General features: G+C 41.8%; 1 long non-coding RNA gene across 2 annotated transcripts; it reads left to right on the top strand.

Moving 5' to 3' along the window:
- The first annotated feature begins 30,829 nt into the window (after positions 1-30,829).
- On the top strand, positions 30,830-45,493 carry LOC126067719 (uncharacterized). 2 transcript variants are annotated; one of them, XR_007515456.1, is made up of 4 exons: positions 30,830-31,472; positions 31,561-31,659; positions 32,272-32,340; positions 43,683-45,493. It is a non-coding gene; the product is annotated as an uncharacterized LOC126067719 (long non-coding RNA). The 2 variants fall into 2 exon arrangements; XR_007515455.1 differs by lacking the exon at positions 43,683-45,493 and adding an exon at positions 42,938-43,658.
- The last annotated feature ends 26,596 nt before the right edge of the window (positions 45,494-72,089 follow it).

Below are 72,089 nucleotides of genomic sequence, written 5' to 3'. Positions count from 1 at the left end.
TTTCATTTTTTTACAGGTGGATATCCAGTTATGCCAGCACTGTTTGTTAAAAAGACTGTCTTTTCCCCATTTAACTGCTTTGGGGGCCTTTGTCAAATATCAACTGCTCATATGTGGATGGATTTATGTCTGGATTCTCAGTTCTGTTCCATTGGTCTATTTATCCGTTGTTGTACCAGTACCAGTCTGTTTTGATTACTGTGGCGGTATAATATGTTCTAAAATCAGGTAGAGTGAAGCCTACCACTTTCTTCTTTTTCAGTAATGCTTTACTTTCTAGGGCCTCTTGCCCTTCCATATGAAGTTGGTGATTTGTTTTTCCATCTCGTTAAAAAATATCGTTGGAATTTGTATTGGAATTGCATTAAATGTATAGATGGCTTTTGGTAGAATAGACATTTTTATAATGTTAAGTCTTCCTATCTATGAGCAAGGTATGTTTTTCCACCTATGTAGGTCTCTTTTGGTTTCTTGCAGAAGTGTTTTGTAGTTTTCTTTGTATAAGTCTTTTACAACTCTGGTAAGAATTATTCCTAAGTATTTTATCTTCTCGGGGCCTACTGTAAATGGTATTGATTTGGTGATTTCCTCTTCAATGTTCTTTTTGTTGGTGTAGAGGAATCCAGCTGATTTTTGTATGTTTTTCTTGTATCCTGATACTCTGCTAAACTCTTCTATTAGTTTCAGTAGTTTTCTTGAGGATTCCTTAGGGTTTTCTGTGTATATGATCATGTCATCTACAAATAGGGATACTTTTACTTCTTCCTGGCCAATCTGGATGTGCTTTATTTCTTTATCTTGCCTAATCGCTGTGGCTAGGACCTACAGCACAATGTTGAATAAGAGTGATGATAAAGGGCATCCTTGTGTGGTTCCTGACCTCAAGGGGAATGCTTTCGGGCTCTCTCCATTTAAGATGATGTTTGCTGTTGGCTTTGTATAAATGTCCTTTATTATGTTGAGGAATTTTTCTTCTATTCTTATTTTGAGGAGAGTTTATATCAAGAATGGGTGTTGAACTTTGTCAAATGCCTTTTCTGCATCAATTGATAAAATCGTGTGTTTCTTGTCTTTTGTTTTATTTATATGATGGATTACATTAATTGTTTTTCTAATATTGAACCATCCCTGCATACCTGGTATGAATCCCACTTGGTCATGATGAATTATTTTTTTGATATGTTGTTGAATTCTATTGGCTAGAATTTAGCTGAGGATTTTTGCATCTAAGTTCATGAGGGATACAGGTCTGTAATTTTCTTTTTTTGTGGTGCCTTTATCTGGTTTTGGTATCAGGGGTATGCTGGCTTCGTAGAATGAGTTTGGGACTATTCTGTCCTCTTCTATGCTCTGAAATACCTTTAGTAGTAGTGGTGTTAACTCTTCTCTGAAAGTTTGGTGGAACTCTGCAGTGAAGTCGTCCAGGCCAGGGCTTTTTTTTGTTGGGATTTTTTTGATTACCTTTTCAATCTCTTTTTTTGTTATGGGTCTATTTAGTTGTTCTACCTCTGTTTATGCTAGTTTAGGCAGGTAGTGTGTTTCTAGGAATTCATCCATTACTTCTAGGTTTTCAAACTTGTTAGAGTACAATTTTTTGTAGTAATCTGATATGATTCTTTTAATTTCAGTTGGATCTTTTGTAATATCGCCCATCTCATTTCTTCTTTGGGTTATTTGCTTCCTCTCCTGTTTTTCTTTTTTTTCACTTTGGCCAATGGTTTATCAATTTTGTTGATTTTTCTCGAAGAACCAGTTTTTGGTCTTGTTAATTCTTTTATTTGCTTTTCTGTTTTCTATTTCATTTAGTTCTGCTCTAATTTTTATTATTTGTTTCCTTCTGGTGCCTGAGGTTTTCTTTTGTTGTTCTCTTTCTATTTGTTTAAGTTGTAGGGATAATTCTTTGATTTTGGCCCTTTCTTCTTTTTGTATGTGTGCATTTATTGATATTAATTGACCTCTGAGCATTGCTTTCGCTGTGTCTCAAAGGTTCTGATAGGAAGTGTTTTCATTCTCATTGGATTCTCTAAATTTTTTATTCCATTCTTAACATTTTCTATAATCCAGTCATTTTTGAACAGGGTATTGTTCAGTTTCCAAGTGTTTGATTTCTTTTCCCTGCTTTCTCTGTTATTGATTTCTACTTTTATGGCCTTATGGTCAAAGAAGATGCTTTGTAATGTTTTGGATTCTGCTAAGGCTTGCATTACGACCTAATATGTGGTCTATTCTAGAGAATGTTCCATGTGCACTAGAAAAGAAAGTACAGTTGGTTGCTGATGGGTGGAGTGTTCTGTATATGTCTATGAGGTCAAGTTGGTTGATTGTGGCTTTTAGATCTTCCGTGTCTTTATTGAGCTTCTTTCTGGATGTCCTGTCCTTCACCAAAAGTGGTATGTTGAAGTCTCCTACTGTTATTGTGGAGCTGTCTATCACTTTTCAACGCTGATAGAGTTTGTTTTCTGTATTTTGCAGCCCTGTCATTGGGTGCATAAATATTTAATATGGTTATATATTCTTGGTATATTATCCCTTTAATCATTATGTAGCGTCCTTCCCTATCCTTTATGATGGATTTAACTTCAAAATTTGTTTTGTCAGAAATTAATATTGCCACTCCTGCTCTGTTTTAATTGTTGTTTGCTTGATACATTTTTTCCCATTAGTTTGTTTGTGTCTCTAAGTCTAAGGTGTGTTTCTTGTAGGCAGCATATAGATGGATCATGTTTTTTAGTACATTCTACCACTCTGTGTCTCTTTATTGGTGCATTTAGTCAATTTACATTCAGCATAATTCTGGTTAGGTATGAATTTAGTGCTATCATTTTGATGTTTTTTTTTTGTGTGTTGTTGGCAGTTGCTTTTTCCCACTTAATTTTATGTGCTAAGTAGATTATATATTGCCCTTTCCTCATGTTCATCATTGTTGATTTTGTTTCTGCTGAGCCTCTATTTTTTTCTTGTATTTTATTTTGATGTGTATGATAGTTTGTCCCCTTTGTTGTTACCTTATTATCTACCCTTGTATTTCTAAATTTTAACCTAACTTTTATTTCTTTGTATGATCTACGACTACATTTATTAATCCCTCTTTATTGTTTTAATGTTGTTTTCCTTTACATAATAACATCGCTGTTACCCTGTTTTGAGTGTTTTTTTTTTTTTTTAATTTTGATTTATTTTTTTGATCTCCCTGTCTGGGTTGCTCTGCCCAGTGTTGTAGTCTTGGGTCGATACCTGATATTATTGATTTTCTAGCCAAAGAACTCTCTTTAGTATTTCTTGTAGTTTTGGTTTGGTTTTTACAAATTCCCTAAACTTCTTTTTATCTGGAAACGTGCTAATTTCACCTTCATATTTGAGAGACAGCTTAGCTGGATATATGATTCTTGGTTGGCAATCTTTTTCCTACAATTTTTTATGTATGTCATCCCATTGCCTTCTTGCCTGCATGGTTTCTGCCGAGTAGTCCGAGCTTATTCTTATTGACTCTCCTTTGTAGGTGACTTTTCATTTTTCCCTAGCTGCTCTTAAAATTCTCTATCTTTGGTTTTTGCAAGTTTGATTATAATATGTTTTGGTGACTTTCTTTTAACATCTACCTTATGAGGAGTTCCATGAGCATCTTGGATAGATATCTTCTCATTTTTCACCATATCAGGGAAGTTTTCTGCCAACAAATCTTCAACAATTCTCTCTGTATTTTCTGTTATACCTCCCTGTTCTGGTACTCCAATCACTCATAGGTTATTTCTCTTGATAGAGTTCCACATGATTCTTAAGGTTTCTTCATTTTTAAAAAATTCTTTTATCTGATTTTTCTTCAAATATATTCGTGCTAAGTGTCTTATCTTCAAGTTCATAAATTCTGCCTTCTACTTGCTGAAATCTGCTTCTCTGACTTTCTATTGAGTTTTCTACTTCTGTAGTTTTATTGTTAATCTTCTGAATTTCTGATTGCTGTCTATGGATTTTTCCAGTTTATTAAATTTTTCATTATGTTCCTGAATAATCTTCTTAATTTCTTCAATTGCTTTATCTGTGTGTTCCTTGGCTTGTTCTGCGTATTGCCTCATTTCCTTCCTGATATCTTGAAGGGTTCTGTATATTAATCTTTTGTATTCTGCCTGTGGTAGTTCCAGGAATGCGGTTTCATCTTGAAGGTCTGTTGATTCTTTGTTTTGAGAGCTTGTTGAGGAGATCATAGTCTGTTTCTTTATGTGACTTGATATTGACTGTTGTCTCTGAGCCATCTATAAGTCAGTGTATTAGTTCATTTTATGTTTGCTCACTGTGTCATAGCTTCTTTGTTTTGTTTTGATATGCCCAAATGAGTTGCTTGAGTGAGCAAGCTGGATTATTTTCACCTTTGGAGCTCTGACGTCCTGTCCCCAGATGGCTAGTGCTCTTATCAGGTATAGCAGTCTAGGAGTCGGTTCACTTTCCTTGTATGAATTCAGCTCAGGTGTCCAGGTAGCTGATCATCAAGTGTGTGGTACAGGCTCTGTCCTACAGCCTTAGAGGTGCAGGGGTGATTAGTGTAGGTACCAGTATCTGGTTGCAGCAGGGGATCACACTCTGAACAAGGCAGAGAGCTGAGAATTGTCCCCCACGGGTCTCTGAGGAAAGCATGTTCCTGTTCCCTAGAGCGTACAGGTGTGTGGGTTCTGCAGATGGACCATGGACACCCAATGTTTTTGGTCATATGGGCTGGGAGGTACCAGTTATCCTTGGACCCCTGTCGCTGGTGGGTGGGTGACCTGAGTGGAGCCACCAGTCCTTAGGCCCCTGATGTGGGTAGGTGAGGACTCTGTTTAATAGGCAAAACAATGTGAAACATCAAACACCCACCTCTCCCACTGTACAGCTGAAATGGTTGGAGTCTGCCAACAAGGACCTATTCTCCTGAAATAGGCCTGCACAGGTCCATGCCCAGGGGAAAGGTACTGAAAATCCATAGACTGTTTATGCCTGGACAGGAGCTGCTTCTGTCCTGAGCTCCCCCGGTTAGTGGAGGCGGCAAATTATCTTTTCCCCCTGATGTGAATTTATTCCTTCTCTAAGGCTGGGAGCATGACTCAGGTGCTCAAATGGGCCTATCTCAGGCCCAGGGAAGTTCATAGCCACTGAAGCCAGCTTGGGGACATGGGGCGCCGTAAAATATACGCAAATACTTAGCTTTTGTCGAGAGTGCCATTCTTCTCTGGTTCCAGAGGTGTGAGTAGGCTGTGTGGCTGGCTGCTTCTCCCTGAAGAAACTGTGGCCAAAAGCTAGTACCATCCCGCTGCCACTGCTCCTAGGAATGGTACCTGAGGGTTCCCCGCATGAATCAGTCTCTTTTGAGATACAAAGAAGATTAAACGATCAAGCAGAGGCAAGACGGGGCAAAATAGATGCCAAGACACATGGAGATCTGTAAGGAACCAGGAAGCAGAAGCTGAAGAGACAAATACCTTCCTTCAGAGCTGATAGAGAGAGAAAGTCTTCCCCTCTAGCCAGTGCTCTGAATTCGGGCTTTTAGCCTCCTAAACCATGAGAAAACAAATTTCTGTTTGTTAAACCCATCCATTTTGGTATTTCTGTTATAGCAACACTAGATAATTAAGACACATACCAAAGATCATGAAGATGGCATAGGACTGGGTACTGTTTTGTTCTGTTATACATAAGGTCTCCACGATTTGGAGCTGACTTGACGACTACTAACAACAATACTACACACACACACACACCCCTGCACACCACAAAGCCAGATATAATGTGATACAAATAAACTCATCTTTTCTTTCTAAATGCTAAAAAGTGGACCAAAATCAATGTAGCATAAAATATTCATAATGTTTCCTGTCTGGACTTCCAAGGCTTAAATGTCTTTGACCAAAGTGTCTCATTGCTTTTGCTCTGACTTTTAAATCCATATTCTCTTAGGAAGAAGGGACATGAACATTTAACAATCTCCCTGCCTGCTTTGAATATGTTCCCTAATTTGTTTTACCCTCAATCCCTTTGTTCAGCCCCTCAGAAGGTAAGAACCCCTAATGAGAGAAGAAAGTGGAAGTTGACATCTTGAGAATTCTCTGGAATGGACTTTGGCTCTTTGGTACCAAATAATTCTTATGCAGAGAGAGGCCTAATCCCGTCCTATCTCACTGTTGAAAACCTGGAAGGGCCTAGAAAACAAAGAATATTCTGACTTCAGAGGGTGTGGTCATAACTCCAAGACCCTGGCCAGACGATTTTCTTAGAATGGTGGCTGTGTGAGGCAAGCGATTTACTCTTCAAAACTGAATCCAAGATACCCTTGTAGAGGCACATACAGTGCCCACCCATGTCCTCTTGCCCTCCCTATTTTTGTGCATATCAGTTCCTGTGACTCTCAGCCTGAAGGCAGAGAAGGAGAGTGCCCAGCCCAAGCAAGAACAGGCCAAAAATGCCCAGAAATTAATGCTGTGGGAGGCATTCTCAACCATGGACAGGTAGGGGTTGGTGGATAAATAGCCCAGCTTCCTCACCTCTCAGGTGGGACAACCCTCGGGTATGTTCAGCATAGTCACCCAGATGTCCCCAGTGAGACTGAGCTCCAGTTGCCCACAGTGGCAACATGCTTGTTAATGCAGCTCGAATTGGCTTCCTTCCGTTCCTTGTGTCCCTTCGCCTTTTCCCTACTATCCTTCTTGGAATCACCTTCCAAATAATCTACTTATATCCAAATTCTCGTCTGCTTTTCTGGTAACCATTTGTGAGGACAGTAAAGTCTAGTATTAAGTGCCTTCACCTAATAAAGATGGGACCAACCCACATGGAACAGACTAGGGCTGACTGTGAAATTCCTGGTCTGTCATTCCTTATCATGCAACTGGTACTATGTAGCTCTTCTGTGCACTAAGAGCTCAGGGTTTGAAGTTAGACATCATGTGCTGTTTTCAGTTCAGCCACCTAGAGCTGAGTAACCCTGGGCAAGTTACATCTCTACTCCCAGTTTCCTCATCTGGCAATTAAGATTAAAAAAAAAAAAGTTTCTACATCATGGGATTGTTGTAAGGAATAAACGAGGTAATGTTTGTAAAGGGCTTAGTACAGTGCCCAGCATACAGTAAGTCTTAATACCCTGCGTGATGCAAATGGTTTACACTCAACTATTAACCTAAACTTGGAGATATTTTTGTGTGTGTCTTTTTTTCATTATAATTATTTTTTATTGTGCTTTAGGTGAAAGTTTACAGAGCAAATCAATTTCTCATTGAACAATGAATACACGTATTCTTTTGTGACATTTGTAGCCAACCCTGCAATGTGTCAGCCCTCCCCCCTTCCCAACCTCCGGTTCCCCATTTCCATTCATCCAGCTTTCCTGTCCCTTCCTGCCTTCTTGTCTTTGCTTTTGGGTTGGTGTGCCCACTCAGTCTCACATACATGGTTGAACTATGTGTATTATTGTTTGTTTTATAGGTCTATCTAATCTTTGGCTGAAGAGTGAACTTCAGGAGTGACTTCAGTACTGAGTTAAAAGGGTACCCTGGGGCCATACTCTCAGGGTTTCCTCAGTCTCTGTCAGACCAGCAACTCTGGTCATTTTTTGTGAGTTTGAACTTTGTTCTACATTTTTCTCTGTCCAGGACCCTCTGTTGTGATCCCTGCTGTCAGAGCAGTTGGTGGTGGTAGCCAGACACCATCTAGTTGTGCTGGACTCAGTCTGCTGGACGCTGTGGTAGATGTGGTCCATTATTCCTTTGGATTAATCTTTCACCTGTTTCTTTGGTTTTCTTGATTCTCCCTTGCTCCGGGGTGAGACCAGTGGATGTATCTTAGATGGCTGCTCACAGCTTTTAAGACCACAGATGTTACTCACCAAAGTAGGATGTGGAACATTTTCTTTATAAACGGTGTTATGCCAATTGAGCTAGATGTCTCCTGAGACCGTGGACCACAGCCCTCAGCCCAGTAGCTCGGTCCCTCGGGGAGCTTGAATGTGTCTATGAAGCTTTCATGACCTTGCCTTGGACAAGTTGTGCTGGCTTCCCCAGTATAGTGTACTGTTTTACCCTTCACCAATGTTACCACTTCCCTGTTGTCTACTTAGTGTTTTCCCTTTCCCATCTCTGCCCTTCCTCATAACCATCAAAAAATTTTTTTTTCTGTGTGTAAACCTTTTCATGAGTTTTTATAATAGTGTTCTCATACAGTATTTTTATCCTTTTGAGATTGACTTATTTCACTCAGCATAATGCCCTCCAGATTCATCCATCTTGTGAGATGCTTTACAGATACATCATTGTTCTTTATCATTGCGTAATATTCCATTGTGTTCATGTACCATAGTTTGTTTATCCATTCATCTGTTGATGGTCACTTAGTTGTTTCCATCTTTTTGTTATTGTGAACAATGCTGCAATGAACATGGGTATGCATATGTCTATTTGTGTGATGGCTGATATTTCTCTAGTATATATTCCTAGGAGTGGGATTGCTGAATCGTATGGTATTTCTATTTCTAGCTTTCTAAGGAAACATCATATTGTGTTCCAGAATGGTTGTACCATTTTGCATTCCCACCAGCAGTGCGTAAGAGTTCCAATCTCCCTGAAGCCTCTCCAACATTTGTTATTTTGTTTTTTTGATTCGTACCAGTAATACTGGGATGAGATGATATCTCATTGTAATTTTCATTTGCATTTCTCTAAGGCCTGGTGACTGCAAGCATTTCCTCATGTGTCTGTTAGCAGTCTGAAGATCTTCTCTGGTGAAGTGCCTATTTATATACTTTGCCCATTTCTTAATTGGATTAGTTGTCTTTTTGTTGTAGAGGTGTTAGTTTTTTATATAGGTTTTAGAGATTAGACCTTTGTTGGATATGTCATAGTCAAATTTTTTTTCCCCCAGTTTGTAGGTTTTCTTTTTACTTTTTTGGTGAAGTCTTTTGATGAGCTAAGTGTTCAATTTTTAGAAGTTTCTAGGATTCTGGCTTATCTTCTTATGTTTGTGTATTGTTAGTTATTGTTTGCATGCTATTTATGTCATCTATTTTTTTTTTTTTATTAGGGCCCCTAGCATTGATCCTATTTTTCCTTCTATGATCTTTATAGTTTTTGGTTTTATATTTAGGCCTTCTATCCATTTTGCATTGGCTTTTGTATATGGTGTGAGGCAAAGGTCCTGTGTCATTTTTTTACAGATGGACATCCAGTTTTGCCAGCACCTTTTACTAAAAAGACAGCCTTTTCCCCATTTAATGGATTTTGGGCCTTTCTCAAAGATCAGGTGGCTGTAGGTGGATGGATTTACATCTGGGTTCTTGATTCTGTTCCATTGATCAGTGTGTCTGTCATTGTACTCGTACCGGGCTGTTTCAACTACGGTAGCTGTATAGTAGGTTCTGTGATCAGGTAGTACGAATCCTCCTGCTTTTTTCTTCTTCTTCAATAGTGCTTTGCTTACCCGGGGCCTCTTTCCTTTCCATATAAAGTTAATTAATGTTTCCATCTCGTTAAAGAATGCTGTTGGTATTTGAATGGGGTTTGTGTTGTATTTGTAGATTGCTTTGGGTAAAATTGACATTTTCACAATGTTGAGTCTACCTATCCATGAGCATGGTATAAGGTTGGTGATTTTGAACCCACCCAGAGGTGCCGCAAAAGAAAGTCCTGGAGATCTGCTTCTGTAAAGATTATAGCTAAGAAAACCTTATGGAGCAGTTATACTCTCTAACACATGGGTTTGCCGTGACTTGGAATTGATTTGATGGAATCAGGCTTGACTATTACTGTTATTAATATACTACTGTTATGTTACTATTGTTATTATGTCTGATTTATTTCCTAGACAGCATTTCTACGTATAATTTAGAAGTTTTCTGTCTATTTCTTTGACTTATTCTTAAGATTGATATGCCACCAGGAATATCAACTGGCAATGAAATTTTGGTTCAAAATATTTCTGTGGCATAAAATGTCAAAACTCTGGCCCTTAGCATTTACCAATCCTAATTATACAGTGGCAAACTTATTGTTCACTGCTGTCGAGTTGGCTCAGACTCATGACTACCCCATACACGACGGAATGAGACAATGCCTGGCTCTGCAGTAGACAATGTTCCATTGTGACCTGGAGGGTTTTCTTTGGTTGAGTTTCAGAAGTAGGTCCCCAGGACTTTCTTCCTAGTCTGACTTAATCTGGAAGCGCCACTGAAACCTATTCAGCACCATAGCCACAGACAAGCCTGACAGACAAGTGTGGCTGCACATAAAGTGCATCATAGTTCCCCTTAAAAGGAGGACACTTCATCTGACAATCTCTCTAGATTTCCTGTCTATATTTGCAACTTCATCTTCTGAAATATTTCTAATAGTCACCATAATTTGTAGGGAACATTTGAAGATTCTACAGCAGTATTTAACAAATAAAGGTAACTGTTGTGTTTTTGTGTGTGTGTGTGTGTTTGTAAAATTATTCATTTAAATTAAAAAAAAAATCTAAAACTACATGTTTTCTCTCTTCTATCTCCAAATTATGATCTCACCCAAGGCACTTGTTCCCAAGGGCAGGTCTGTGCCAGAAAGTGGCAAGGTGCTGCTGCCTTGGGTGGAGAATTCATTACATTGATTTTACTGGGATCCAGCTAAGCAACCAAAGGAAAAAAAAAAAAAAAAAAAAAAACCAGTGCCATCAAGTTGATTCCGACTCATAGCGACCCTATAGGACAGCGTAGAACTGCCCCATAGAGTTTCCAAGGAGCGCCTGGCGGATTTGAACTGCCGACCCTTTGGTTAGCAGCTGTAGCACTTAACCAAAGAAAAGCAGAACGACTTTGGGACCCCATGTACAGCCTTCCTTAACTTAAATTCCTAACCTCCTCTGCCTCCCTCAGAAACTTCTTTCTCAACCACTTCCTCTTTTTCTGCCTCACCAGAAATTTGTCCATTTCCTTTAGGTTTTCAAATTTGTCTAAGTACAGTTTTTCATAGTATTCTGTTATGAATCTTTGAATTTCAGTTGGGTCTGTTGTAATAGTGCCCATCTCATTTCTTATTTGGGTTATTTGCTTCCTCTCCTGCTTTTTCTTTTGTCAGTTTGGCTGGTGGTTTATCAATTTTACTCATCTTTTCAAAGAACCAGCTTTTGGTCTTATTAACTCTTTCAATTATTTTTCTATTCTCTGTTTCATTTATTTCTGCTCTAATTTTTATTATTTGCTTTTTTTCTGGTGCCCAAGTCTTCTTTTGCTGCCCTCTTTCTATTTGTTCAAGTGGTAGGGTTAATGTTTTGATTTTGGCCCTTTCTTCTTTTTCAGTGTGTGCATTTATTGCTATAAATTGATCTCTGAGCACTGCTTTTGCTGTGTCCCAAAGGTTCTGGTAGGGTGTTTTCATTCTCATTTAATTCTGTGAATTTCTTTTTTCTGTCCTTGATTTCTTCTATAGCCCAGTAATTTTTGAGCAAGGTGTTGTCCAATTACCCTGTATTTGATTTTTTTCCTTGCTTTTTCTGTTATTGATTTCTACTTTTATGGCTTTATGGTCAGAAAAAATGCTTTGTAGTATTTTGATATTTTGGATTCTGTTAAGGGTTGCTTGGTGGCCTAATATGTGGTCTCTTCTGGAGAAAGTTCCACGTGTGTTGGAAAAGAAAGTATACTTGGCTGCCGTTGGGTGGAGTGTTCAATATATGTCTATGAGATCAAGTTGGTTGACTGCGGCATTTAGATCTTCCGTGTCTTTATTGAGCTTCTTTCTGGATGTCCTGTCCTTCACCAAAAGTGATGTGTTGAAGTCTCCTATATTATTGTGGAGCTGTCTATTTCTCTTTTCAACGCTGTTAGAGTTTATTTTATGTATTCTGGAGCCCTGTCATCAGGTGTGTAAACATTATGGTTATGTCCTCCTGGTATATTGACACTTTAATCATTATAGTGTCCTTCCTTATCCTTTTTGGTGGATTTTACTTTAAAGCCTGTTTTGTCAGAGATTACTATTGCCATGCCTGCTCTTTTTTGATTGTTGTTTGCTTAAAGTATTTTTTTCCCCAAATTTTGTGTTTTAGTTTGTGTTTTTGAGTCTAAGGTGTGTATCTTGTAAGCAGCATATAGACAGATCTTTTTTTTTTTTTTTTTTAAATCCATTCTGCCTCTCTCTTCTCTTTTTAGTCCATTTACATTCGGTGTAATTATTGATAGATATGAGGTTAGTGCTGTCATTTTGATGTCTTTTTTGTTGTTGTTGACAGTTTCTTTGTTCCACTTAATTTTCTGTGCTGAGTCATTTATGTATTTTCATTTTTATTGATTTTGTTTTTGCTGAGTCTTTATGTTTTTCTTGTTTTTTATTTTGATGTGTAGGATTGTTAGTTTCTTTTGTAGTTACCTTAATATTTACCTCTATTTTTCTAAGTTTAAACCAATCTTTTATTTCTTGATATCACCTTCACTGCCTGTCCATATGAAAGACCTATAACATTTTTTAGCCTCTCTTTTTTTGTTTTAATGTTGTCATGTTTTACATATTGACATCGCTGTTTCCCTATTTTCAGTGTTTTAACTTTGATTTATTTTTGTGCCTTCCCTACCTGGGTTGATATCTGGTTGTTCTGTCCTGTGTTGCAGTCTTGGGTTGTTATCTGATGTTATTGATTTTCTAACTGAAGGATTCCCTTTAGCATTTCTTGTAATTTTGGTTTGGTTTTTACAAATTCCTTAAACTTTTGTTTATCTGGAAAGGCCCTAATTTTGCCATCATATTTGAGAGAACAGCTTTGCTGGATATATAATTCTTGGCTGTCAATTTTTTTCCTTCAAGGCTTTATATATGTCACCATTGCCTTCTTGCCTGAATGGTTTCTGGTGAGTAGTCAGAGCTCGATCTTTTTGACTCTCTTTTGTAGAGGACCTTTCGTTTATCCCTACCCACTCTTAAAATTCTCTCTTTATCTTTGGTTTGGCAAGTTTGACTGTAATATGTCTTGGTGACTTTCTTTTGGGATCTACCCTGTGTGGGGTTCAATGAGCTTATTCGATAGATATCTTCTCATCCTTCAGGATATCAGGGAAGTTTTCTGCCAACAAATCTTCAACAATTCTTTCTGTATTTTCTGTTATCCCCCCCCCACCCCTTCTCATATGCCAATCACTCATAGGTTATTCCTCTTGATAGAGTCCCACATAATTCTTAGGGTTTCTTCATTTTTAAAAGTTCTTTTATCTGACTTTTCCTCAAATAAATTGGCATCAAGTGCTTTATCTTCAGTATCACTGATTCTGACTTTCATTGCCTCAATTCTGTTCTTGTGACTTTCTATTCAGTTGTCTAATTCTGAAATTTTATTGTTAATCTTTTGGATTTCTATATGCTGTCTCTCTATGGATTCTTGCAGCCTGTTAAATTTATCATTGTGCTCTTGTATAACCTTCTTAATTTCCCCTGTGGCTTTGTCTGTGTGTCCCTTGGCTTGTTCTGCATTTTGCCTGATCACCTTCCTGATTTCTTGAGGAGATCTGTATGTTAATCTTCTAAATTCTACCTCTGGTAAAAATTAACTTCCTCTGGGAGGTTTCTTTCTTCCTTGTTTTGGGAACTTGCTGAAGCCATCGTGGTTTGCCTCTTTATGTGATTTGATACTGGCTGTTGTCTCCAAGCCATCAATAAGTTATTATATATATATATTTTTGTATTTGCTTACTGCGTCCTAGCTTCTTGTTTTGTTTTGATATGCCCACATAGATTGGTTGTGTGAGTTACTTTGATTATTGGCATCCTTGAAGCTCTCACATCCTGTCATTGGGTGGTTAGAGCTGTTAGTAGGTATGTGAGCCCAGGAATCTGTTTACTTTTCTTGTGTGGATTCAGCTCAGTTGTCCACATTGTTGATCACTGAGTGTGTGGTATAGCTCTCTCTTACAGTCCTAGATGCACAGGGGAGATTGGAGTAGGCACAGGTATCTGGCTACAGTAGGGGTCGTGTGTTGAGCAAGGCAGATGGCTGACGATTGCCCCTGAGTATGTGGGTAGAATGTGTGTGCCTGTTCCCTAGTGCATGTAGATGGGTGGGCTTTGCAGTCAGACTTTGGGCACCCAATACTGCTGGCTATAAGGACTGGGAGGCATCACTTATTCTTGGACTCCTGTCATGGGTGGCTAGGTGGTGTGAATGGAGCCACCAGCCCTCAGGTCCCTGATGTGGTTAGGTGAGGACCCTGCTTAATGGGCAGTGTCAAACATCATGAACCTGCCACTCCCCTTTATAGCTGTTGCAGTTGAAAACAGGTTTCAGGTATATATTCTGTAGTACTGTGCTGACAAGGGTCTGTGTTGTTGAAATGAGCTCACACAGGTCTATGCAGGGATGAAAGGCATTCAAAGTCTGTGGACCCCTTATGCCTGTGCCTAGGCAAAGAGGCTGTGCCTGCCCTGAGTTCCCAGCTTAGGCAGATTATCTTTTCCTGTTTTTTAATTTGTTCCCTCTCCAAAGCCAGGATAATGGTTTGGGGTGTGTGACAGGTCCTACTTCCAGCCCAGGGGGTGCAGCAATCACTAAAGCCAGACCGGGACCCAGAACAGAGTGGGGAGGGGAGAGGTAAATGGTATAGAGGTATTTCCCAAAGGGCGGAAGGGTTTTTTTTGATCTGCATGGTAGGTTAGACGCTTGTACTTATCTTTCACCAATTGAGCTCCGCTCATCCCTGGTTCCGGAGGTTTGAGCAGACTCTTTACTTCTCAGTTTCTCCCGATGTGGAAAATGTGTCCTGAGCACTACTGCTTTCTTCAGCCTGCACACTAGCTGGTCCAGCTTTGCCTTTGATGTTCAGGGCTCCTAGATTGCCATATATAACCAATTCACTTGTTTCGTTGGGTCTTTGTTGTAAGAGGGGCCACAGGAAATATCTGACTACTCTGCCATCTCTGCCCCACCCCCTCTGCCTCACCAAATGACATAACTCCTTAACATTGGTTTTAATATGGAAGCTTCCACTAATGAGAATTCTTTAACAAGTGATGTTTAGCCTTGCACAGAAATGGAACTCTCTGGTTTGCACACATTGCATGACAGAGTGGCCAGGACTGGATGGAGTGTTCGTTCTTCCTATGGGCTCATGGGAGGTGGATGGTCAAATTGTGTAGTGGGGAGTTTTCACTATCTGTCTGTACTTTGGTGTGTCCTTTACTGACACCTCAGCCTTTCAGGAGCATAATCTCTTCCTTACATTTGTTCCATTTTGACACCCTCCCTCTCTGCCACCAAACCATGGGAAGAATCTGTTGTAAGTCATTTACACCTTGCTGTTGTTAAACATAATTTTGGGATGTGAATGCTATTGGGGCCAGGAGAGCAGGCATTGCTGAATTCTACCCTGGACCCCAGCCGAGGGGATCTCAAGGATGCTATTAGGAATATAGATGGGGACAGTGGCCAAGGAAAGTGAGTCCATGAATCCCTCATTGCTGTTAGTCATGGTTGGGCCCCTAACATGCAGGACACAGAGTTCTGGTATGCTGGGCTGGAGAATATAGCCCAGCTCAGCACTGATCCATCCCCCACAAGACCTTGCTCTACTTCACACTCTGGTCAGCCACGCAGAGGCCAGCGAGCCCAAGGAAAGAGAGGACCAATGTGCATTAGAGAGAATAGAAAGCATGTAGACAGACCTCCTTCCAAGTATGGAAATGTCTTGACCTTCTTTATTGTGTTAGCCGTGTGGAAGGAGGGAGTGGAAGATGGGATGTGGGCACAGACAAGATGAAGCTAAAGGGCCAGGCTTCCTTCACTGTGGGCAAGTCCTCAAACATCTTCTGCCCTTCTCTTCTGGTGGAAGAGGACAAGAGGCCCACACAGTCATGTGTGTGATTGACAATGGGCAGGATCCTGTTCACAAATAATCATACCCCAATCAGTGTTCTAAAAATGGACCAATCCTAGTATGGTTCTTCATTTGCAGGGAGTGTGGAGTCAGGAGGTAGTGGGGTGAAAAATCCCCATTTATAAAAGTCTAAATTGTGAATTGAAACTCTTTATTTCTTCTCCCATCATTATTTCATTTTTAAATCTCAACCAAAGGGAATTTCAGGCAACCTTGAGGAGATAGGGAGGAATTGGGCTTATAGTGTTTAAGAGCTCCAGCTGCTAACCAAAAGATTGGCAGTTCAAAATCCACCAGCTGTTCCTTGGAAACCCCATAGGACAGTTCTGCTCTGTCTGATGGGGTCATTATGTGTCACAATTGACTCAATGGCAATGGGATTTTTTTTTCAGTTTTGGTTAAAGCCTTTTGTTCTGTCCTGGGATGTAACCCATGCTTGAGTCACTGAAGGGCCAACAGGGTGTGATTCCTATTTGATGACTTACAAAGCTGTAGCTGGAATTTCACAGAGTCAACACGACAGTGTCTTGTAGGGTAGACAGATTAGCTGCCCTTATCTCAGCATCAGTTCACATGGGAGCTGAATGGAAGGTCAATACCTTGGATTCTCCGGCAGTAAGCAGGTGTCTAGAGAGCATAGATTTTCTGCTATGTAAGCTCCACTCTCCCTCATTGTTGGCTTCCATCAGGCCAATTTCAAACCCATCAAAACATATAATGGAGAGCCAGCCTTTAACAAAACACACAGCTTCCCCAGAATTTAGGGCTGATATTGCTCAACAGTTGCCCTCCCCCTTTCCGCCTTCAGATTCCGATGACAACAGACTCTGGCTGGTAGAAGCACAGCAAAGATGCTGCAGTCGAACAATTCACACTTGCAGTTCTGGAAGCTGTTCCGGAAAATGAGCCACCTCTACCTTTGGACTCACCACTTAAAACATGTTGACACGTATAAAATCAGCAACTCAAAATAGGGATTGCATTCTACTCTTTCAGTGTGTTCCTCTGGTTGTCATGTATTCGTTCATTTACCTATTCACTCAACAATTATTTATTGCACATTATTGTTTGACAGACACTATGCTAGGTCCTGGATGTATAACAGTTAACAAGACAGAGTGTCTTTCTTCACAGAATTTAGAGATTTTCTGTATCAGTTAGCAATTGCTAAAATAAGCTGCATAGCACACAACCACAAAATTTCAGTGATGTACAACAATAAGCATTCGTTAACTCATCTGTTTGTGCGTTGGCTAGGGGCCAGCTGGCCTTGGCTGGTCTTGGCCAGGCTGAATCACACATCTGAGGGTGGCTGAGTAGGACTGTCTTGGCTTTGTACTGTCCAGTGAGACATGTATCTGGTTCAGCTTGGCTCTTCCCTGAGGGTTGGGCTCAGGTCTGCTCTACAAGTGTCCACTCTGGAGCTGAGACTGAGAGGGAAGTAGCTACCCTGGGGAGCTCTTCTCATGATGACAGAGGTGCATGCCCACCTGTGCAGCACTTTTCAAGCCTTCAATCAGGTCCCATCCTTTAACATTAGCCAAAGGCAGTTACATCGTCACACCTAACATGATGAGGTTAGGGCATATACTCTGCCTCTCTAGTGGGAAGAAGTGCAATGTCACCGGGAAAAGGGAGGGTGAGGAATCAGGGACATTAATGCACTGCCACATGAGTGCTACTTGTTTTATCTCTCGGAAGGCCAGCAAGATCCAGGCAAAACAACCAGAAGAGGCTGAGCACTGGTGATGCCTAGCTTTGAGGGGAGGAGTATGCAGGTAACGGGGTGGTGTTAGAGCCATGGGCCTGGCTCTAGTGGAATCAGGAGGGAGACTTGCTGGACTAAGGTGGGGTGGATAGAAGAATGGGTGAGTCTCAAGATGGGGGAAAGGCTGAACTCGCTGAATGCATGGGAAATTTGGAATTTCATTGTGTACATATGTGTACAAACACTCCTGCTTGGGGTGTGTGCCTGACTGGGGGTGGGGGGGGCAGATTGAGAGGGACATTCCATAATACCTATTTTAGAAAATAATTTGTGAAGAAGAAAAATGGTAAAAGTAAGTCAGCTTCTTTCCATCCTGGCTGTTTATCAGAATGTTTTACAAAACGTACCTGGCTGTGTCCCATGTATGGGGTCTCTCCTTCAGCAGTGTAAGGAGAGTCTGAGTTTTATAATAGTCAGGTTAAACATATTGATATTTTGTTCCAAACCATTTTTTTCCATCCATGTAAGGTTAAAAGTTGAAAACCAATAATCAATTGCCTTAGTTTGCTAGTACTGCCGTAACAAAATACCACAAGTGAGTGGCTTTAATGAACAGAAAATTATTTTCTCAGTCTGGAGGCTGAAAGTCCAAATCAGGGTCTTGACATGCTGATTTTTTTTTCTGTGGGCCTCTCAGGTGACCACTAGCAATCCTCGGTGTTCCTTTGCTATTCGTAGATGCTTGTCTCCTTTTTCACATGGTGCCTCCTCCTGTGTTTCTCTGTGTCTCTACTCCCCTTTATAAGACACCACTCAGAGGGAGATTAGGTTTAGGGCCCACCCTATGCCAGTATGACTTCGTTAACATAACAAAAGAAAACCCTGTGTCCAAATAGGATCACATTCGCAGGTACAGGGCTTAGGTCATCAACATATATTTTGGGCGAACACAATTCAACCAATAAAACAAATATTTATATCATTGTGTTTATATGATTATTTGGTGTCTACCGAAATGTTAAATAGAGGGATACTATATTTCTTTTCCACCGCCTATCTATCAGTTTGTCATACTATGGTGGCTTTCATGTTGTTATGATACTGGAAGCTATGCTACTGGTATTTCAAGTGCCAACAGGATCACCGGTGGTAGACAGATTTCAGCAGAGCTTCCAGACTAAGAGAGACTAGGAAGAAAGACCTGGTGGCCTGCTTCTGAAAATTAGCCAATGAAAACCCTACATATCACAGATTATTGTCCAAGACTTTGACTCACTTTTTTTCTTGGCTTTAAAGAACAGAAATTTATTCATTCAGCTCTGGAGGCTAAAAGTCCAAATTACGGTCTCTTCTGTGTCAATTCCTTCTGAGGGTCTCTCTCCTAGTTTCTGATGTCTGCTGGCCATCCTTGGCATTCCCTTCCTTATAGATGGGTCCTCACCTGGTATCTGTCTTCCCCCATGGATGTGTCTCTGTGTCTGTTATGCTATTTTTATAAGACACCATTCAGAAGGGATTGGGTTTAGGACCCACCCTACCCTGGTATAACCTCATTAACATAACAAAAGAACATCTCTCTTCCCAAACAGGGTCACATTCACAGATGTGGCAATTAAGACTTAAACATAACTTTTGTGTGTGTGCTTTAGGTGAAAGTTTACAGCTCAAGTTAATTTTTCATACGAAACTTTATACAGATGTTGTTATTTGACATTAGTTGTAATCCCTGCAATGTGACAGTACACTCTCCCTTTCCATTCCGGGTTTGTTGTGTTCATTCAACCAGCTCCTGTCCCTTCCTGCCTTTTCATCCTGCCTCTGGGCAGGAGCCACCCGTTTGGCCTCATGTATCTGATTGAACTAAGAAGCATACTCCACACAAATATTATTTTTTGTCACATAGTCCAGTCTAATCTTTGAAGAGTGGGCGTCAGGAATAGTTTCAGTTCAGAGTTTACAGAGCTTCCAGAAGCCATAGTTTCAGGGGTCCCTCCAGTCTCTGTCAGACCATTAAGTCTTTTTTCATGAATTTGAGCTCTGCTCCACATTTTTCTCCCGCTCCATGCAGTACTCTGTGCTGTGTTCCCTGTCAGGGAGGTCATTGGTGGTAGCCGGGTACCATCTAGTTCTGGTGTCAGGCTGATGGAGTCTCTGGTTAATATGAACCTTTTGTCTCTTGGGCTAATGTTTTCCTTGTGCCTTTGACGTTCATTTTCCTTTGCTCTCAGTGGGTTGGGACCGATTGATGCATCTTAGATGGCTGTTCATAAGCTTGTAAGACCCTAGACACCACTCACCAAAGTGAGATGCTGGACATTTTCTTAATAAACTTTGTTATGCCGGTTGACCTGGATGTCCCTGGAAACTATGGTCCTCAGGCCCCAGCCCCAGCTACTCTGTCCCTGAAAGTGTTTGGATGTGTTCAGGAAAACTTCTTAGCTTTTGCTTTGTGCTGACCTCCTCTGTATTGTGTGCTGTCCTTCCCTTCACCAAAGACGATCCTTGTCTACTGTCTAGTTAGTGAGTTTCTCCCACCTCCCTCCCCACCCTTGTAACCATCAAAGAATGCTTTCTTCTGTGTTTAAACTTTTTCTTGAGTTCTTATAATAGTGGTCTCATACAATACTTGTCCTTTTGTGATTGACTAATTTCACTCAGCGTAATTCCTTTCAGATTCATCCATGTTATGAGATTTTCTGCGGATTCATTGTTGTTCTTTATTGTTGCGTAGTATTCCATTGTGTGAATCTACCATAATTTATTTATTCATTTGTCTGTTGATGGGCGTCTAGGTAGTTTCTATTTTTTGTTGTTGTGAGCAGTGCTGCAATGAACAGGGGTGTACATATATTTAATGGTGTCATAGCCCTTATTTCTCTAGGACATATTCCTAGGAGTGGGATTGCTGAATCCTATGGGTAGAATTGACATTTTCACAATGTTGACCCTTCTTATCCACGAGCATGGTGTTTTTCCACTTCTGTAGGTCTTTTTCAGTTTCTTGCAGTAGTGTCTTGTAGTTTGCTTTGTGTAGATCTTTAACATCTCTGGTTAGGTTCATTCCTAAGTATCTTCTTGGGGACTGTTGTAAATGGTATCGATTTGGTGGTTTTCTTTTAGAAGTTCTCATTTTTGTTGTAGAGGAATTCAACTGATTTTTGTATGTTTATCTTGTGTGGTGATGCTTTGTTGAATCTTCTATTAGTTCCAGTAGTTTCTTGTGGATTCTTTGGGGATTTCTGTGTATAAGATAGTATCATCTGCGAATGGGGATACTTTTACTTCTTCCTTACCAATTTGGATGACCTTTATTTCTTTTTCTAGCCTAATTTCTCTGGCTAGGACCTCCAGCACAATGTTGAATAAGAGTGGCAATAAAGGGCATCCTCGTCTGGTTCCTATTCTCAAAAGGAATGCTTTCAGACTCTCTCCATTTAGGGTGATGTTGGCTGTTGGCTTTGTAAAATGCCCTTTATTATGTTGAGGAATTTCCATTCTATTCCTATTTTGTCAAGAGTTTTTATCATGAATGGGTGTTGGACTTTGTCAAATGCCTTTTCTGAGTCAATCGACAAGATCGTGTGGTTCTTTTGTTTTATTCATGTGATGGATTACGTTGACAGTTTTTCTAATGTTGAACCATCCCTGCATATCTGGTATGAATCCCACTTGGTCATGGTGAATTATTTTTTTGATACATTGTTGTATTCTATTGGCTAGAATTTTGTTGAGGATTTTTTGCATCTATGTTCATGAGGGGTATTGGTCTATAATTTGCTTTTTTTTGTGATGTCTTTGCCTGGCTTTGATATCAAAGTTATGCTGGCTTCATAGAAAGAGTTCAGGAGTATTCCTTCCTTTTCTATGCTCTGAAATACCTGTAGTAGTAGTGGTGTTAATTCTTCTCTGAAACTTTGGTAGAATTCTCCAGTGAAGCTGTCAGGGCCAGGGCCTTTATTTGTTGGGAATTTTTTGTTGTTGTTACCTCTTCAATCTCTTCTTTTGTTATGGGTTTATTTAGTTTTTCTACCTCAGTTTGTGTTAGTTTAGGAAGGTGGCGTGTTTCTAGAAATTTGTCCATTTCCTCTAGGTTTTCAAATATGTTGGAATACAATTTTTCATAGCATTCTGTTACGATTCTTTTAATTTCAGTAGGGTCTGTTGTGATATTGCCCATCTCATTGCTTATTTGGGTTATCTGCTTCCTCTCTTATTTTTCTTTTGTCAGTTTGGCCAATGGTTTATCGAATTTGTTGATATTTTCAAAGAACCACCTCTTTGTCTTGTTGGCTCTTTCAGTTGTTTTTCTATTCTCTATTTCATTTACTTCTGCACTAATCTTTATTATTTCTTTTCTTCCGGTGCCTAAGGCCTCATTTTGCTGCTCTCTTTCTATTTGTTTGAGTTTTAGGGCTAATGTTTTGATTTTGGCCCTTTCTTCTCTTTGAATGTGTGCATTTATTGCTATAAATTGACCTCTGAGCACTTCTTTTGCTGTGTCCCAAAGATTGTAGTAAGATGTGTTTTCATCTCATTTGATTCTATAAATTTCTTTGTTCTGTCCTTGATTTCTTCTATAACCCAGCAGTTTTTGAAAGGTGTTGTTCAGTGTCCATGTATTTGATTTTTTTTCCTTGTTGTTTCTATTATTGATTTCTGCTTTTATGGCTTTATGGTCAGAAAAGATGCTGTGTAGTATTTCAAAGTTTTGTATTCTGTTAAGGCTTGCTTTGTGGCCTAATATGTAGTCTATTCTGGAGAATGTTCAGCGTATATTTGAAAAGAAATTATACTTGGCTGTTGTTAGGTCGAGTGTTCTGTATATGTCTATGAGGTCAAGTTGATTTTGACTGTGGCATTTAGATCTTCCCTGTCTTTATTGAGTTCCTTTCTAGATGTTCTGTCCTTCACTGAAAGCAGTGTGTTGAAGTCTCCTACTATTATTGTGGAGCTGTCTATTTGTCTTTTCAATGTTGTTAGAGTTTGTTTTATGTATTTGGAGCCCTGTCATTGGGTGTGTATATATTTATTATGCTTATGTCCTTCTAGTGTATTGAGCCTTTAATCGTTATATAGTGTCCTTCCTCACCCTTGTGGTAGCTTTTGCTTTAAAGTCTGTTTCATCAGAGATTAATATTGCCACTCCTGCTGTTTTTTGGTTGTTGTTTGCTTGATATATTTTTTTCCATCCTTTGAGTTTTGGTTTGTTAGTGTCCTTGAGTCGTCTAATGTGTGTCCCTTATAGGCAGCATATGGAAGGATCACGTTTTTTTAATCCATTCTGCGACTTTCTGTCTCTTTATCAGTGCATTTAGTCCATTTACATTCAGTGTAATTATCAATGGGTATGAACTTACTGCTGTCGTTTCGATGTATCTTTTTGTGGTGTTGACAGTTTCTTGTTCCATTTAATTTTCTGTGCTGAGCCATTTTTCTTTATGCATTTTCATTATTGTTGTTTTTGTGTTTTCTGAGTCTTAATGTTTTTCTTCTTTTTTTACTTTGATGGGTAGATTTGTTAGTTTCCTTTGAGGTTACCTTAAAATTTACCTCTATATTTCTAAGTGTAAATTAGTCTTTTATTTCCTGATATCATCTTAACTTCCTCTCCATATGGGTGTTCTATGACTATACTCTTTAGACTTTGACTTTGAATGCGTCATCAGAAGGAATCAATTGCTGGAGAAGGATATCATGTTTCGTGAAGTGGAGGGCCAGCGAAGACAAGGGGAACTCACGATGGCTACAATAATGGACTGAAACTTACGAATGATCACAAAGATGGAAAGGACCAGGGAAAGCTTTGTTCTGTTATACACGAGGTCACAGGAGTCAAAGACAACTCAATGGCAACTAACAACAACAACATACTTCTTTTTCTACATTTCCAATACCACTCAAGGTAGATTCTTCCTTGATTAAAGGTGTAGAAGCAGGCTGAAGGGAATAGGGGAACCACTAGTCTCTATACAGACCTGACACCAGTGCTTTCAACCCTGGCTGCACAGTAGAATCACCTGGGGAGCTTTTTAAAACTTTCATCGCACAGGCTGCTCCTGACATCAATTAAATCAGAATTTTTCAGAGTGACATCCAGGCACTGGTGTTGTTGCTTCTCTCTCTCTCTCTTTTTTTGCTGTGGTGAAAACAGACATACCAAAACATCTGCCAACACAACAACTACCACATTTTACAACTCAATGATATTGATTATGCTTTTCATGTTGGGCACTGTTGTTTTTAAAACTCTTTGGACATTCTAACATGCAGCCCAGACTGGGTGCCACCACTTTACTCCCCGGTGCTGAGCCCACTTCTTTTCTCTGTCCCCCAGGCCTGGCCACCTCCAGCCTCAGCCTTTGCAGGGTTCTGCCAGCATGTGGGTGCCCTCTCCTGCCTTGGCCCTCCTGCAGTGTTTTCACTTGTAGTTCTTTTTATTTCTCTCATTAACCGCTTTCCACCTTTTTCTGTCTCCCAGAAATGTGTCAAAATCTCACTAGCTGCAAATTCTTTGCTGTTACTAGGTTTTTAAGTTCATTATTACAATTTTAATAGGGTCTCTGAAGGGAGTAGAGACAAAATTGTGTGCTCAATTCACCATTTTGAGCTGCAAAAGCCCAGGATTTTAAACAATATTTTTAGTAGTGTTTAAAAAGTTATCTGAGTGGCAGTGACCCACAGCCATGGGCACACTTGTATGTGTTATAGAACGACACATTCTCTAATGTGGACTTCTTGAGTGAATTTGCTAATGACACCTGATTACTCTCGTGGTTTAATCACAAGGTGCTGTAGTAGGAAGAATATGGCCTTGGAATCACGTAGATGTGTGTTCCAATTCCAGTTCTGGGTAAATTACTTAACTCCTCCAAGGCTCAGTTTTATTACCTATAAAATGGAGACAATTAGGAATATACATATAAGGGAATATTATGCAGCTATAAAGAGAAATGAAGTTGTGATGCATGTCACAACATAGATGAACCTAGAAAACATCATGGTAAGTGAAATAAGTCATCACACACACACAAAAAAAAATCCTGTATGATTTCACTAACATGAAATAAGCAAATATATAGAAACCAAAGCTTATTAATGGTTACCAGAGGTGGGAGGGAGGGGAAGAGGGGGAGTTTTTGTTTGGGGGGCATTGACTTTATGTTATGGTGGTGGAATATTTTGGAAAAGGGTAGTGAGAATGGTTACATAACATGAAGTATGTAATGAAAGCTATTGAATTGTAAATGTAGAAGTTGTATTGGCGAATGTTTTCACGTGTATATTTTCATCATAATAGAAAAAAATGGGGACAATTACTCTTGCCTTGCAGCTTGTTGTGATAATTAAATTATACGACCCATATGAAAGCTCCCAGCACAGTGCCCAGCACAGGTTATTTTCCTTCCTACTGCAAGTGGGACTGTGAATCTGGGCTTCTTGCCCAAATGAAGTGTTTTTCTGTTTTATTCTATGACAATGCCAGGTATACCAATGCAGGAAACTGTCTGCATCTTCTGAAGGAATTTAACGGGCAAATGCGAATGTAGGAAGAACTTGTTATTTCTTCATGGGCAGGGCCCAAACGTCACTCCCTTTTTTTAATGTATGCTTGGCTATCTGCTAACTTTGTTAGTAATGCAACTTCTTTGCTTTGTAGGCAAACCCGAGTGGATGTATTTACCTTCTTGGTCATCTCTGGCGTATGTTGCTCCTCCTATTATTTGTTTTTCAGCTCTTCCTAAAACATTCCTTCCCCATTTGCTATCATTCTAAAGCAAACTCAAGGGTATTTCTAACTGACATCCACAATTTCATAAGTGCCCATCTATTGTTCCTTAATGATAAGTTGACCAGAGTAGTTAAAGTTTAACAGGAGAAATAATGCTGAGAGGTTCAGCCTTAGGAAGTTCGTGTGCTGGATATTCTTTTAGCCAGGGTCATCTAGGTAGGGACGGTGGGGTAGGGTTGTACCTAAAACCCCCAAACAAACCTGTTGCCATGGAGTTGATTCCAACTCTTAGCAACTCTATAGAACAGACTAGAACCACCCATAGGGTTTCCAAGGAGCTGCTGGTTAGTAACATTAATGCTTAATCACTGTGCTTCCAGGCCTTCATGGGGTATACCCCACCCACCAACCCAGTGCCATCAAGTCGATTCCGACTCATATACCAGAGAGTCCAAACTCTACTTTTCCTGACTCAGACATGACCCTTCCTCTTTTTGCTACTTGATAGCATGGTGTATTGTTGTAGCACAAAGCATTTGGAGAAACAGGTGTGGGCTTGGATCCTGCTGGGCCCCTTATGGGCTGTGTGTATCTGAGCCTAGACATGGGGATTCTTACCTCCCAAGGCCAATGAAGGTTACAGTTTAGGGCTTGGCACATAGTCCTTGATGGTAGCCAGCATCATTGTATTACTGAGCGTGGTCAGAGAAGGAAAGAAGAAGGAAAGGCTAATCAGACAACTTCCCTGTTAGCATTGCTGGAGAAACGGGTTAAAGGAGAAGTTGGATTTAACAGCCTGGGATTATCTGGTGAATTTGGCAACTGTGTAAACTCTCTGTTTAATGAGATAGGAGCACAAAGTTATATTTTTGACTAACAACACTGTAGATTTCCTTATATACAGTTTCATTGGAGCCAGGATGGCAGGTATTATCTTCATTGGCCCCAGATTTTAGCAGCATTGATGGCAGTGGTGGAGAGCTGACCAGGGTCTTTGAAAAACGTGGAGAAGCAAAAAGGAAAGGAATAATGGTATTGTAGTCAAATAAAGCCTACATCAGAGTTAATATGGCACATTTAATGAAATGCACCATCCTCTCTGGGCTGAGTGTGAATTAGGTAGTCAGATGAATGGCTTTCTGTTGTCTTTCTGTGAGACTTTAGAGGTGGAGGTGTGGGAAAGGAGAAAGGAGCAGAGAGGTGCTCTGTGCATCATTCAACCTTTGTGTCTCTAAGTGCCCTGGGTAATAACATGAGGGGGCCTAGCTTTCTTCTGTTTCTTCCAGGAGCACCTATGACCAGATGATGCTGGAGCTTGGACTCAAAAGTCCACCTACGTACAGGTATGGAGAACGGGGACAGGGCATATATTGAGTTTTAGATTATATAATTGATGGCAACCATTTGGAGCCATGGTAGTACAGTGGTTAAGAGCTATGGCTGCTAACCAAAAGGTTGGCAGTTCAAATCCCCAGTTGCTCCTTGGAAACCCCATGGGGCAGTTCTACTTTGTCCTCTAGGGTCGCTATGAGTCAGAATTGTCTCAACAGCCAAGGGTTTTTTTTGGTTTTGACAGCTGTTTGTTCTGGAAGATGCCCACACTCATTGAAGAATGAGGATCAGACAGGGCAGTTGGGACTAAAAGGTAATGAATGCCCAACTCATTTATTTTGTTGGGGAAGGAGTCTGTTAGGGAGATAAAAGGTGGTACATGTGGTGAACCCTTCCTACCGAGGGCCAATTTTAAACAGCAAAGAAAGCTGAGTATTGTGGATTTAGTAGACACTTCACCAGTATACCTAGATCCCTTCCTTATGGTGCTTGAAATACTACTAATTAAAAATTCATTTTATCGAACAAATAATTATCTACCCATGAAAGATAAGGGTTGCAGCAAATCACTCGCTACCTTGTATGAATTAGTCAGCTTGTTTTCCCAGAACCTCACAGAAACACAGTAAGGGAATAAAGGTTTTGTTAGGGCCAGCAGTGGAAGCAGGATCAGGAGTGAAGGTGTGTGTTAGGTGAGAATCCTCGGTCCATAAAATAAACAAGAGATGCCTGCAGATAAATAGCCTGCAGATACTGTGAGGAGACTTCCCTCGGCCTGGCTGGCTGGTCTCTGTACAACTGGGCTGCTGATTACCGAGAGCCAAAGTGGGTTGGCTGGGGATGTAAGACAATGGCAAGTCCTTCTCCCTGTGTGGGTTTTGACCTCTTCCCCATCATGCCTCACAGGCTGCAGGAAGGTCAGATACACAATTGTCTAAGAGTCAGAGTTTGATAATCTCCCTGGGCCCTGAGGCCGAACAATGAAGACCACCAGGGAGAGGTTCCAGTTCAGCCTCCAGGCTGACCCCCAAGGCTTTACAAGCGGGATCAGGCCATATGTCCTCGTTAATCCAACATCTGGGTCACAGGGTGGGGGAGAGCACAGAGTCTGGCTAATGCCGCGGTTTAACTCCCCTCCCCTGAGTGTAACTCTGAGACCCAATGGCAGGAGAAATTTAGCTGTTGAGAGATGGCAGCAGGAAAGGAAAAAGCAAAGTGGAGTCTGTAAAACAAACATGTAATTTGTGCATAGAGTTCTTGGAACACATGGGTTAGTTTAACATCACTCCCATTTCTCCTCCCCCACCCTGCAAAGATTAGAAAGAGTGTGGGTGGGATGAGAGAGGAGCAGAGCACTTTATAAACTTCTGCCTGTGGTGTGGCGATTCTGCAGCTTTCTCATTAATCTTTCTTGAACCCAAGTTACATCCATACTTAACTCCAAGTTGCATTTATTGTTTCAAAAGCGAAATTTAAACCCAACTTAACGTAATTAAACACCCTTCCCAATGTTCACAACCTAGCCTTGGGCAGCTGGCACTTTCAGCGGGCTCTAAAAAAAGTCTGTCTTCTCAAGTTAAAAAGATAATCAGGACTTGAAAAGGACAAACTAATTGAGTGAGGGTTTTCATACCTAGTCGTGTTAATTATGTAATCACTATCCCAATGCCCACCAATGGATTCTCAATTTCCTTCTCCACCGGGCAGAAGTTCTGCATTCCAATAAAAACGCTTTCTTATCTGCTTCATTTGACAGCTATAGGTGAACTGGCCAAAACACAGCTGATGCCTTTTTCTAACACTGGCTTTGTGAACATGTTCTGAATCATTCCTGCACAAGCAAATAAGGGGCATGTGGGAGGTGTGGGGTGGCCTGGCCCCTACCCTACCAGAGGGATGTGAATTTATATACGTATTGCTTGCTGTGCTTTCCCTGAAAATACAAGGAAACAAGTTTGTGCAACTTGTTTGGGGTATACCTCCATTTATAACCCAGGATTTCTACATAAACACCCTTCCATCATGAGAAAGATTCATTTTCACCACACAGGAGACTTGCTTTACAGAACAGTCCGGCTATTCATGAAGGCTGATCACTCCACCACGCCAGACCCCTGCCCCCATCAACAAAAGATGAACCTGGAGTGGCTCGATTTTAACCACCTTTGAAGAGGCAGCTTGTTTTAGACTGGGTTCTCTAGAGAGGCAAATCCAGCGAAGCGTCTTTCCCCAAGGAAATTCCCTTTCAACTGATTGGCTACTCACAACAGATCCCATCATGGAGGTGATCACATTACATCAGATTTCAACATGGAGGTGATTACATCATAATAGGACTGCCAAACTACATCCTAACTGCCAAACCACTGAGAACGTGGCCCACCCAAGTTGACACACGGCCTTAACAATCACACAGTTCCATGTTCTGGTTTGGTGAGTAATAGTTGTCCACCCATGTACATTAGAATAAATCACACTGTAGGTACTACGTATGTTGTCGTGAAGTTCTCAAGTATTACAGAATAGTTTTCAACTGAGCACTTTTCCCGGGAGAGCCATGTGGAATGATGCCTGAAGGCAATATACTGTGGCAGAAGCGAGAGCAGCATTCTTGTGCTAGTTCCCAACCCTGGCACAAGTTTGTGCAGATAATTTTGGGGGCTTTGTCTGCAAATGACAATGGGGGAAAAGTATTCAAAGGCTGAAAGAGACACCATCCCACCGAATCTCAGATAATCAGATGAACAGCAAATAAAGACATCTTTGCTCAAGCCCAAATTTGACCAATTAAAGAGGGAAAAATAATAATGGTGTCACTTGACAAACAACATCTCTGAGTATACGTTGAATGTCGGTTCTTATGTGTCAGAAATTCAGACTTATAGCTTGGGGTCTTTATTACAAAACTCTGAGACACAGAAAGGCTCATATGCTGGAGTGAAAGCATTGGCTAAGAGTCATTAATGGAGGATTCTCGGAGTGAAGCAAATGTGCCAAACATTCCATGAAATAGAAGAAGATGACTTGGGACAAAGATTTAATTGGGTGGGAAACTCGACTGCCCACCAGACTAGGTTGGGTATGGGTGGGGACTGCTTCTGTGTAAGGAAGAGCACCCCCAGGCATATTACCATTATTGGAAAGGCCACAACAATAAATTCTAGTCACATTTAATTAATTATTGATTTGTTTGTTTTTCTGAGGGCTTACTTCATGCATAACGTACCATGAGATACCAAGATAAAAAAGTAACCCTTAATTGTTAGGGTTCATAGGTAAGGGCAGGAAAATTAATAATAACGTAATTATAATAATACCTAAAGATTATTAGAATAGAATGCTCTGAGTCAGAAGTGACTCGATGGCACCTAACAACAACAAAGATTATTGAACATTAATGTGCAAAGTCAATTTGGTTCCTGTGTATTAACATGTTAGCATGCTTGAGGAAGGATGTTGGGCCCAACTGGGTTAACAGAAACTGTTCAGTGGCATCACATGCTCAGGGTCGGTGCAATACCCTAGATATGCCACTGCCAGTGATTGCATGTTTGATCAATTTCAGACTGCAGAAGTTGGTAAAAACTTCCATTTTTTCATCTTTGGCATTAGTGGTTGCTGTGTAAATTTGAATAATCGTTGTATTACCTGGTCTTCCTCAAGCATGGTAATGTGTTAATACATAGGAACCAAATTGACTTTGCACATTAATGTTCAATAATCTTTGTTGTTGTTAGGTGCCATCGAGTCACTTCTGACTCAGATCAATTCTATTATAATAATCTTTAGGTATTATTATAATTATGTAGGTATTATCCTATCACTAAGAGCGATGTACTTCAGGATAGATCTTGAAATGTTCTTTTTGAGGATGAATGCACTGCCATTTCTCTTCACTCTGTCATTCCTGGCATAGTAGATCATATGACCGTTCAATTCAAAACGGCCAACACCAGTCCGTTTCAGCTCACTAATGCCTGGGATATTAATCTTCACGCATTCCATTTCGTTTTTGTCGACTTTCAATTTTCCTTGCTTCATGCTCTGTATATTCCACCTTCTGATTACTAGTGGATGTTTGCAGCTGTTTCTTCTCGTTTTGCGTCATGCTATATTGGCAAATGAAGGTCTCGAAAGCTTTACTCCACCCATGTCATCAAGGTTGCATCAACTTTGAGGAGACAGCTCTTCTCAGTTACATTTTGAGTGCCTTCCAACCTGAGGAGTTCATCTTTTGGCACTGTATCAGGCAGTGTTCACTGCTATCCATAAGGATTTCGCTGGCTAATTTTCTCAGTGGTAGATCTCCAGATCCTTCTTCATCATTGCGTTGGGCAAATCAGCTGCAAAAGACCTCTTTAAAGGGCTGAAAAGCAAAGATGTTACCTTGAGGACTAAAGTGCGCCTGATCCAAGAGATGGTATTTTCAATCCCCTCATATGCTTGTGAAAGCTGGACAACGAATAAGGAAGACCAGAGAATTGATGCCTTTGAATTATGGTGTTGGCAAAGAAAGTTGCGTATACCACAGACTGCCAGGAGAATGAACAAGCCTGTCTTGGAAGAAGTACAGCCAGAATGCTCCTTAGAAGTGAGGATAGTGAGACTTTGTCTGGCTTACTTTGGACATGTTATCAAGAGGGACTAGTCCTTGGAGAAGGACATTATGCTTGGTAAAGTACAAGGTCAGTGTAAAAGAGGAAGACCCTGCACAAGATGGACTGACCCAGAGGCTGCAACAATAGGCTCAAATGTAGCAATGATTGTGAAGATGGCACAATACTGGGCAGTGTGCTCTTCTGTTGTGCACGGGGTTGCTGTGAGTTGGAACCAACTTGACAACACCTAACAACAACGACAATGTGAGTACTATTTGAATCACTTTATATATTTTAATTCAATTGATTCTCACAGCAAGCCTTCGAGGCACTATTACTATTCCCTTTTCAGAGATGGAAAAACTGAGGCTGAGAGAGGAACTGTAACTTTCCTACAGAATCAGCAAGCAGCAGAGCTTGTATATGTAGCTGTATTCCCAGAAAGCACTAGGTAAGATGGGGCAGGGGCTGGCAGAGAAGTATATATAGAAAGCAATGGCAGTTGAAGAAGGGGAGATCACATCTGGCTAAGCACAAGGGCAGGTTTCAAATAGGAGGGGGCATTTCAATGGGGTTTGAAGGTTAAGAGGGATTTAATCAGAAGTAGACTGAGGCAGTGCTTATGAAGAACACTTACGCTGGACAGTTTCCTAGGTGGGTGCCCTGGCTGGGCATTGTCCTTCCCAACCCCCATTACTCAGGACCCTGTCTCAACTCTCAGGAGCGGGGCTAGGTAGGCTTGTTTGTGCTGTATGCTCTCACATTACCAAACCAGGGATCATCTGATCCAAAAAAGGGAGTTTCTGTTACTAGAAAACCAACCAACCAAACAAACAAACCAAATTAATGAAGACAATATCTACATGGAAAGAAAGGAAAGCAGAAAGTTTCAGAGATGTTCACATTGAGGGTATGCTTGAGGAAAAGGGAACATAAAGTTCCCCATGGGAGAATGGTGGGCTATCAAGATGAAAGGGAAGAGAGAACAACTGATGATGGGGGCCTGTGGGCCAGACCTACTGTGTATTCAGCATTTTCATTAACTTCTCATTTTTATCCTCAGAACAACCCTACAAGGAAGATACTATCATCACCATTTTCCTGATGAGCAAATTATGTACAGAAAGTTGAGGTAACTTACCCAAGACAACATGGCTTGCTTGGGGCAGGTCCTCAAGCATTTAAATCCTTGTCTCTGATTTTGAAACTTGAACTCTTCCCACCACACAAGGGAAAGCTAAAGCCAAGTATTTTGAGTAACAGGCAACTGAGCATTTTTAGGGAGAGCAGTGGTGTGCTTAGAACAGGTAGCCTGGCATGGATGGCAGAATGGGCTGGGGGTAGGGAACAGTCAGGTGGAAGTGGGAGTCTGAACTATAGAAAGTAGAGGCCTAATTCTAGAAATAGTTTAGAGTTAGAAACAGTGGATCAGTGGTTCTCAGAATGTGGTGCCCGAACTGGTAACATCAGCATCCTCTGGGAACTTTCTAGAAATACAAATCCACCTACCGAGTCAGAAACTCTGGTGCAGGGGCCCAGAAGTCTGAGTTTTAACAAGCACCCTAGGGGACTCTAATGTATACTCATGTTTGGAAGGGTCCAGTAGACCACAACAGAAGGATTTGAGAGGTAGGGAGATGAGAAGTGGATGTACTTAGGGGTTGAAATCATATTATCTGTCTTAGTCACCTAATCAGCTGCCATAACAAAAAATACCACAAATGGGTGGCTTTAAAGAACAGAAATTTATTTTCTCACAGTTCTGGAGGCTGCAAGTTCAAATCAGGGTCTTGCCATGTCAATTTCTTCTGGGGGTTCTCTCCTAGTTTCTGGTATCTGCCAGTAATCCTTGGGGTCCTTTGGTTGTAGATGGGTCCTCATATGGTATCTGTTTTCCCCCTGTACGTGTACCCATCTCTATTCTGCTCTTTTTATAAGACACCTCTCAGAAGGGATTAGGTTTAGTACCCATCCTATTCTGGCATGCCGTCATTAACATAACAAAATAAAACCCCTATTCCCAAACAGGGTGACATTCACAGGTACAGGGATTAGCACTTTCACATAGCTTTTGAGGGAACATAATTCATTCCATAACATAATCTAAACCTATTGCTTTCCCATGGCATTCTCCTATTGTGGTGGCTCACTTCTGTCCATTAGTGAAGGAGTCTGCTCTGTGCACTGCGTTTCTGTTTCTGTGTGTCCACGCTGTCTGATTCTCCAGTGTGGAGCCATGCTCCAAGTCGTAATCTTGCCTCCTTCACATGGTTGTTGTGAAGATTACACGAGAAAGGAAACATATTGGCAGAGGCCGTGTTCTCCACCTGCCTTTTTCCTCCAGGAGAGGAACTCACAGAGCAGCTGGAACCTGCCCCTTTGCAACTCACAAACGTGAAGTGTTCGGAGACCTGAGGTCAGGCCAAGAAATACCCCAAGGGAATCCCAGGTCAGGAGAAACCTGGAAACCAGCTGCAAGGCTGAGGGCTTATCCAGGGCTCCTGTGGACCCATTCTTTGGGAGAACGCTGGCTCCTACTCTAGATACCACAGCTGACCTAAGAGCTGCTAACTGCAGGACCTCACAACTATGGACATGTGAGGTAGTTTCTCTGGGTGGTGCAGAGTCAGGGTTTGCCAATGTTGTTTCCTGTTCATTAAACATCTCCCTTTAGTTTTAGGTAATAATTTTCCAGCATGCAAGGGCACTTTTGTCCCAGGGGTGGTTTCTCCAGAGTCTGGCTAAGGCATAAGTGAAGAGATGTGGAAAACACTGCTAGAATAACCTGCATCTTCTCCGTCAAAGGATTTTTTAACCCTAAGTGCACAATAGGTATTGAGTTAAAAAATTTTGGCATATTTCCTTTTGTGTACCTAAGAGCTAGAATCATTTTAAGCATTTAATAGATAATTTTTTAAATCAATGAGCCAATACTTACAGAAAGCTCTAGAGTTTACACTTTAATGTTAATTTATATGGACTCCAATGCTGTATTCTCAAAGTCTGGTCCTCCTCCTCATATCATAGTCTAATTCTGGAGGACTGGGAGACTAGAACAAACAGAAAACACTTTCTCCTTTATCTGATATGGTCAACGAAGAAGACATTTTCATTGTTGGAAGGTCCCGGTTACCTGAGAGTTCTCATTTTTAACCCAGTCTTAAAGATTGTAATCCAAGAGTTCTGGAGAGAAACCCAGGCATCTGTAGATGTTTCTTAAGCAAGTCAAGTTTGAGAACTCCTTTGTTACATGGCAAAAGCTTTGCCCCTGTCATCTTGATTAAACATGTACATAGTCATATGAATGATCCCGAGGAAAAGTTTAGAACTTCCCAAAGTTGTCCAATTTTTCTCTACATCAGAGTCACTATGGTTTTTATTTTGATTCATGGATTATCTAGTTCTCCCCTTCATCTTTAGACAACTTCAAGGAGGTTAACGCTGGTCACCACGGCTGAGGAGAGTAAGGAAAGCAGAAGGAACTAAAGTCTAACAGAGTAACAGTTTTGGCTAGGGAGGAGCCAGAAGCTACTGTTCACAGGAAATGAAGATAGTGTGCACATTCTTCTCAGGGTCATTCTCTATGAGCTGTCAAAGAACAGACTTTAAGAACTCCAGAGAGAAAATTCTATCCCCAAGACCTGACCAAGAAGGATGGAGGGGTGTCAGTCGGAGTACAGCTCTGGCAGAAGGATTCAGCAACTGGATTTAACACAGGACCATGGATGATGAGAAAACCAGCAGCAGTCCAGAGGCATCAGCCAGTCAGAAATCTTTTGGTTGCAAGTGACAGAAACACATTTTAAACTCACTTGGGGTAAAAAGACACGTTGGTGGTGCAGTGATTAAGTGCTCAGCTGCTAACTGAAAGGTTGGTGATTCGAACTCATCCAGTGCGTCTGCAGGAGAAAGACGTGGTAGTCTGCTTCTGCGAAGATTGTTGGTAGGTGCCATCGAGCAGTTCTGACTCATAGCCGCTCTATGTACAACAGAATGAAACACCGCCTGGTTTTGCGCCATCCTTGCAATCATTGCTATACTTGAGCCCGTTGTTGCAGGCACTGTGTCAACCCATCTCATTGAGGGTCTTCCTCTCTTTTGGTGACGCTCTACTTTGCTAAATATGATGTCTTTCTCTAGGAACTGATTCCTCCTGATAACATGTCCAATGTGTGTGAGATGAAGTCTAACCATCTTTGCTTCTAAGGAATGTTCTGGATTTACTTCTTCCAAGACAGATTTGCTCATTCTTCTGGCAGTCCATGGTATATTCAACTTTCTTCTCCCACACCATAATTCAAAGGTATCAGCTCTTATTTGGTCTTCCTTATTCATTGTCCAGCTTTCAAATGCATATGAAGTGATTGAAAATACCATGGCTTGGGTTAGACACACCTTAGTCCTCAAGGTGACATCTTTGCTTTTGAACACTTCAAAGAGGTTTTTTGAAGCAGATTTTCCCAATGTCCTTTGATTTCTTTACAGCTGCTTCCATGGGTGTTGACTGTGGATCCAAGTAAAATGATATCCTTGACAACTTGGATCTTTTCTCTGTTATCATAATGTTGCTTATTGGTCCAGTTGTGAGGATTTTTGTTTTCTTTATGTTGTGGTGTAATCCATACTGAAGGCTGTATTCTTTGACCTTCATCAATAGGTGCTTCAAGGCCTCTTCACTTTCAGCAAGCAAGGTTATGTCATCTGCATATCTTAGGTTGTTAATGCTCCTCCAGTCCTGATGCCGTGTTCTTCATACAGCTTCTCGGATTAATTGCTCAGCATACTGACTGAATAAGTATGGTGAAAGGATATAACCCTGATGCACATCTTTTCTGATTTTAAACCACACAGTATCCCCTTGTTCTTTTCAAATGACTGTCTCTTTGTCTATGTACACATTCCTCGTGAACACAATTAAGTGTTCTGTAAAGATTAACAGCCTTGAAAATCCCATGGGGCAGCTCTACTCTGTTTTACACTGTCTCTATGAGTCAGGATCAACTCGACAGCAATGGGTTTCTTGTTTTTGTTTTGGTGATAGGAAAAGGCCTCAGAGATAGCAGTGATACATTCTCTATTGGTCTTTCTTCTCTTTTCTCTGAATGTCAGACTGGCAGGAAACATGGCCTCTGAGAGGTGCCTGGTCTAACCACCTTTGTTTCCTCAGCTCCAGTTTGCAAACTTCCAGGGAAGGGTTCCATTTGGCTTGATTTGGGTCACTTGCCCATTGATGGACCAATCAACTGTGACAGGGGTGGGTCTGGCGTAGGATTGGCAGGACCCATTAGAACCTGATGATTGGGCTGGGTGAGGAACAGAGAAAGAATCTGCTTGGAGAAAGAGGGATGGATGCAAGGAAAAAAGAAAAGAGTTGTCAATACTTTCATATCAGTCATGGGTTAAGGAGTCCTTAGCGTTGTCTAGTAATGAACTGGAATTGGCCATGTGCAAGCAGCATAGCCACGAATGTTAGAACATCTTGTCCAAGCAAACAGAACTCATAGAGTGTCCTTAACTCTGATGAAGTTTCTGGACTAGCCAGAAGCTTCTCCCAGGGGCAGGAGGGAATTTTGTTCTGGAGGAGAAATCAGGTAAGTTCAATTGGTTTTTCTCAGACCCTGAATTATTAAGAAATGATTCCAGGAAAATTCAATAGGGGAGTGGGGAAGTGGGACCAGCAATGGAAGAATACTGACAAGGATGTGGTATCCCTCAAAGAACTGTGGCTCAGTCCTTCAGGGAGCTCTGACATCAGGGTCACATCCCAGAGTTGTCCTGGTCGGGGGAGGGAGCTGGAATATTAAAACAGCCTGTGCCCATCAGTCATTAATTAAAAGATGTAATCTCTAGGCACTTTCATTCTCCATGCTCTCCAGCAAAGTGGACTCCAGCAGCTCAAGTGCTGTCCTCCCACACAGAGAGGCAGGTGCTGGCTGTTGGAAAAGAACATGCACGGTGCTGGTTTTCATCAAAATGACAAAAGGAATTCTAGGGGACACAGCAGAGCACTGATAGTATCTGTCACACACATGCTCTTATTCAGTTTTCAAAATACTGAAAACTGTCATTTTTCATACACTTGTCTATATGGTTAAGCGACAGCTTTGTCAGCTGGTCTGATGTAATTGGTAGACAATTAGGAATGAGAGAGTCATAAAAATGCTACCAAGACTCAGTGGCACTTATAACAGCATACTTATTACAACTTTGATGATTTAAGAATATAAAACTTATTTAATAATTATATATAAAAAGAGAGTCCACGAAAATGGGCCTAGGTCTCATACTCTGCATATAGCACCCTGAATATTATACTTAGCTAATGATTCTGTGAGTTGACTGGGTGGTTTTTTCTGGTCTGGTTGGCTTGGCTGACCCCTTTTGGACTCTCGCACATCTGTTGGCTTTCTGGTGACTGGATAATACAAGATGGCCTCACTTGCAAGTCTGATGTTTGGCAGGTTGTTGATTCTCCTCTATATTCCAGCAGGCTAGCTCAGGGTTGTTCACGTGGTGCTCTCCAAGTGCAGAGGAAGGTGAGGGCAAATGCTTTTGGAGTCTCTGCTTGTGTCATGCTTGCTGAAGTCCATTGGCCAAAGCAAGTCACAAGCCCAAGCTCAGAGCTAGAGCTGGAGGGCATTGCCAAAGGGTGTGAGTATAGGCAGGGGAGGATTTTGTGACCATTTGCAACCTACTTTTTTTTTTAGTCATTGTGGAGATGTGGTAGTGTATTGGTTAAGCGTTTGGCAGTTAACCAAAAGGTTGGCAGCTCGAATCCACTAGCTGCTCCTTGGAAATCCTTTGGGGCAGTTTTGCTCTGTCCTATGGAGTTGCTATGAGTTAGAATTGAATGGATGGCAAAGAGTTTTTTTTCGTCATACTTGGTGGGTGCTTTACATTATATATAGTTTCTCAGAAAACTTACCCGAACAAAACAGGGTTATGCCTCATCCTGGAAACCCTGGTGGCATAGTGGTTAAGTGCTACAGCTGTTAACCAAGAGGTTGGCAGTTCGAATCTGCCATGCGCTCCTTGGAAACTGTATGGGGCAGTTCTACTCTGTCCTACAGGGTCCCTATGAGTCGGAATCGACTTGACAGCAGTGGGTTTGTTTTTTTTTTTGTTTAAGCCTCATCCCTTTGTATAAGAATTATTTATTTGAAGTCTCGACATATATATGGTATTTATGAATTGTAAATCCATAAATAGGATGTCAGGATTTTGAGGCCTAAATGCAGGTGAATATATATGTTAAAAAGCAGATTTAAAAAAAATGGTTTTGGGTGTTCCAGCGTCTCTAGATACACGAGTGTCTATACATTTCTAAAAAGGAATAATAACTAGCTAAGAGACTAGTACACCTTCTTTAGTCCCCCTCCTTTTGTGTGTGCATTGCATCTTGTCAGAGCAAATCTACAACTTCATTCAAGTTTTATAATCTTCCTTAATATGTGGTTACAGAACACATTCGATAGCTTCTTTAATGTTCAACTTTCCCCACATTTTTGCTTGACTTTTAAATCAGTTATAAGATTATCTTGTTACCGGAATAAGGTTCTTGCCTCTCACTGGTCAAGAATGAGCAGGTAAGGCTAGCAAGCAGCCATCTAAGATGCATCAATTGGTCTCAACCCACCGGGAGCAAAGGAGAATGAAGAATACCAAGGACGTGGGGCGATTACGAGCCCAAGAGACAGGAAGGGCCACATGAACCAGAGACTATATCATCCTGAGACCAGAAGAACTAGATGGTGCCTGGCTACAACCAATGACTCCCCTGACAGGGAACACAACAGAGAACCCCTGAGGGAGCAGGAGAGCAGTGGGATGCAGACCTCAAATTCTCTTAAGACCAGACTTAATGGTCTGACTGAGACTGGAAGGACCCCGGTGGTCATGGCGCCCAGACCTTCTGTTGGCCCAGGACAGGAACCATTCCTGAAGCCAACTCTTCAGACATGGATTGGACTGGACAATGGGTTGGAGAGGGATGCTGGTGAGGAGTGAGCTTCTTGGATCAGGTGGACACTTGAGACTATGTTGGCATCTCCTGCCTGAAGGGGAGATGAGAGAGCAGAGGGGGTTAGAAGCTGGCAAAATGGACATGAAAAGAGGGAGTGGAGGGAGACAGCGGGCTGTCTCATTAGGGGGAGAGTAATTGGGAGTATGTAGCTAGATGTATATGGGTTTTTGTGTGAGAGACTGAGTTGATTTGTAAACTTTCACTTAAAGCACAATGAAAATTATTAAAAAAAAAAGAAAAAGAATGAGCAGGTAAAACCAAAAACCCAGTGCTGTGGAGTCGATTCTATAGGACAGAGTAGAACTGCCCCATAGAGTTTCCAAGGAGCGCCTGGCGGATTTGAACGGCCAACCCTTTAGTTAGCAGCCCTAGCACTTAACCACTACACCACCAGGGTTTCCTCTTGAGCAGGTAAGGGATGTAGTTTTCCACATGAGCAAAGCTTTATTGAAGAGGCTTGCACGTGGAGACAAGGACGGCTTAGAGTAAGGCATAGCCCCCTAGCCCCCGGCTCAGAAAACAAAAGACAGGCCTGAGTTTTTAAAAGTTCTCCAGCTGGGAGAAGATTCATGCTTATTCATAGACACAGGCGGGGATATGTTAACTAAGGTGCAGGTGCAGTAGCTTTCTAAGATGGCTCCTGTCCCGGAGGCCTCTGGGATTCATAGCAGGACTTATTATGGGGTGTCTCGGTTGTGCAGTTTCTTGCTCCCTGGGTTCGATTCCTTGGCTTGGGCTGCAGCCCCTCACTGCCCCTGGTGGAAGGTCACACAGCGGTCACAGCTGGATGTTCTGTGCATGTCCCTGCGCCTGGCTTTCTCCAGCTGCTTCTGAAAGGAAACTTTAAAGACGTTCTTGGACTATTTTTAGATACCCTGCCCCATTGTTCTGGGGAATGGCTTTGCTTCTGTGCCCTGGACCATTTCTTGTTACTAGGTTTGCAGATTTGGGGGCCCCTCTATTCCTTGTCTTACTAAGTCTCTAGGTTCTGCACTCAACCCCCTAATACCTCCCAGATAAAAAAAAAATAGTACTGCCTTTTTCTCTTTTACTTGCTTCTCCTCTAACCACACCAGTCTCTTCGCTATTTCTCAGACACCCTCCGATCTCAGGGCCTTTGCTTTCTGTCTTAATCGGACTTTTGGGGTTGCAATATTTACTTATTATTTTTTACATGTACAAGTCAATGATAGCAATTACGTTAATCATGTGCAACCATCACCAGTATCCATTGCCAAATTTCCCATCACCATAAACAGATACTCAGTGCTTCCTGAACACTGAGCCCCTTTTCCTCTCCCTCCTGCACCTGTTGTTATTGTTAGGTGCCGTGGGACCAGTTCAGACTCGCAGTGACCCTCTGTGCAACAGCACGAAACGCTGCCCGGTCCCTGCCATTCTCACAAACGTTGTTACGCTTGAGTGCATTGTTGCAGCCGTTGTGTCAATCCATCTCTTTGAGGATCTTCCCCTTTTTCCCCGGCCTTTAACTTTACCAAGCATGATGTCCTTCTCTAGAGACTGAGCCCTCCTGATAATCCTGCCCCTGGTAACCACTAATAAACTTTGGTGCCTGTATATTTGACTATTCTAGATTTTTCCTGTAAGTGGGACCATGAGACATTTGTCCTTTTGTGATTGACTTACTTCATTCAGCATAACTTTTTCAAGGTGCATACGTGTCGTAGCATGTATTAGGACTTCGTTTCTCTTTATGGCTGAGTAATATTCCATTGTATAGATACACCATGTTTCGTTTATCCATTCATTTGTTGATGAACGTTTAGGTCGTTTCCAGTTTTTGGCTATTGTGAATAATGCTGCAATGAACATCTTTGTACATGTGTCTGTTGAGTCCATGCTTTCAAGTCTCTTGGGTATATACCTTAGAAGCAGAATTACTGCATCATAGGGTAGTTCTATGTTCAACTTTTTAAGGAACTGCCAAATGGTTTTCCACAATGGCTGTACCATTTTGTGTTTCTACCAGCAATGAATGAGGGTTCCAATTTTTCCACATCCTCGCCAATGTTTGTTGTTTTTCAATCTTAGCCATCTTGGTGGGGGTGAAGTGTATCTCGTTGTGATTTTGATTTGTATCTTCCTGTGGCGTAGTGGTTAAGTGCTACAGCTGCTAGCCAAAGGGTCGGCAGTTCAAATCCACCAGGCGCTCCTTGGAAACTCTATGGGGCAGTTCTACTCTGTCCTATAGGGTTGTTATGAGTCGGAATTGACTCAACAGCACTGGGTTTGGTTTTTTGGGTGGCTAATGGTAGAACCCCTGGTGGCTTAGTGGTTAAATCACTCAGCTGCTAACCTAAAGGTCAGTGGTTTGAACTCTTTAGCTGTTCCATGGGAGAAAGATGTAGCAGTTCGCTTCTGTAAAGAGTACACCCTTGGAAATCCTATGGGTTATTCTACTCTGTCCTATAGGGTTGCTATGAGTTGGAATCAACTCAATGGCAGTGGGTATGGGTAATGATATTCAGCATCTTTTCATGTGCTTGTTGGCAATTTGTATATCTGCTTCAATATTTTATTTTAAAAATAATCACACTTGGATCACAACCTGATGAGACCCTTTTCTCATTTGGAGTTTGATTGTTCTCCATTCAGGAGGGTAGTTTTCTAGGCATTTCCTTTTTCTCTTTGCCTTGGCTGAGGACATGTGAAGTGTTCACATTTTACCTTCTTTGCTCCTCATTTGTGGTAACTCAATGTGCATCTTGTTCTGTCAGTGAACAAGCCAGAGTTTGCAAACAAAACCGTTGGGAAGCAAGAGCACCTCATGCTTGTCAGTGTTGCCTCACTCACCCGGGTACACCCTAGATTTCCCCTGTGATTAGTCCTAAAAAATTCTGATAACAAAATAATTGACGTACAGGAAAGTAAACCTAGGAGCCAAAGGTAGGCCCCGAATAATAGCAATCTATTTTTCTCTTGTGCCTGACTAAGCACAAACACCTTCCTTTTAAGTCCCCTCTGGAGGTGTAGCGATGCTCCGGTGCCTTCCCCATCCTAGGAGGAACTGTTTCTGCTTATTTGCTCTTGTCCAAAACTTGACGATATATATATTTTAACTGAGAACCTATCCTCTCCGACCCAACTTTCAGAATCTGCTCTCTCCATTTTGTCTCTGTTGAACTAATTTACCTACCAACTGTGGAGCTCGTGTCCAGAAACGCACAGTACACTGACATGTCCCCAGGCAGCTTTGAGCCTGGGTCAGAATTGATTCTGGCTGTCCATCCCTGGCAGTGGCCAGCAGAGGATGGGGGGCCCCGGGCCATCTCCACTCAACTACATAGTCACCTCATGGGCTGGGCGTTGACTAGAGCAGGACTGCATCTGGCTCTGGAGGGATGAATTGTGGCAATGCCCTGTCCACACTTACGTCCTTGCTTGGGAAGGAGGGAAAGGCCGAAGCCAGGCCTGGTCTGGAGGCTGAGGACCATAGAGCCCTCCACTGTCCTGGCTGAGAGGAGCAGGGTGCTCAGGCTGCAGCCGGTGACAGGCAGCTCCTTATTTGTGAGTAGTTAATGTTTCTTAGCAAGCACTTCTAAAAGAAATTGGTATGTAATGACAGCACTCACTGGAAAACAGCCGATTATAAAATGCACTAACTTATCTGGCATTCATTTGAAAAGTAAATGGATGCGCGGCAAGGTGAGAGTTCACTATCAATTCAAATATTTTCCCTCAACAGGCGCCCAGCACTCCTGCTGTAATTCAAGCAGAAACACAAGTATGAATAATCAAACTGGATGACGCTCATCAAGAACCTTTGTGCCTTGCACCATTTCAAATGGTCATTGAAGCTTAATGGCAAAAAATTTACATTCTTCCTTTAATTTGTATTCTATTCCTTCCTTCTGAGTGACGTGATTGCGGCTTGCTGTTGCTGCCTGTATTATTTTGATGCAAATGCTATGTTGTGTGTGCCTGAGTCCAATTTCCTGGCTTTTGCCAGCAAGAGAAGTGACTGCAAACATCATTCAAAATCAGGATTATTTAAAGAGTTTGTAATTACTGTTCCTAATGAGTGAAACAATGTACTTGATGAGCCCACCGTCTGGAGACACCTTGTGGCCCGAGGTTAACTGCCCATGAAGGAAAATGGAACCCACAGGACAATCACTGTTTTCATGTCTGCCTTTCCCCAGCTGGAATATTAGACTTCATTGTCATCCACGAAAGAATTAAGAGATTTGCAATTCAAGTAAAACTCCCCTTCCTGAGACATACTCACCTGGGGAGGGATGCTTTATTGAGATACCCGGGGTTGCGCCAAAGACTGCAAACACCGGGCCCAGGGGCATCCTTGGAAGTAATGTATGCACAAAATAATTTATGATACTGTGACTAATTTCCATTTCTTGTGCTTAGAGTTGCCTGGCTAATTACAGGGCTGTTTTCTTAACTTTAGTAATTACGCTCTATGCTTTCCACAGGCAGCAGAGCAAATGAGCCAGGGCGGAGACGGAGCGCTGGGAGTCAGGCGCGGCCAGGTCGGCTGAGCAGGGCCGGCCTCCCTCATCAGAAGCCTTACCGGCTTTGACCAGTGCCCACGGGCTGCATCGGGAGCATCTGGAGAAATTTTTGATGGAACGCCCTGTCATTAGGTGGACTGGCTTAATTAGGAGGAGTTTGTGGGCACAGGGAAGCCAGCAGGACTGTGTTGGGATTTGAAGCTTGCAAGCCTCATCCCAGGAGACCACGACACAAAGCTCTGCCTGCTGAGCACACGCATGTGGGGTGTCTGCACATCCGAAGGGGGCTGCGGGCTCTGCGGGTCCGGGGGGGGGCCCAGATGCCTGCCACCCCTCCCCCGCAGCAGCCCTTGGGCTTGCCAAAACGACAGCAGTCAGGAGCATCTGGCTTTCTTCACTGTCATAACAAGGCAGACGCGGAAAACTCAAACGTGCTGCCCTGCGGAAGCTCACTCTTCTGGCATGTTTTGAGATTGTGAGGAGGGACACGATGGTGGCCTGGTGGGGCTTCCTTGCGGACCATGGCATTTCTCTCCCTCTAAGCCCCCTGCCCCAGCACAGAAGTCAACATCCCAAGAAGCACTTAACTCTTCAGGAACTAAGGGCTTCATTGTCCAACCCCGCCAGTTGGGGCCTTCAAGCACATTTAGAAGCGTGGTGGTCTGATCCTACAATCAGACTGGAGGAGTGGTGGTGGGCTGGGGACAGCAGTGAGGGGGCTGTAGGCACAGCACACAGTTTGGGAGAAATGCGCCCACTATTTTGAAGCACTTATTTACTGAACAGTTGCAAAGCTCAGGGTTCTAAATATTGTGGCTTCAGCATGAGCTGCAGGTTAAGGGAAGAACCAGATCTAACCTTTCAAAAATCAGTATCCACAGTGGCCGGAAGGAGAGAGGGAGCAGGGGATGGGTTATCCGATAAGCAAGGTAAGCACAGGCTTCCTTGTGCTTACTTACTAATCTGTAGTGAATAATTTTCATGTGAGTTTCACTGCGTGGTGAAACCCATGTGAAGTTGTTCGCTACAGATTGGTAAATAAGTACAAGGATGCCCGTGCTTACCTTGCTTACTGAGTCCTCACTCCTGGAAGAAGTCACAATGCATCAAAAGCTCATGTGTTTACTTATCCTGCACACACTGGGGGTGGGGGGGGTGGCAGCCCCCCCCCCCATAGCCAGGGAGAAACTAAATGCGTGCGAGTGGAAATGCAAATTCCATTGTCCCTATGTTGATTGTTTTCTCAGCTCAGTGATTTTTGCTTTCGGGCACGTCAGAGCTGTTTTTACATACTATTAGAAAACTCAAAAATATTCCAGTAATGTATCCTCATTTACCAAGTTAAAATGAATCCCTGGCTTTGGAGAGATGAGGTGACTGTCCATCAGGCCATTTAAGATACAAAAAATGATCTGTCCCCTAAACACATCATTAGATATAAACATTTGATGAAACACACTTCAAGCCACTTATGATATCAATTTTAAACTAAGCCGGCCAGGTAACCTGCGTCAAAACAGACCGCGCCGAGGACAAGGCTGTTGAATTTTTAATGTACCGTTGAAAAACATCAGTAGGCTTTATTTTGAAATTCGAAAACTGGATTTCAAATGCATTTGAATAGAATTCTTCACAAAATGATGAAACCTACCTCAAAGCTACTCAGGGGCAGATTATCCAATAAGCAAGGTAGAAAAGTGCAAAGCGCTTACTTAAATCTGTGGTGAACGATTTCACGCCTTTGATGTGGTGAAACTCATGTGAAGTTGTTCACTATAGATAAGTAAGCACAAGGAAGCCTGTGTTTACCTTGCTTACTGAGTCATCCGCCCCGTCCAAAAAAAAAAAAAAAAAAAAACCCGTTGCCATCGAGTCGATTTCGACTCATAACAACCCTATAGGACAGAGTAGAACTGCCCCATACAGTTTCCAAGGAGCGCCTGGTGGATTTGAACTGCCGACTTTTTTTCAGGTTAGCAGCCATAGCTCTTAACCAGTATGCTACCAGGGTTGAAAAGAGGCTTTGATTCTGTAGGCAGGTGCTGTGGGGTTGGGAGAGAGGCAGATGCCAGCCATACCTAGAAGTGGAATCTTTGATGTGGTGAAAAAATGTGAAATTCATTACAGATTAGTAAGTAAGCACAAGTGAGCCCATGCTTACCTTGCTTTTTGGATAATCCACCCCTGGCCTACTACTAAAAAAAAAGTCTGGCTTCTAAGTTAAAGAATTAATGTTTCAGAAGGACAGCACCTTGAATATAGGAAAGGAGTGAGTGTAGAGAGGTCCATGTAGTGGTGGAAGTATTGACGACACTTCAGATTCCAGCTAGTAAACAATCCTGAGGGCACGGCTTCCCAGTCACCTGGGAAAGCAGAGGAGCAAGCGGCCTCCCCGTGTTGGGCAGCATTCGCTCATCCCACAGTGCTGAGAATTCCCATCAACAGGACTGTGTAAAGGAGTGCTAACTGGGGGTGCGGGTTCCTCTGAGAACAGCTCTCCCTGAAAAAAAGTCCTTCTTTCACCCGCTCAAGTGAGGTTGATGTGCTTGCTCATGTGATGTGGAAGAAAGAAGTAACGAGGAATGTAATTATTTTGACACCTTCTTTTAAAAAAGGTTATTATTCCTTCTTAATGCAAAGTGGTTTACGCTGCTGCTCTCAAAGGGGGTCCACTGTCCTTGGTCTCCATACCGTGAGTGCCTGCAGATTCAATACCACACAATCGGCAGGCGTGAAGAGCTGGATGACAAACGGCAGGGAGGCATAATTTCTGCCTGGTGAGAAATGCAGACCTCCCCTCTTCATTCTTTGCAGCAGTCTCTGTACCCTACATTTTATTCCCTTTTACAAGGAGAAGCCATTTTTACCCTGCAAGAAGGAGGAAACAATCTGGGGGGCCTGTCCCTCATTTATCCATCCTTTCCTCCCTGGATGATTTTGATTTATTCTGAAACCCCATAGCAGAAGACCTCAATTATGTAATTCTTCTGAAACAGGTTCCGGGTGAGAACTGTCCCTGAGTTACTGAGTCCTCTCCTGTCCGCTGGAGAGAGCAGCTAGGGGTGCCTGTTAATCATTGTGTCCACAGTCGCTGTTGGGGAAGAAGTGGGCTATTTCTGTCCCGTCTCATTTTGTCTTGAAGACAGTTTGATGCCAGGAGATGGACACCTTAGAACCCCTAAATCTGGTCCCTTTGGACCCACCCTGCCGCTACTGAGGGAGCTCAGATGTTCCACCGTCAAATGTCATTCGCAAGTAGAAGATCAAAGGCGCTCTGGTAGCACACCCGCTTTATCATGCTCCTGTGGCATCCAGCGAAAGGAAAGGATCAAAGTCGTAGACACAGGCGTAGACACAGGCCGTATCACCGATGAATAATTTACGCTCACAGTAGGTGGGAGCGACTTAGTACATAAAGGTCCTTTTGAAGAGGAAAAAATTGCTGCCTTTGCCAGGGAGCATTTGCTTTGGGCAAAGTCTATGAGAGGAACCATTTCCACGGGCAGTCCGGCTTTGCTCGGACCACAACCACAGCTCTGAGAGTCACAAGGCAGGACTGGCAGGGTGCAGAGAGTTTTTAACATAAACTGGTACCAAAAGGTCGGCGGTTTGAACCCACCAGCTGCTCCCTGGGAGAAAGATGTGGCAGTCTGCTCCCTTAAAGATTTACAGCCTTGCAAACCCTATGGGGCAGTTCTACTCTGTCCTATAGGGTAGCTATGAATCGGAATCGGCCCGACTGCCGTGGGTTTAGTTTTTTTGGTTTGGTTCATTCATCGCCTAAGTGGTGAGAAAGCTCAAACTCCACATCTGAGTTAATAAGTTCAACCAGAAGCCTGAGTGAAAGCATCCAACCCATTCCTTCCAGTTCAAACCCCTGCTGAGGATTTGCATTTCCACCCCAGATATACTGAATCAAAATCTACAGTTTAACAAGATCCCCAAACCAAAAAAAAAAAAAAAAACCCATTGCTGTCCTGTTGATTTCAACTCATACTGACCCCAAAGGGCAGAGTAGAACTGCCCCATAGAGTTTCCAGGGAGCACCTGATGGATTCGAACTCCCAACCTTTTGGTTACCAGCCATAGTACTTAACCACTATGCCACCGGGGGGGGGGGGGGTTCCGTAAGATCTTCAGGTGATTCTTATGTCAGTGGTTCTCAGAATTTACTGTACATAAGAATCACCTGGGGATCTTGTTAAACTAGAGATTCTGATTCAGTATGCCGGGGGCAGAAATGCAGATTATCAGCAAGGGCTTAAACTGGAACGAACTAGTTTGAAGCCCTGGGTGTTTCTTGTTATGACATCCTCCTTTCCTACAGATACCTCCTCTCATCCTTAGGGGTTCTAATACGTTATTTGAAATTAAAGACAGGCTTAAAATGCCCCCGAATCAAGAGAATTGCACCAGATTTTCCTACAGAGTTGTAAATACATTTGGGAGAAAAATGCTTTTAGGTATATATGTGTCTGGATTAAGTGGGGCCGCCAGTCTTCTGTAAATGGAAATTTCGTCTTTGCAGGATGTAGGCACATGAACTGGCTTTTGAAAGCAGACAAATCCATGCTTCTGAAAAGAAAAAAGCAGGAAGAAATAAAGATTCATTTAGTTTTTTCTTTTAAGGTCATGCATGCTCTCCCCTTCTGTCTTAATTTTAGATGCTGACATTATTCATATACTTTAAATTATTAATAATTTCAGCACTCAGCCACAGTAAAATAGATTTCTTTCAAAGGCCCCTTAGTTAAATGTGCTCAGTGCTACTTTCTGTATCATGCAGGTCAATTTAATTCAACTTGGCTCTCTCTAACCAGCTAAACAATTGCTTTTCAGACACTGGAGAGCGTGGTGAATGCAGCCAGGAATAGCCATCTAGAGACGGCCTTGGACATTTTTGCTCATAAAAACTTGACATCTGAAGTCCCACTCTCTATTAATCTCATCAAAGAGTTAGTCAAGATTGCTGAAAAAAGTCAACGTCATCAATGTCATGTAAATCATTATTAATAATTCAATAATGAGTAGGATTAAAAATGGAAGAATGAAACACTTTAAGAATGGTAGGTAGCAGGGCAACCAGTTTACAGGCAGTCCCTCCCACACCGGCTCCTACCTCCCCATCTGCAGCCTGCTTTTCTCTGCAGCTCCAGATGGGGTAGAATTTGCAACATTGCACCTAACAGATTGTCTGTATTTCTTTCTGTCTCTATCCAGGCCTCTTGTTCATGCTCACATTTCTTATTGCTCTCTTCGTTTGCAGTTCTCCAGAAGCTGACCCTTCGTCAAGGATTTGAGTGCAATGAATTCACTCCAGAAAGCGCAGGTAGAGAACAGAAGTGAGACAGGGAAGGGAAAGAATCAATATGTTTGCATTAATGAGAAGGTTATAGGTGTGGGTAACTGGGGCTCAGTCCTGCTGGGGACCTCTGGGAGGCTGTGTGGAATACATCTGATTTGCTCCACCCAAGGGATACGGAAGCTGGGGTACATATCTACCAACTCTTGTTCATCACTGGGTGAGGGGCGAGTACACTCCTTTGACCAGAGAACACATCCTGTGAAGTTGCTGGCTTGCACGGGAATGGTGAGCGCTGAGAGGGTATGGGAGGAGCACCAACAGCTTATGCAACACAAGGTGGGCTGACCTCACACACACAGTGCCAACATACACTTCCAAATCCCTGGCTCCCAGCCCTGGTTATGTGCTAAGAGACTGTGTGAGACTCTGGGAGTCATGTACCTTCCTTGGCCTGTATTATGTGGAAATTGACTAAGACATTCCTTAGGTTGCTCCAAGCTCTAATGGGAGTCCATACTGTTCTTTCTCACCCTTAAAGTACTTCTGTAAGGACTTCCCCCTGAGTTCCCTATCACAGGGATTGCTGTGCTGCGCCTGTGGCTATGTCCTGGACCTCATACCACTTCCCCTTCTAGAACATAGTTGATTGGGCCAGAGTGGACATCTGATGCTAGGGAACCAATCAGAAAGCTGGTTAGAAACATTTTGTGGCTTGACTTGGAAAGCCAAGCTGGGCTAATCAGAGTACCTCTTTCAAGAATCTGAACTAAGAAGCAGGGACATCGTGCCCATGAATGGTAGGAGCAGCAGCCAGAAGAATCAGAGCTGTAAAGGGCATGATAGAATCAAGGTCAGTGAGGTTTAGAATTTTTGTCTGATAGATTTAATTCTGTACACCCAGGAACTGGAATAGTGCTTAGCACATAGAAGATGCTCAGCAAACATTTGCCCAATCAGTGAATGAATCAATTGTGCAAACTGAAGTAATGGAAGAGCAGTAACTGGGAGTTAACAGAGGAGACCAGTTGGAGAAGGAAGAGTCAGAAGCAAAACTCATTTATGGTAAGATAAGGGAGATAAAAATACCTATGATATTTTAACCTATCACGTGAATGACCTTGGATTACAACCTTATGTAAGGTACAAGTGAAGCATGGACACATTAAGTAATGCCCAGGAGAACACAGCTGGTATGTAGTGGAGCCGGGATTGGAACCAGGCTGGCTCTCAAAAGTCTGCTCTAGTACTATGTTTCACTGCTGCTAAGAGCTCCCACCTCTGGCTGGTGCAGACAGTTAATGTGCTCAAATGCTAACTAAAAGTTTAAAGGCTTGAGACCACCCAGAGAAACCTCGGGAGAAAGGTGTGGTGATCTACTTCCAAAATATTAGCCATTGAAAACCCTATGGAGCACAGTTCTACCCTGACACACAAGGTGATCAGCAACTGGACTGGTTTTAAGAGCCCCAGGCCTCCTGGCATCAAGAACAGCTCTACGGTCAACCACCACATGGCCCTACCCCGTTCATGTCTGGTCTTAGATTTTTATTTGGCCGCATCCTGCTGCTGCTCCATGCTTACTATTATAACATCTTCTTCTCTTTGTCCTCTTAACTTGAGAGAGCCTCAGTGGCTCCCATTATTTGCAATCAAAGAGCAAAATTAAAAACAAAATCAGAGGCAGCATAGAACATGCCATCCCTGCAACTCACTTTCAGATGTCTTGCCTGTGACATGGCCTTGGCCTCTCAGGCAGTATCCCCAAATGGTGTGGTTCTGTTGTTGGGGCAATTGCTGAATAAATTCTGAGATAGTCACCAGGAACTGAGTTACCAGCTTTACTTTAGGCGTGGCTGAATAACAAACTACTCCGAATCTTAGTGACTCACCTCATAAAAGTTAAAAATTTTGTTCATAAAAGAATCTACCAAAAAAAAAAAAAAAAACCGTCTGGGAGAATATCTTTGGAAACCATATAACCGATGAGAATCTAACAACATAAAAAGGACTTAACAACAAAAAGACAACTAACCCAATCACAAAATAGGCAAAGGACTTGAATAGACATTTCACCAAGGAAAACATTGAAATGGCCACGAAACACATGAAAAGATGCTCAATGTCATTAGTCATCAGAAAGATGCAAATCAAAATCATAATGAGATATCATTTCTTACTCACATACCTATGCAATCTGTATGATGAGCAAATAATAGAAGAAGCTGGACTATATGAAGAAGAACAGGGCATCAGGATTGGAGGAAGACTCGTTAACAACCTGTGTTATGCAGATGACACAACCTTGCTTGCTCAAAGTGAAGAGGACTTGAAGCACTTATTAATGAAGATCAAAGACCACAGCCTTCAGTAGGGATTGCACCTCAACATAAAGAAAACAAAAATCCTCACAACTGGACCCATGAGCAACATCATGATAAATGGAGAAAAGATTGAAGTTGTCAAGGATTTCATTTTCCTTGGATCCACAATCAACAGCCATGGAAGCAGCAGTCAAGAAATCAAAAGACACATTGCATTGGGTAAATCTGCTGCAAAGGACCTCTTTAAAGTGTTGAAGAGCAAAGATGTCACCTTGAAGACTAAGGTGCGCCTGACCCGAGTCATGGTATTTTCAATCACATCATATGCATGTGAAAGCTGGACAATGAATAAGGAAGACCGAAGAAGAATTGACACCTTTGAATTGTGGTGTTGGCGAAGAATATTGAATATACCATGGACTGCCAAAAGAACGAACAAATCTGTCTTGGAAGAAGTACAACCAGAATGCTCCTTAGAAGCACGGATGGCGAGACTGAGTCTTACACACTTTGGACATGTTGTCAGGAGGGATCAGTCCTTGGAGAAGGACATCATGCTTGGCAGAGTACAGGGTCAGCGGAAAAGAGAAAGACCCTCAACGAGGTGGATTGACATAGTGGCTGCAACAATGAGCTCAAGCATAACAATGATTGTAAGGATGGTTCAGGACCGGGCAGTGTTTCGTTCTGTTGTGCATGGGGTCACTATGAGTCGGAACCGGCTCAATGGCACCTAAGAACAACAACAACAGGATGGATAGAGTAAAAAAAAAAAAAATGAAAATGTTGGCAAGATGTAGGGAAATTGAAACCCTTATCCATTGCAGGTGAGAGTGCAAAATAGGACAGCTGTTGTGGAAAACAGTGTGACAGTTCCACAAAAAACTAAAAATAGAACTACCATAAAAAAAAAAATTTTTTTTCCATATGACCTAGAAATTCCACTCCTAGCTTTATACCCAAAAGAATTGAAAACAGGGATTCAACCAGATACTTGTACACCAATGTTCATTGCAGCACTAGTCACAATTGCCAAAACCTGGAAGCAACATAAATGTCCATTAGCAAATGAATGGATACACAAAATGTGGTACATATGTAAAATGGAATGCTACTCAGCCAGTAGGGGAAACAAAATCTTGATACATGCTACAATATGGATGAAACTTAAAGACATTATGCTGAGTGAGAGAAGTCAATCACAAAAGGACAAATATTATATGAACTCACTTATATAAAAAGACAAGAAAAGGAAAAAAATACTTTTGTTCATCAAAGGATTTTATCAAAAAATTGAAAAGATAACCCACAGATTGAGGGAACAATTTTGGAAACCATATATCCAATGTTGTTGTTAGGTGCTGTTGAGTCGGTTCCGACTCATAGTGACCCTATGTGCTACAATGAAACACTGCCTGGTCCTACGTCTGCCTCACAATCTTTGCTATGTTGAAGCCCATTGTTGCAGCCACTGTGTCAATCCATCTTGTTGAAGGTCTTCCTCTTTTTCACTGACCCTCTGCCAAGGATGATGTCCTTCTCTGGGGACTGGTGCCTCCTGATAACGTGAGACAAGTCTCACCATCCTCACTTCTAAGGAGTATCTTTCAAGACAGATTTGTTTGTTATTCTGTCAGTTCATACATGGTATATTCAACACTCTTCACCAACACCATAATTCAAAGGCATCAGTTCTTCTTTGGTGTTCCTTATTTGTTGTTCAGCATTCACATGCACATGAGGCAATTGAAAACACCATGGCTTGGGTCAGGTGCTCCTTAGTCCTCTAAGTGAGATCTTTGCTTTTGGACACTTTAAAGAGGTCATTTGCAGAAGATCTGCCCAGTGCAATATGTCCTTTCATTTCTTGATTGCTGCTTCCATGCATGTTGATTGTGGATCCAAGGAAAATGAAATCCTCAACAACTTCAATCTTTTCTCCATTTATCATGATGTTGCTCATGGGTCCAGTTGTGAGGATTTTTGTTTTCTTTATGTTGAGGTGCAATCCCTACTGAAGGCTGTGGTCTTTGATCTTCATTAGTAAGTGCTTCAAGTCCTCTTCGCTTATCAGCAAGCAAGGTTGTGTCATCTGCATAACACAGGTTGTTAATGAGAAGCCTGAAGCCTCATTATTTTTCATATAGTCCATCTCTTGGATTATTTGCTCAGTATTCAGATTGAATAAGTATGGTGAGAGGATATGACCCTGATGCACATCTTCCCTGATTTTAAACCACAGAGTATCCCCTTGTTCTATTTGAATGGCTGCCTATTGGTCTCTCTACAGATTCTGCATGAGCACAATTAAATGTTCTGGAATTTCCATTCTTCTCAACATTATCCATAATTTATAATAACCCACACAGTTCAATGCCTTTGCATAGTCAATAAAACACAGGTAAATATCTTTCTGGTATTCTTTGCTTTCATCCAAGATTCATCTGACATCAGCAATGATATTTCTCATTCAATGTCCTCTTCTTGAATCCAGCTTGAGTTTCTGTCAGTTCCTTCTCGATATCTGCTGCAGCTGCTTTTGAACGATCTTCAGCAAAATTTTGCTTGCGTGTGATATTAATGATATTGTTCCATAATTTCCGCATTCAGTTGGATAACCTTTCTTTGGAATGGGCACAAATATGGATCTCTTCCAGTCTATTGGCCAGGTAGCTGTCTTCCAAATTTAATTTCTTGGCATAGACGAGTGAGGACCTCTAGTGTTGCATCCATTTGTTGAAATGTCTTAATTGGTCTGCCATCAATTCCTGGGGCCTTGTTATTTTGCCACTGCCTTCAGGGCAACTTGGACTTCTTCCTTCAGCACCATCAATTCTTGATCATGTGCTACCTACTGAAATGGTTAAATGTTGACCAATCCTTTTTTGTACAGTGGCTCTGTGTATTCCTTCCATCTCCTTTTGATGCTTTATTTTGCCCATAAAATCCTTCAATATTGCAACTTGAGGGTTGAATTTTTTCTTCAGTTCTTTCAGCTTGAGAAATGCTGAGCATATTCTTCCCTTTTGGTTTTCTAACTCTGGGTCTTTACACATTTCATTGTAATACTTTACTTTGTCTTCTCAAGCCACCCTTGGAAATCTTCTGTTCAGCTCTTTTACATGATCATTTCTTCTGTTCAATTTAGCTACTCTACGTTCAAGAGCAAGTTTCAGAGTCTCTTCTGACATCCATTTTGGTCGTTTCTTTCTTTCCTGTCTCTTTAATGACCTTTTGCTTTCTTCATGTATAATGTCCTTGATGTCATCCTACAACTCTTCTGGTCTTCAGTCATTAGTGTTTGATGTATCAAATCTATTTTTAAGATGGTTTCTAAATTCAGGTGGGATGTACTCAAGATTGGGTTTTGGCTCTCATGGACTTGTTTTAATTTTCTTCAGCTTCAACTTGAATTTGCATATGGCCAATTGATGGTCTGTTCTGAAATTGGGCCCTGGCCTTGTTCTGACGGATGATATGGAGGTTCTCCATTGTCTCTTCACAGACGTACTCAATTTGATTTCTGTGTATTCCACCCAGAGAGGTCCCATGTATACTCTCCATTTATGTTGTTAAAAAAAAAAAGGCATTTGCAATGAATAAGTCGTTGACCTTGCAAAAGTATATCGTGAGATTTCTGGCCTCATTTCTATCACCACATTTCCCATCTACCAATACTTCTTTGCTTCCAACTTTCTCATTCCAATCACCAGTAATTATCAATGCATACTGATTGCATGTTTGATCAATCTCAGACTGCAGAAGTTGGTAAAAATCTTAATTTTCTTCATCTTTGGCGTTAGTGTTTGATGCACAAATTTGAATAATAGTCATATTAACTGGTCTTCCTTGTAGGCATATGAATATTATCTTATCACTGACAGTGTCGTACTTCAGGATAGATCTTGAAATTTTTTTTGGAGGTTGAATACAATGCCATTCCTGTTCGATTTGTCATTCCCGGCATGGTAGACCACATGATTGCCCAATTCAAAATGGCCAATACTGGTCTATTATTTCAGCTCACTGTTGCCTAGGATATCAATCTTTATGCAGTCCATTTCACTTTTGATGACTTCCAATTTTCCTAGATTCATACTTTGTACATTCCATGTTCCAATTATTAATGGATGTTTGTAGCTGTTTCTTCTCGTTTTGAGTTGTTCCACGTCAGCAAATGAAAGTCTCAAAAGCTTGCCTCCATCCACATCAGTAAGGTCGACTTTGAGAAGGCAAGTTTTCCCCAGTCGCATTTTGAGTGCCTTCCAGCCTGAGGGGCTCATCTTCTGGCACAATATCAGACAGTGTTCCGCTGCTGTTCATAAGGTTTTCACTGAACAATTATTTTATTTTTTTTAGAAGTAAATCACCAGGTCCTTCTTCTAGCTTGTCTTAGCCCGGAAACTCTGTTGAACTTGTGTGACCCTGCTGGTATTTGAAATATCTGTGGCACAGCTTTCAACATCACAGTAACACACAAGGCACCACAGTATGACAAAGTGATAAGGGTCTAATATCCAAAATACATAAAAAATTTTCTACAACTTGAAAACAAAAAGACAATCATTTCACTAATGTGATATATGTTAGCCTGAACCCACCTGGCTGGGGGGGGGGGCACTACTTCCTATTTTGCACAAAGTTGTGTGTGTGTGTATGCTAGGAATAGCCATGAACAACTCTGAGTCAGGCCATGAAGATGGAATAGATTTCAGATATCAAAATATTTTTGAATTACAAAGGAACAATCTTCATTCTTCTTATCCCTTCATTCATACCAAATAACTTATGGAAAGAACATGTATGAAATGCACCATATTTTAATATTTTACATTTTACTAAAACTGTTGTTGTTGGGTGCCATTGAGTCAGTTTTGACTCATAGGGACCCTAAGACTAAAAAAGAAAAAAAAAGAGTAGTATAGTGAAAATCTGATTACTTTCATCAGAGATACAAAATCTGTTGACTGAGAATAAATTCATGTTAAAAAAAGGTATTAGTCTCCAGGAAAGTAAAGACGGTCTGGAGCCATTTTGTTTTCAGATACATTTTATCGCCTAGGACAGACAAGAAAGGATTTACATTGGGGTGAATCAGAAAGAAGATCCCATATTAATGGCTTCCACAGTAATATGCTTCAACTCTTTGCTATGAACTAGCCCCTTCGATGGGTCCTCATATTACAATTTTAAGGGCATGCACATTTTATCATGATTTGAGTATTCATCCAGGAACATAATTGTGGCTCCTCTGTTAGAACGCCAGCAGCCAGAATTAGCCCTGTACTGGCTATTTATAGACATATTTATAAGGCAAAGGGAAAAATTAGGCAATCAGTTTCCTCAGACAAAGTAGATAGGTACAAGTTAGAACAAAGTGGTTTATGCATTTTCATTAGACCAAGGGACTCGCTTATTGAAAAAAATAAGTTATAAGACAGCTTTTTTGTTTGTTTGGTTTTTCACAATGATGATGTTAATTAGGGAAGTAACAGGTTACAATTCAGGATCAGGAACTACTCAGGATACAGTTCTTTGACCAGGACAGCTTCTTCTCAGCTGGGCCCTCAGGTGGGCAGGCTTTTCTCTGGCCTTTGGTTTCTCTGCCTCGCCTCTGCCCTGCTTGAGCAAGTGTTACCAAGTGTTTTACCTCCACCAATAAGTGCCCAGAGGCACCGTACTCTGCTAGTAAGCCTCCTGCCCAAAGACGCTTGGCTCCCTTGCTCCATGGGTTGGCATGCTCACAGTAGCTGCCTTGCTCCATAGGCTGGGAAGCCCACTACGCTGTCTGGTGTTGGTCTGCTGGTTTTGCAGCCACCGTTTCTCTGCTGCAACTTCTTGCCTTCTTGTTTCCTCTCCAGCACAGCTCTCTGTCTCCTGGGTCTAGGAGTTTCTCAGCACAGGGACTCTGGGTCCAAATGATGCACTCTACTCCTGGCTCTTCTTTCTTAGTGGTAGAGAGGTCCACCCATAATGCAGCTTTTGAAGACATCTTTGTATCGCTATCCTATACTGCTTTAGAACTTGAATAAAATAAATTTCCTTTAAAAAGAATGGCATCATTTATTTTGCTCATGAATCTACAGTCCAGGCAGGGCTTGGCAGGGGCAGCTCATCTCTGCTCCACTTGGTATTAGATGGGGTAGCTAGAAGGCTGAAGGCAGGAATCATCCAAAGGCTCCTCACTCACATGTTTGGTGGTTGATGCTGACTGTCGGCTGGGACCTCAGCTGGGGCTGTCAGCTGGAACACCTGCACATCACCTCTCCATGTGCCTGGACCTTCTTACAAGATGGTGGCTGGGCTCTGAGAGTGACTGTCCTTAGTGAGAGTGAGCCAGGTGGGAGCTATGCCACTTTTTATGTCCCAGGCTCAGAAGTCACTTAGAGTCATTTCTAGTCCATTTTATTTATTAGAAATGATTCCCAACGGCCAGCCCATATTAAATAAAAAGGGAATGACACTCCCACCTTTGGATGGGATGAAAGTCAAAAAAATTTGCCGACGTGCTTTAAAATCACTGCATTACATAAGCCAAGCAGCATCTTTGCTTGAGCAAGAGCCTTAGTAGATCAAGATTCACACCATCTCCTACTTTATGCACAGTGTGAAATGACACACTGTAAACGTGCACATAGGGAAAGTCATTATGTGTGGTTAGCAGAATCCGTTAAAATGCGTATTGCCAGATATTTAAAGTGAACAGAAACTACATAAAATATAAAACTTTAGCACCTTTAATTCATTGAATAGTAGTTACTCCAACCTGCCCTGTTGTAAAAGTGTACACCAAGTGATGTTGGAAATAACGGGCCAGAGGAAATCTACCCAGTCAGAAATTCACAGTGCTCTGACCCCACCCCATGGGATTGGTTGCTCATTTCTGCTGTCAGGACTCCATAACAAACTAAAGACTTGTAGAGGTGGCATTTTGTAGGCAATATAGACCAGTGAACTGCCTATGGATAAGAACTAATAATACTATAATAACTAAAGTTTTAAACATTGAAGAAAAGCTTACAAGTAAGAGACATGTTAAGGGCAAAGAGCTGGAATCTGGGTGCGTAAAGAGGGAAACTAGGAAACTGGAATAAATTCTGCCTCGGACCTCACAGAAAATAGGAAAGCTTCTGGCTGGGAAAAGAAAGAAGTTGGAAACTGCAGCAGCATCACACCACAAGCTATTCCTGAAACATTCCTGGCAAATACTGAGAAATCTTGCTTGAGATGAGAACAGATGAGCTGACACATGCTATCTCAAACTTTGACAAGGATATGCATTTCTTCTAAGGTATTTGTCAACACCATGAGAAACATATCCAAGGAATCTTGGAGGGCTGAGATCCAGTATCGTGGATGGGCCAGCGGAGAGGTTGGGAATGTCCTCCTTTCCATAAGAAGTTGTCTACCGCTTATAGAGCGGCCAGAGATGGAGGGGTAGCTAAAAAAAAAATCATTGTGCTGCTAGTCTTTTTCTGTTTTCTATGATCTGGTCTCCTACTCAAGAAAAACTTCAGAGAGGAAGCTAGAAGAGGGCTGGGGAAGGATAGCCAGAGTCTGAGTACGACACTGAGTGTAACCTAAAGAACTTTGCTGTGAGCATCACTGGTCCTGGAACACAAAATCTACGGAAGATGTGACTTAATGCACACGGGGAAAAAGCACCTGAAAATAAAGACAAGGAGATGGTGTGGAGGCCTGAGGACATCACACAAAATAAAATGGAGAAGTTAACTACAAATGATGATTGCAAAGAGGATAGATATGGGAGACAAAGGTGAGCCACATAGCCATAATTACTCTTTCTGAACAAAAGGATAAAGAAATGGATGCTCAAGGATGTAATAGAAAACTTTACTAAAATAAGGAAACATTTATAGAACAGAATGTCCCAGAAAAAAATGATATACAATGATTTATCCTGGGGAAGTCATTAAACTCTAGGGCTAAAGAAAGAATAATAGGGGCATCCAAGTAAAAATATTTCATCACTCATTGAATATTTTTTTGAGAGCTGCTATGTGCCAGGCACTATACCAGGCTTGGGATTCCAATGATGAACAAGATAGTCAAGGTTCCTGCCTTCATGGAATTTCTAGTGTTGGGGTACAGGTAGGAGGATTAGAAAACAGAATAAACAAGTAAACAAATAGGATATTTAGCATGATCTTTTTTCCCTAAAACACTATCTATCCATATTTTGAAACTCTGATCTGTGTAAGTGCATAGAGAGGTGTTGAGGATGGTGTTTAACAATTGTTGAAAATTTTTATTTCTAGGCAGAAAGAGTTTGCTCTTTTTTCTGTACTTTTCTACATCACTTGAGTATTTCCTAAAAAGCATGTGCTTTAAAGTCCAAATAAAAACATTATTCTAAAATTAACACCTAGAAGCCTAGCGTCAGGGCCAGTTGACTTAACACCTCCTTTCCATCCCTGTCCTGTGTCCCTGCTCTGCTCCTCCTGTGATGCTCCACAAGGTGGTGTGGCCTAGACGGTGGATTATTTACTTGCCCAAAGAGCATGCTAATTGAATTAGAAGCAAGAGAATGAGACAGGTCATCTGGTGGTGTTGCAAAGGTAGTAGGAATAATATGCTGTCTTGCTTGCTGACTTCTAACTTTTTAGGAATGAAGCCTTTCAGGCCAAGATCTCTGTGCCAGGGGTAGGGCCAGATCAGAGATTAGGAATCACAATCCATGAATACCTCTGAAACTAGAAATCTGCCTGCCTCATGCAGCAAGCAGGGGTGCCTGCAGAAGACTGTCCTTTTCATAGTTCCTTGAAAAATATCACTAGTTTAGAACTGTCTATAAAGGGATCAAATTCACAACAGCAACTTGAAAGACTGGATAGGAACCTTAGGGGGCAGTGAGTTTATGTTAATGGAGGGGAACAACTCAGAAAAGGAGGGTGAGGATAGTTGCACAATTTGAAGAATGTACTCAGTGTCACTAAATGGTACAGGCAGAAATGGTTGAATTGATGTATGTTTTGCTGTGTATACTGTCAACAATGATGACAAAATAAATAAAATTAAAACAAACAAGACTCAAAAAACATCACTGGTCCAGCTCTACTAGGAAAACATTAAGTGATTTGGCTGTGAAGACAAAGTTGGTTTCAGGATCAAATGGCCAGTTTGTTGAGTGCCTACAATGTGACAAGTAAATCATTTCATTTAATTCTCATCAGAACCCTACGGGATGGGTATACCATTTTACAGGTGAGGAAGCTAAGGTTCAGAGAGGGTAAGTAAGAGACCCAAGGTCACACAGCTACTGAGTGACAGAGTCAAGAACTGAAACCGGGTCTGTTTGTCTCCAGAGAAGAAAGACCCCTGCCCACAGAGGTAAGACTACCCAGGGTGTTCAAATCTGATTTTATAAATCAAACCAATCCAAGAGCTCCACGGAGTGGGAAGAACAAAGCCTTTATTCTTATAAATGTAAATTGAAAAGTAATAAGACCAAGTCCTACATGCTGATGTAGAACGACCTCTAAGACATATAGTTAGTTAGAAAAAAAAGGTGCAGATCAATATATTTGTTATGCTTTCATTTATGTTAAAAAAGATAGATTGAGTGATATGAACTGCTGCTTTTGTAGGCCAAAACTGTTTGAATGGTGGTCATTTCATATGGTTCATTCAGAAGTATATGCATAATAGACACCTGTATATGTTTTCTTGCATACACACAATACAGAAGAAACTGGTAATGGGGGGTTCATCTTGGGTAGGTGCCTGGAGACTAGAGGTCTGGGATAAGAAAGATAGGGAATTTACTACCAGGAACAAGTATGACTTTTGTAAATTAAAAGTAATAAAAAAAAGAGAGAAATGTAATTGACACCTTCAGTCTGAGGTTTCAGGATTCTCACCTTAGGACAGACTTTTGATCCAAATTAAAAAATAAAATCAGGTCGTCTTTTTCATTTCCTCTGATGTGAGGAACAGACTATATTTACTCTTTTATTCTGTGATCACTTGAAACAAGAAGGATCATTTAGCAAAAACAGGCCCCACTCTACTGGTGAGAACATGGCATGGATTGGAGATGGGAAAATATGTTTAAAAATAAGAGAGAGAAACCTGGAACTTGGTCCTCAGTGCTCCCCTCCTTTAGTTCTTCCCCTCCAGGGGCACAAACCTCTTCCAACCCTAGGATTTTTTTCAAGAGCTGAAGATATGATGCAAGATGACCATCAGAAGAGACAACATTTACCACAAGGGTCAGCCAGATCTCTACCTAGTTGGGTCAGAGGAAAAATATGGTTTGGATTCAGCGGTTGTGTTGAACTATAAAGATGGCTGACCACAAGGATCAAGATGCCTACGGTTCAGTTATGTCAGTTATATAAATTCAGCTTTTGAGCACGTCTCTCTGGGCATCACAGAACGGTTGGCATAACTTAACCTAAACTAAGGAGATCTCAGAAGCCATAGCGGATGACATCACTGGTGGATTATTTATATTTATGGCCCCAATTTGTCCATGCCTCCCTGTCTCCATGAATTTTGCTAGTTCTCTCTCATACTGACTCTAGACTTTGTCATGTAACTTGCTTTGGCCAATGGGGCTGTAGCAAATGTGACGAAAAGCCCTTGAGCAATGGCCCTCTCCCTGCTATTGGGATCCTGCTAAGCTGCCATGTGAACAGCCTGCTGGAGGATGAGACACCACATGGAACAGAAGTATGCCACCCTGGAAGAGTCATCATATACCAACCAGTCCCCAGTTGACCTGGCAACTGACAATCAGCAGACAGCCATCACATGAGTATGCCCAGCTAAGGTCAACTGAGTGTAGTCTAAATAGGGAGAGTCACCCAGCTGAGCCCAGTCCAAATTGCTATTCCTAGAGTAGTGACTAAACACATGGTGGTTGTTTTAAGTTACTATATTTTGGGATGGTTTATTATATGGCGTCGGCTAACTGATAATAACATCCTTGCTTTTTAGTATTTGATGTCCATAAAAATGCCCAAAATAACAGATATCTTTTGAATTTACAGCAAATTCTGAATATCGGAATAAATGAGGAATAGGAATGATGGAAAACCAAAATTCATAGACAACCCAAAATTCTATTATCAGTTGCTAGTTTCAAATTTATTCTGGCCTGAATCAAGTTAAAAAAAAAAAAAAAAAGGACTCCTGTGGATCTGGTCTCCTTTGCAATGGATGTTAATGAGCAGTGACAGGGAGACAGGCAAGCAGCTGGTAGGAGGGAGAGAGAAACGAGACCTGGAAAATCAGGTTCCGGTTAATGAGTTCACTAGCAGCAGGGTCTATTATCGGCGAGCACTGGTTTTTCCTTCAGGCTTTTGATTAGCTTGCTTCATAATCAGCTAAAATGCACTGTGGCTTCTCAAGTTATACAATCCAAGGTTTACTTCTTAAATACACTCCGAAGTAATATGTGATAAATTCTAATGCATGAATCTTGTTTATGAAAAATAATGTGTACTCTGCCTGCTTCTAAAAAAGAATTTGATGTGGTAGAAAGTCTGTTATAATAAAGACATTTGTATCAGGTGCTGGTGGTGAGAACCTGCCAGTGCTCTGCCAATATCCCCTCGGTCAACTGTGCGGTCGCCTGTAAACAGCTACTGTCCGTGCTAAAGCCTTCTCGTGTCTCTCTGTGTGGAGCATTCCAGAGCTGAAAGGGAGTAAATGCCCTGGAATGACCATCAGTCAATGAGGAACAGGAGATGGGAGCAAAAATCCATCTGGACCCATAGAGGGACAACTAGAGATGGGCTCTCTGCAGTCACTTAATTCTTAGTGACGACCTGTTCATTAATACGTTTTATGTTAGTTTTCCTTTCTCCCCTGTCTCACTTTCCCACTCCCTTACGGTGCTTCCTGGGATCATGTCACAAAGAAACTACTTGCACCCAAATTCTCATTTCAGAGTCAGCTTTGCGGGAAACTCAAACTAAGACAGAATTATCATAAATGATATTCAATTAATGTTTAGCTTCTTGCAATTAAGGTTAAGGAAAACAAAATCTCACTCTTTGGCAGAGATAAGTATAAACCATTAGTTATTAAAATGTTCTCCTTTTTCAATTAATCACCTTTGCATTGTAGGGGTCATTCACTCCTCCTCAAGGGTTGCTGTTGGGGGGCTCTATGCTACTATTTGGAATGAGTCACCCTGGGGTCAAGGACTGTCTTGGACTCTGGAGGAGCTTCTCAGGGGGCGGAGGGATTAATAAGGGTTCTGAATAGAAGAGCAGTTTTCCCAATAAGGAAGATGTAAGAAGTCTCGTGAGGTGTCTCTCCCAGGTCATCGCACAGATAAAAACAGAGATGCTATATTTGTCTAGAGTTGTCAGCTAGATGCAAATGTGCCAGCTAGAATGCTTTTGGTGGTTTTAAAAAGTTATTTGAAATTCCTCCCATCAAAATGTGAAGTGTATGCTATTCTTCCTTGAAAAAAGGGCCCACCTTTGTGACCGCCTCAATGAAGAGAATGTGGTGAAAGTGACACGGCGTGACTTCCAACGGTAGGTTAGAAAAGGCCAGGTTGGTTTCTCTTGGGACATTCTCTGTGGGAGCCTTTAGCTACCAGGTGAAAAGCCTGACTCCACTCCCCTGAGGCCACCATGTGAAGAGAGCAAACAAAGAGGGAGAGAGAGAGATGTTTTGGGGGTCCCAGCTCTTCTAACCCCTAGCTGTTGAGTCTTCTCAGCCCAGGTGCTAGACATATGAGTGAAAAATGCTTTAAGATGACCCCAGCAACAGCTGCCACCTGACAGCAGCCTCATGAGAGAACAACCTTGCTGAACGAAACCAACCACCAGATTGATGAGCAAAATAAATGCTTTTGTTTTAAGTCACAATTAATTTTAGGGCCTTTTTCTATACAAGTGTATTTGGTGGGTGACAGAATATCCAGTTAAAATGTGGATCTTAGTTTTCTCACTGACACAAAGTCTGGAGGTAGGTTGTCCTGGGGCTAGTTAATCCAGCTATTCAGTGATGTCAAGGCCCTGGCTTAGCCTCTCAGTGAACATTTTGCCTTTTTCCTCATGATAACAAGACTGCTGCTACAAATCCAAGTTGCGCATTCTCAAGAGATCCAAATGTGGGCAGGAAGGGGCATTTCACACTATGCGCCTCTCTTTTTATTGAAAACTTTTCTACAAATCTGTTCTGCATACTGCCCTTGGGTTGCATTGGTCTTGACCTAGCTGCGAGGAAGGAAGGGAAAGTGAGTATCTCATAATTCTAGTCTCTAAAGTAGGAGGCCTACCATCAATCTGTCAATTTCTCATACAGTCGTGGCTTTTGCGTTGCTATGATGCTGGAAGATACGCCCCAGGTATTTCAAATACCAGCAGGGTCACCCATGGCGGACCTATTTCAGCAGAGCTTCCAGACTAAGACAGGCTAAGAAGAAAGGCTTGGCAATCTACTTTCAAAAATTAGAAAATTAAAACACTGTGGGCCACAGAATATTGTTGCAGACTTTGACTCACTTACTTTAGACACATCATCAAGAGGGACTAAATGCTAGAGAAGGACATCATGTTTGGTAAAGTGGAGGGCAAAGAAGGCAAGAGAATACCAGAAGGATGTTTACCTGTGTTTTATTGACTATGCAAAGGCATTCAACTGTGTGGATCATAACAAATTACGGATAACGTTGTGAAGAATGGGAATTCCAGAACACTTAATTGTGCTCATGAGGAACCTTTACACAGATCAAGAGGCAGTTGTTCAGACAGAACAAGGGGATACTGATTGGTTTAAAGTCAGGAAAGGTGTGCGTCAGGGTTGTATTCTTTCACCATACCTATTCAATCTGTATGCTGAGCAAATAATCTGAGAAGCTGGACTATATGAAGAAGAACAGGGCATCAGGATTGGAGGAAGACTCATTAACAACCTGCGTTATGCAGATGACACAACCTTGCTTGCTCAAAGTGAAGAGGACTTGAAGCACTTACTAATGAAGATCAAAGACCACAGCCGTCAGTAGGGATTGCACCTCAACATAAAGAAAACAAAAATCCTCACAACTGGACCCATGAGCAACATCATGATAAATGGAGAAAAGATTGAAGTTGTTGAGGATTTCATTTTCCTTGGATCCACAATCAACAGCCATGGAAGCAGCAGTCAAGAAATCAAAAGGCGCATTGCATTGGGTAAATCTGCTGCAAAGAACCTCTTTAAAGTGTCGAAGAGCAAAGATGTCACCTTGAAGACTAAGGCGCACCTGACCCAAGCCATGGTATTTTTCAGTCGCATCATATGCATGTGAAAAGACTGAAGAAGAATTGATGCCTTTGAATTGTGGTGTTGGCAAAGAATATTGAATATACCACGGACTGTCAAAAGAACGAACAAATCTGTCTTGGAAGAAGTACAACCAGAATGCTCGTTAGAAGCAAGGATGGCGAGACTGGGTCTTACATATTTTGTACATGTTGTCAGAAGGGATCAGTCTCTGGAGAAGGACATCATGCTGGCAAAGTACATGGTCAGCAGAAAAGAGGAAGACCCTCAACGAGGTGGATTGACACAGTGGCTGCAACAATGGGCTCAAGCATAACAACGATTGTAAGGATGGCTCAGGACAGGGCAGTGTTTTGTTCTGTTGTGCACAGGGTCGCTATGAGTTGGAGCCGACTCGACGGCACCTAACAACAACAACAAGAAGTCAAGGGAAACCCTTAATGAGGTGGTTTGTGCAAGACAACGGGTTTCTCTTTCTACATGGCCTTTTTGGCCTTGGGCTTGTAGTTCTGCAGTGAGGAGGATGGCTAGTGCCAGAATTGGCAAAAAGTTGGAAGAGGTATGTCTGACTTCCACCTCATAATAATCAGCTTTGAGTTGTGGTGGTGATTCTTATTCCCCCTCCTGAAGTTAGAGGACCTTTTTCATTACTATTACTACTACATTACAGACCAACACAATTGTTGCAACAATGGACTCAAGCATGTAACAATGGACTCAAGCATACCAATGATTGTGATGATGGTACAGGACAAGGAAACATTTCTTTCTTTTGTACATAAGGTCACCATGAGCTAGAGCCAACTTGATGGTAACTAACAACAACAATAAAGTAGGAGATGAGCCCTGCCACCATGAAAAAGAGGGTTGGATGTGGTTGTTGAATAAATAACCAATAGTGTTCTCTAGAAATGAACTTTCCAGTTAATGAAAGTTACCTTGCCAGGTAGAAAAATTTTGTCTTATTTTTACCATTTATGCTTAAAATCATTCTAAAATATTTTCTGTTGTAAATTCCCTGGTGGATCCTTTAACTACCTGGAACCTGCTCTGTCCTCTTGTGGGACACTGAATCTAAACTGGAAGCAGCTGTTCATTTAACTGCATGGGAAATATCCCTAGCCCGCCTGAGGGCTGTTCTGTTGTAGACATTGCCATCCGTGGTGTCCCCTATATTATCACCCTGACCTGGTTCTGGACTCCCCTTTCAGTTTGGTGTCTGGACTTGTTCGAGTTCCAGCACCTGGTACCACCCATACGGGCACTAAATCATGCTTTGATAAACGCTTCATGTGTTAGCTGTCTGTTGCTGATTTACTAATTACTCCCGTATTTAGTGGCTTAAAGCATCAAACGTTTATTGTCTCACACGGTTTCTGAGGGACAGAAATATGGGAGTGACTCAGCAAGGTGGTTCTGGCTCAGGGTCTCTCTATGGGTTTGTAGTCAAGATGTTGATAGGGGCTGCCATCATGTGAAGGTTTGACAGGGGCTAGAGGATCCCGTTTCAATGGCTCACTCACGTGACTGTTGGCTGAAGGCCTCAGTTCATTGCTGGCTATTGACAGGCCTCAGTTCCTTGCCTTTCCACAGGGATGCCTAAGTTCCTCAATAAAGCAGCTGGCTTATCCCCAGAAAGAGAGCAAGAGAGGCAAAAGCCCATAGGTCTTTTATAATCTTGCCTTGGAAACAACATACTATCACTCTGCCATTACTAATAACACGGACCGACCTTGATTCCATGTGCGAAGAGACTACACAAGGGTGTGGGTACCAGGAAGGGAGGGTCTTTAGGACCATTCTGATGGTTGACTACCAAGTTTAACAACACTGCCAGCCCCCTGTGCTCTCCCTCACACTTTTTCCAACTTTTTGATTTTTTTTTTATTCTCCCTCCCTTTTTATCACATGCCTCTGAAAGATACCCACTCTGCACATGCTGCTAGCACTTTGCCTGTATCCTCTCAGATCCCTTTTAACTTTTTCTGCTGTGGCTCTTCCCCTGGCTTTGGGCTCTTTCCCCCCTTGCCTCAGCTTGAGATAACTGAGAAGTAACTATGCTCCAGAGCACCCCACCCCCCACCCCAACTGCAGGTCCAGGCTCAAGCTAACCTCTTGTAGGACTTTGCTTGAGACCACACCCTTGCTCGGCTTCCTCTTTTTCTTTCCTTCTTTCCCCACCCCTTCCTGATTTTCCCTGGAAGCACTTCCTTAATAAAACAGTAGTTTAAGAATCCTTGTCTCAGGGCACCTGTCCTAAAACAGCAGTTGTTATTAGAGTAGGCAATCTCCTTGTGTTTGTGAACTATGCATACGTTTTTGTTAGCTCTCTCTGAAAAGGAACAGTAGAGAAATTCCTCATAAGGTTACAGTTGAGATTTCAAAATAAACAACAAAACTAAAATAGACATTGTTGTTTTATATCTCCGAGTCAATTCTGACTCATAGCGACACTATATGACAGTGTAGAACTTCCCCATAGGGTTTGCTAGGCTGTATCTTCATGAGAGAAGATTGCCTGGTTTTTCTCCTGTGGAGTGGCTGGTGGGTTCTAACCACTGACCTTTCAGTTAGTAACTGAGTGCTTTAACCATTATGCCACCACCAGGGCTTCTTAAAATAGACATACCTACATATATTAAAATGCTAAAAAGTGTGCCCGAATGACAGAAAAATGTGCATTGCATTTATTTATCTTCTAAACCCCTCCTGCCTATCTTCTCTGCTCAAGCTACCAGTATCCTCAGTGCCTAGAGAGGGTCAGAGAGCCTGACATCATGTACTAATGACACATTAGTAGGGCCATTAACTTTTGGAGGGCATATGCTAAACCTACTCTGCAGTAAGGAGCTATTAAGCTCACTTAAACGTTTCTCTAGGAGCCCTCTTGGCTGCTCCCAAGTCTCTAGAAATATGAAGAGGGAGATCAAAATTGCTACCTCCAAGAGACATGTGTTTGTGAATAACTAAGGATCTTTGAACACCAACACATGTTTATTATGACGATTCCACCTTTTTACACAAGGCACAGGAGGAGGGTTAAAAGAAGTCTTCATTGGCTTGTCAACAGAGAAGTGAGCTCTCGCCTTTTCAGACATCTGTAATTTCTAGTGTTTCTATAATACCGATGAACCACTTGTGAATCCCATAGACCCTCAATGCAGAGGTTGCCCACCTGGCCTGCAACCTGGACCATGATGGTTCCTTCACAGCAGCCACCACTCTGCAAATACTTTGAATCTCACTCTTGTAGCAACCACTGTAACATTTTTGCAGCTATCTCTTAAACTTGCAGTTTGTCCTGGGAGCCATATTTCCTCCATCTACTTTCTGGAACTTCCTTTGGGACTCATTTGCTTTTTGAAAACCTCAAACTGGGATCCATTTCTGCCCAATGAGATACGTTCATCGGGAACAAATGTCTGTACAGGAACAGCCTCCCAACATAGCATAAACATTTCCAAGACCACTGTTGACATTCATTTCTCCCAGCACAGCTATTTTCTACAGAAGTCTCTGTGTCTTTAGAAGGCTAGAAACAATAGGCCTTTATTCAGACCTACTGGGGAAACCCTTCTTGCCTCCCTCTGAATTAACTTGGTACTATTTCCCCTCTTGAAATCCTTTTTCCACTCTTCATAGTAAGCACCAAAATGGGTTCTTGGTCTTCCACTAATGCTTGCATCTTTTTATTCTGGTTGTTTCAATGATACCTGGATATTTAAGTTCCCATATGTTATTGTTGTTGTCAGGTGCTGTCAAGTCAGTTCTGACTTATGGCGACACAAAATGAAATACTGCCTGGTCCTGCACCATTCTTACAATCTTTGCTACACTTGCAGCCACGGAGTCAATCCATCTTGTCAAGGGTCTTCCTTTTTTTTGCTGGCCCTCTACTTAACCAAGCCTGAGGTCCTTCTTCAGGGACTGGTTCCTCCTGATAACGTGTCCAAGTATGTGAGACAAAATCTGGCCATCCTCATTCCAAGGAGCTTTCTGGCTGTACTTCCTCCAAGACAGATTTTTTTCATTCTTCTGGCAGTTCTTGGTGTATTCAGTATTCTTTGCCAATGCCATAATTCAAATGCATCAATTCTTCTTTGGTCTTTCTTATTCATTGTCCAGCTTTCACTTGCATAAGAGGCAATTGAAGATACAATGGCTTGGGTCAAGCGCACCTTAGCCCTCAAAGTGACATCTTTCTTTTGAACACTTGAAAGAGGTCTTTTGTGGCAGATTTGCCCAGTGCTATGTATTGACTGATTTCTTGATTGTTGCTTCCATGGACATTGATGGTGGATCCAAGGAAAGTGAAAGCCTTGACAACTTCAATATTTTCTCTTTTTGTCATGTTGTTGCTTATTGGTCCAGTTGTGAGGATTTTTTTTCTGTTGAGGTATAATCCATACTGAAGGCTGTATTCTTTGATCTTCATCAGCAGGTGCTTCAAGCGCTCTTCACTTTCAGCAAGCAAGATTGTGTCATCAGCATATTGCACGCCGTTAATGAGTCTTCCTCCAAACCTGATGCTGCGTTCTTCGTGTAGTCCAGCTTCTCAGATTATTTGCTCGGCATGCAAATTGAATAAGTATAGTGAAAGGATACAACCCTGATGCATACCTTTCCTGATTTTAAACCACACGGTAGTCCCTTGTTCTGTTCTAACGACTGCCTCTTGATCTATGTACAGGTTCTGCATGAGCACAATTACGTGTTCTGGAATTCCCATTCTTTGCAATGTTATCCATAATTTGTTATAATCCGTACAGTTGAATGCCTATACACAGTCAATAAAACACAGGTAAACATTTTTCTGGTATTCTCAGCTTTCAGCCAAGATCCATCTGACAATCAACAATGATATCCCTCATTCCATGCCCCTTTCTGAATCTGGCTGGAATTCCTGGCAGTTCCCTGTCGATATACTGCTGCAACCATTTTTGAATTATCCTCAGCAAAATTTTACTTGTGTGTGATATTAATAATATTGTTGGAAAATTTGTGCATTCTGTTGGATCACTTTTCATGGCAATGGGCACAAATATGGATCTCTTCCACACTGCTGACCAGGTAGCTGTTATCCAAATTTCTTGGCATAGACGAGTGAGCATTTCCAGCATTGCATCTGTTTGTTGAAACATCTCGACTGATATTTTGTCAATTCTTAGAGCTTTGTTTTTGCCAATGAGTTCAGTGCAGCTTAGACTTCTTCCTTTGATATCATTTGTTCTTGATCATACGCTATTTCCTAAAATGGCTGAACGTCGATCAATTCTTTTTGGAACAGTGACTCTGTATTCCTGCCATCTTCTTTTGATGCTTCCTGCATCATTCAATATTTTACTCATAGAATCCTTCAATATTGCTTGAATTTTTAATTCAGTTCTTTCAGCTTGAGAAATGCTGAGTGTGTTCTTCCCTTTTGGTTTTCTAACTTCCACATTTCATTATAATACTTTACCTTGCCTTCTTAAGCTGCCTGTTGAAATCTTCTGTTCAGCTCTTTCACTTCATCATTTCTTCCATTCACTGTAGCTACTCTACATTCAAGAGCAAGTTTCAGAGTCTCTTCTGACATTCATTTTGGTCTTTTCTTTCTTTCCTGTCTTTTTTTTTTTTTTTTAATTGTACCCTTTTAGTCTTGTTTTGTTTTATGGGCCTGTCTAATCTTTGGATGAAGGACAAACCTCAGGAGTGACTTCATTACTGAGCTAAAAGGGTGTCCGGGTACCATACTTTCAGGGTTCCTCCAGTCTCTGTCAGGCCAGTAAGTCTGGTCTATTTTTGCGAGTTAGAATTTTGTTCTACATTTTTCTACAGCTCTGTCTGGGACCCTCTACTGTGATCCTTGTCAGAGCAGTCAGTGGTGTTAGTCCAGCATCATCTCGTTTTACTAGACTAGTCTGGTGGAGGCTGTGGTAGATGTGGTCTATTAGTCCTTTGGACTAATCTTTCCCTTGTATCCTTGGTTTTCTTCATTCTTCCTTGCTCCTGAAGGGGTGAGACCAATGGAATATCTTACATGGCCTCTCACGGTCTTTTAAGAACCCAAACGCTACTCACCAAAGTTGAGTGTAGAACATTTTCTTTATAAACTATGTTATGCCAGTTGAGCTAGATGTTCTCTGAAACCATGGTCCCCACAGTGCTCAGCCCAGCAATTCAGGGCCTCAGGGGGTTTGAATGTATCTGTGGAGCTTCCATGACCTTGTCTTGTACAAGTTGTGCTGGCTTCCCCAGTACTGTGTACTATCTTACCCTTCACCAAAGTTGCTACTTATCCATTGTCTATTAAGTGTTTTTCCATCCTCACCCCTCCCCTCGCTCATAATCATCAAAGATTGTTTCTTTTTGTGTGTAAACCTTTTCATGAGTTTTTACAATAGTGGTCTCATACAATATTTGTCCTTTTGTGATTGACTTACTTCACTTAGCATAATGCCCGTCAGATTCATCCACGTTATGAGATGCTTTGCAGATTCATCATTG

The sequence above is a fragment of the Elephas maximus genome, chromosome 25, assembly GCF_024166365.1.
Source record: "Elephas maximus indicus isolate mEleMax1 chromosome 25, mEleMax1 primary haplotype, whole genome shotgun sequence".
NCBI lineage: Eukaryota > Metazoa > Chordata > Mammalia > Proboscidea > Elephantidae > Elephas > Elephas maximus.
Note: the sequence above shows the minus strand (reverse complement) of the source record. Positions and strands in the feature narration are given on the sequence as shown.